The sequence below is a fragment of the Pinus tabuliformis genome, chromosome 6 (genome assembly GCF_031772625.1).
Source record: "Pinus tabuliformis cultivar Carrire ecotype Pingquan chromosome 6, CPIR1, whole genome shotgun sequence".
NCBI lineage: Eukaryota > Viridiplantae > Streptophyta > Pinopsida > Pinales > Pinaceae > Pinus > Pinus tabuliformis.
The window spans coordinates 838436845-838508933 of record NC_142292.1 but is presented as its reverse complement, the minus strand read 5'-3'; the positions used below and the strand labels follow the sequence as shown (position 1 = coordinate 838508933).

Below are 72089 nucleotides of genomic sequence, written 5' to 3'. Positions count from 1 at the left end.
TGTAGTATCCCAACCTCCCTTGACTCGAATTACGTAGTTGGCTCTCCCAATGTCCATTCCCTTAGCATGTCCCCACTGACTCTACAAACTGCACTTTCTTGTCCTTTAGGCCCGCCTAAGCTGTGCATTACATAGTCTCAGAGCTCAAGGTTTTCCCCGATATGCTACAACTTTACACTACGTAGTAACTGAGTCCCTCTTCCCATCCTATCACTTGTTATGTGCTCATTTGGTGGATCATAATGCATTATCTTAGACTAGGGGGTTTTCGGATTGATTTCGTCTCATCATGAGTGAATTGCAGGAATAGGTACCCTATCATGTCATTGAAAGATGATGGAGGAGGAGAAGAAGGAGGGAAGCATTCTTAAATACTCTCTTGTAGCTGAACTTACAAGTTGATCGATCGAGAGAAAGCAAAGGGACACTAGTTTGTGACCACTATCCATGACTGGAGATCATTGAAGATTCCGCACCACCAGGCCATGCGGAGGTGAAGAGAAAGCACCTTCAATAATACATCCAACACTTAGTAGCAATATTAACTTGGCATTGCCACATCATCAAGTAGTGCATGTCAAAAGTGTCATGTCATGTAATGTCATGAGTGGTCATATGGCATATCACTATTGTGGATCATGTATATTGTATTCAAAAATCTACTGGAAGTCCAAAGGCACATGGAATGTAAAGAATCATGTAAGTTGAAAATTCATAGGAAGTGAAACAACCATGAGGGTAGTCAAAGAGTCACCCTTGGTTACATATACTCCCTCATTGTATGAGCAAAGGACTTTTCACCTTGGCTCGTCCCACAAGGCATTAGAGAGATAAGCTAGTTCTTTGAAGAGCAAGGAGTGGCTCCAATGCTCCACTACTTGAGCTAATGATGTACATTGTAAACATGTGTATTGGAACTTTTACTTAATAACAGAAGCCTTCAAGGCCAGCATGTTCTTCATGCATGGACAATGAATTTTGTAAGACTATTATGTAGGTGTTTGTATTTCATGTTTTCTTTCACATATGCTAAGATAGTTGAATTATTTCTATTATTTGAGTACTTATCTTATTTAGAATTTGTTTTAAGGGTTGTTATCGTTGCCCCATCCTTATGGAATATTCCACGAGATCTTAGACAGATATTTCTTCATTTGTTGGTTGTAACGACCATCACATCTACATGGACTATTACACTGGATGTTAGATGGGCCCTTCTAGTTCATGTGTGTCTCTTCTTAGGTGGTACTATTACCTTTCACTTAGAGGCTCACGTTTCTCCCCTATCTATAGTAGAATAACCTGGACACATTTTCAACTGAACACTCACCAGACACACCTTCTTGCTTTTCGAAGATACCATTGTAGTTCTCTCTCTTGCTGATAGTTAGAGCCAAGGAAAATCTTTAAGAATTCGGAAATCGGACCTTTATACCGAATGGGACTCCTACACCAAATGTTGTGAGGTCTAATTGGGACTTCACTTTGGGGATATCTCCTGAACATTGTCAGGTCTAGCACCGTCAACATTTCTGGCACTAGAAGGAGGGTAACCAATGTTTTATGGCTTATAACCCCACCAACCCCAACATATAATCCTATGTTCAAGGCAAAAATGTTCATCGTACCTCCCCTACTCGTATTTCTGAATTTGGTGAATCTTCTCATCCCAAGCCTGAACAGATTTCTAAAATCCCATATGATCAGATTTGGGCCATCCATCCTATAACCTTTCAGTTTGAAAATTTTGTTGGATTGATCCTAGGAGTAATTAGTCTTATATATTCTCTGAAGAAGAACAAGACCACCCCCATAATGATAGTGGTTTCTACTCTTGAATATTTGGTTCTTGTCACCCTTGAAGAATTAGCAGACTCTGTGGAAAAGTAAGAAGAACCTTAACTCTTTCATTGTGGGGACGGAGATGACATTGTACTCTCAGACACAACTTTCTGTGGGTCAGGCAGAGAAGAGAAAAAGGAAGAAGAGCCATCAGATTCTAACAAATAAGAGGAGGAAAGTGAAGAAGAAGACATGGTTGAACAAGATCTGGACTGGATGATTTAGGGCCCACTTGCACTTACATGTGTTCTACACAATATGCCAAAGCATGCAAAGAAGCTCTTAATCAAGTATGAGCCTAATAAAAAAGTGAAGGATGAAGACTATCTGGACAAATTTTACCTACATTTGCAAACACTTGAGGTACATCACGATGATGTTGCATGCATACTTTTTCCATGTACCTTGGATGGTAGAGTAGTTGAATGGTATCACAACCTTCCTCCAAACTCCATCCAGAATTGGATAGGGTTTAAGAAAATCTTCCTTGAAAAAATTGTTGATGATAAGACCCGCCTTTTTATTGAAAGAGTTGGGTAATATTAAGATGAAGAAAAAGGAGAAAGTGAAGGATTTCAAATAGAGGTTTAACTGTATCTTGAATAAATTTCCAGAAAACATGAAACCTCATGACTCCATCATAATAGATTACTACACTTATGCCTTTCCAGCAAGCATTGCGTATTTTGTCAAGCGAACTTCAAAACAAAAATTAATGGAAAATTATGAATAGGTTATGATTGTTAAGAAGGACTTTCACGCAATTGGAGTCATCTCAGATGATGAACCAACAAAAGACTCCAATGAAATGAGTAAAAGGACTCAGGGCTCCATAAGCAAGGCCAAAGAGAAAGAACTGTCTAATATTGAATGCTTGACCCGTCTTGTCAAGACTCTATCAAATGAGATGGAAGAGCTCAAACAAAGTTCAAGGGAGACCACCATGAGAAATAAGCTTCCTAGATTTAACCTGTTTAGAAGGACTGCAACTTCTGGCAGTAGTAGCAACCAACCGAAAAAGTTTGTGCTGAGCTCCAATGTTTTATTGAATATTGAACACTTGGAAATATTGAATATTGTTCGTATCATCAAGAACAACATTCCAAGAAAACATCCCCACAATGGAATCAGGCCATGAGCATGCTTTCTACGCATCTTGTTGATGTGGTAATGGCTAAGGAGAAGACTAAGCCTATAGAAGAAAATGAAGAAGTTGTTGCAGTTGATGAAACTCCAAGTGTCGAGCATGCAATAAACATGTTCAATTGTATACTCACATCCCAAAAGAGTACTACTGACAAGTATCCTCTGAGTGATGGTCCATCCCAGAAGTAGACCAACTAGTACAATCTAAGAAGCCAAGGACTAGCCACTACAATATAGTTTTCGAAAAAGAAATTTAAAGAAAACGTGTTGAGGAAAATCAGTCCACCCGTCAACTCGGCACAGAACACTCAGAGTGAGTCTGAGAAAGTAGTCTCAATGAAAAGTACTCTCATAAGTAGTAAGGAAAAAACCATCACTCTGGAAGTCAGAAACCAAGTTACAACCTTATACACTTTGGTCATTCTTCGTGTTGTGGACTATAACATAGTTGAGGACATGAAGAAGGTTTGTGCTAACATTTCAATGTTTGAGTTAACAACGATCATGAGCCAGTGGGAAATTCTCTTACGAGCACTTGGGCAGTCCCCCACAGGTAATGTTGCCTCTTCAGATAAGGGATCTGGTAAGTCTTTTGGTTCTCTCGAATCTATACTTAACACTTTAATAATGGATGCAAATACACTTTGCTCCCCTTTTCTATTAACTTTTGAAATCTTTAATTTCAATGTACATAATTTCTTGGTTAATTATGGTGCATTGGTGAATGTAATACCATTATTTTTTGCCAAGAAAATCAACGAAAAATGGGAAAAAATAGATGCATATATTATTCTACTGGATAGAACTCATGTCCATGCAATTCGTGGACTTAGAGATGTGATCATCCACTAATCATCAGATGGGTAAGTCCAAAAATGTATCAACTTAGTGATTGTGGATATTCCATAAGCATATGGAGTCTTATTGAGTAGAGACTGGTCCAACATGCCATAAGGGTACTTTTCCATGGACTGGTCACATCTATGGCTTCCGTATAAGTGCAGAGATAATCAGATCTAGGTGGATTCAGAAAGATACACGAGACACATTATCACTCCCTTGAATGGATAGAATGAACATATGGCTTTCGCAAAACTAATTTTTGGTAGTTTCTTTCTGGAAACCTAACTGGGGTGTTATCTTCTGCAGCCATCCCCAATCCAACCAGAAAGATAGTTGGAGCTCCTTCCTAGTCCAATTGGTGAAAATTACCTTTGTACAATTAATAGTAGTAGTAGCAATACTAGTGTAGTTCCCAGTCCCTATACATATGATATGTGGACTTTGTACTTCGATGGTTCCAAAATGTAGGAGGGCTCTAGAGTTGGTTGTGTTTTAATAGACGCACTATAGAGAAAGAATTTGATCTCTATTCGTTTGTAATTTGAGTGCACGAATAACACTGCAAAGTATGAAGCACTCATCTTGGGCTTGCAAAGAGACATTGACCTCAATGTTTCCATCCTGAAAGTAGTAGGTGACTCAGAAATTGTGGTGCAATGGGTACGTAATACGATACAAAATTGTGTCACCTAATCTTAGAAGCTATCAAGAGTTATGGCGTTTGATTTCACATTCATTTATGTTCCAAGAATGTGTAACACAGTTGTGGATACATTAGAGAATTTCACTGCTAGGTTGTCTCCCTTGAGGGATGATTTTTTTGTTTAAACTCTTTATAAGCCATCCGTCCTAGATAATATCACTAATTTACTTTTTTGTATGATGACCAATGGATACTGTGCTTCATGGAGAATGTTGATGTGGTCATAGTCTCATCGATCGATGAGGAGGAGCATGAAAATACATTGCAGGAAGCATCCAGTGCAAGCAAAGAAAATATCAACCCAAAGGGTGTAGTATCATTGGAGAAGTTGTATGACCTGCATAATCACTTCCGGGGCCTTGTTAATTCTAAGACCCATAGTTCCACACTGTCACATGAACATATTAACTTGGGAATAGAAAAAGATCAAAAGTATGTCAATCTTGGTACAGAAAAATATACGAAGTTTGTCAATCTCCGTAATAGCCCTAGTAAAAATTTCAGGTAATAAAAGTTAATAAAGGAAAAATAAGACCACGGGTAAGGGACACGTATTCCAAGTTGAATGTTCGGAAAAGATATCCTAGTGGGCATCACTGGATGTGTGTTTTGGCAAAGGCAAAGCCAAAGGCATTAAAAGTAAAAGGGCATTTTTGGCACATTTATTTAGGAAAATAAAGGAAATTAAGAGAAAAGTAAGGTTAAAGGTCACAGGTTGCATGTGAGGAGGAAATTGAAGGAAAATAATGGAAAATGAAAAAAATAGAGGCCTCATTGATAAAAAGGCTTCTGAGGATTAGTTGGCAAGCATAGACAATGTTAAGCTCTTGGTCATTTCAAGTTTGGAGCTCTCTCATTATTCTCTCTCTCTCTCACTCTTTGTCACTTAGAGTTTTCTTGGAGCACTCTAGCTTTGGAGAAAGGAAGGAAAAGTAGGATCAAGCATCTTCAGAAAGAATACTTGCAGGTAACATTTTGCATGTGTGATTTACTAACTGGTTTGGACATGCATGGCTTTGCATGTCGATGTATGGTTCTCTTGATGTCAATGGCATGGTTTTTTCAAGTTATGACAGTGGTTTTCAACATATATTTGCCCTTTTTTTTGGATGCCATGATATGTTGGATGTTTATCTCAGTCTTGAGCTTTGGTTTGCTAGATGGATTTTGGAATCCAAGGCGGAGGTGGTCTCAAGTTTTATTCCCAAAGGCCTAGGAATCCCTTGACCGGTTTTAGCAGGATACACGATAAAGCCTGAGGGAGAAGTATCGATTTAGGGCCTAGTGATCTAGGTTTGGATTGCGGTAAAGCCTAAGAGACTAGTCTCGGTTTAGGACCTAGTGATCCAGGATTGGATTGTGGTAAAGCCTACGATACAAGGAGACGGAAAATTCCTCAAGGATATTGATGGATTCCGGATGGCATTCAAGTTCAGTTCACTTGTGATCATAGCATCAATTTTTGTGTGATCACGGTTTGATGAGGGTGGAGGTGGTTTAACCTCTAGATTCCCTTGGTTGTTCATGGATTGGTTTTTCTATGAGATCCCACATTCATGCTTGGAATATGGCAAAGGGGTGACTGGTTGAAAGAAATATTTGGTTCAACCATGTCTATGATCAGGTGATACGTAGAAGTCCTGAACCTAGTCGGATTTGCCTATGATTAATAAAAGCTAAGTTATCTTACTTTTGCACTAGTTTATATGTGGATTTAATGGTTTTCATATCTCTGATATTTATATGGATTTATGCTAGTTATAAGCATGGCTAAATGACTGGTTCATGTCATGGTTATTTCACGTAATTACTTGTAATTGTTGAATGGATGGATGCAAGACCTAATTGATGATATAACAGTTCAATGGATAAGGATGTTATCCTTCTGGTTATGTTTCATAAGTTCTTTCAGTCATTTATGCTCTGTCTTGTATCCTAAACCTGTAGGTTTCATTGATGCCAAGTGTTTGACAAAATGTCAGTCCTGGTTGGGGATGCTCAGTCCTAGTCCTGAGGTCGATTTTTGATTTATTTATATTGTCGTCATGTATTTGATGGATTATGAAGGTTATAACAAGTTCTAGGCAAAGGTTGGGATTCTAGGCTAGAAAAGTGGCTCAAATATCAAGGACGCTGGCATAGGTCTACTGGAAAAAGTCCAAGGACACTAGCACATAGCCCTATGAGAGTGAATTTGGCTTCTGGTCATTGTCTTTCATATAGCATGAGAGCGACCAGGGGTTAAAAGGCTTAAATCATCAGTGGGATTCAGGAACAAGATGTCTGAGTGGATGACATGTCTTCTGAGGGTGTTGTTGCTGATGTGGATGGGTTTGTTTGATATGTTCCATCAGTTCCATTTCATTAAGGTCACCAAGGAAGTTGAATCCCTTATAGTAGCCTCTCTCATCGCATGTTTACCCCAGCTGGTTGGTTTCTTGGGTGGAACTGGGAGGAGGGGGCATTACAGAGTGGTATCAAAGCATGGTTACACTCTCCTTCAGTGAAGGTGCTTGGTCATGCATGCATGTTAGTTGCATGTGTCTCTCTTACACTTGCATTCCATGTGCTTGTTGAATTACATAATTATTGGCCATGATGGTAGTAAGGTTATCATGAGGAACTTGATGTTTATTTTATGGAATGCATCATCAGAATTATATGACTGCTTACATGATTATATGAAGCTTGATTACATCCTTGTATGTTAGGTTTCATTCTTGGTTGTTTGATTACATCTATCATTCTTGTAGGTTGGTTACAAGAATTGATCTCTTATGCTCGACTACATTTGTTCATGTGTATGTGTAGTTGACTAGGCATTGCTTATGCATGTATATGTTGCATGTGGCAATGTGTACAATGGAGTAGTGGTTGTCGTCATGCATGAGGTCATGGTTTGTGTGGTTGATATGGTCATGCATTGATGATGGGACTCTAACTAGAACGATGTGTATATGGTTTGGTACTCATGTGTTGTATGTCTATATGCAGTTGTTATGCATGTATGGTCTTGGTTATAGTTATGCATGATATATAGCTTATTGTTGTTATATGATATTCACTTGATGATTAGGGTTAATTCATTGAGATCTTGATGTTTTAATTTGGATTGGTCATATGTGTGATGGTTATGTTCATTGCATTGAAGATCTTGATGCTATATGTACTGTGTTAACCTAGTTTGACCTATGCAAATGGTTATGGTTGCGATATTCACGTATGAGCCGACATATTTGTGATATGGTGTCATACTAATCTATATTGATCATACATATGTGATTGTTAGGCATGAACGACAAATTCTTATGAGCTTATGGCGTGAACATGTTAGTTAGTTACTATTATGGATATCATGATTTATTTTTGAGTTGATATGTTGTGAAGTTGTATCGTGCTAACATAGATTGATTGTGCAGATAAGATAGCCTCCCCTAAGATATAGTGAGGTACGAGTTTTCTTATGTCGTATATTTGGTGCTTGACAGGTTTGATTATGTTGTCTAGTTAATTTATTTAACATGGTATGTTGTAAGTTAGTTGAATGTTTGATGAATTTCATAATATGAGTATGTGTTCAAATGATTTTGTTTTAAAGCGATTGTACTAATATATATGTGTTGAGACATTTGATATGTGCTTGAATGTAGTTGATAGTTGTAGCATTATGTCTAATGACTATGAGTTGATTATGGGTATGACATGATTTTTAGTCTTGGTAAAGGTTGATTTCGAGTTGATACATATGATTGTCTTGATATTTGGAACATGTGGTTGACGTGTGTGAACAGTTGTAGGAAACATGCTTGGTATTAGCGTGACGAGGTAATAAGTGATTTTCCTATATAACTACTAGTTGGATGATGTGATAGCATGTAATAAGACTCAATTGCAGCAAGATAAATGGTAAAAGAAAGGACTGGGGTAATAATTCTTTTGGCTATGATTGGAAACCCTAATTCCAAATGAATGAGTGCTTTGCATACAAGAATTCTTCTTAACCTTAATCTTGTCTAATATTATGTGGATATGTGTTAGATTCATGAACATGTACTTGATAGGTATATTAGCTAGTCTCTTGTTACATGTGGATCTGTCAAGAGAACTGGAGTCCCTTAAGAGATGGCGTGGATGTGTTTAGTTGCAAGCAACGTGCTTGGCGCAACAAGATGAGGTAACAGGTGTATTGTTATGTTTAATTATGCATTGACAATTATGTTTTTATGGCAATATGATGCGGAGAGTTGCATGGAAAGAGAGGTTTCCCTGAAATCTTGGAGAAGGCTTAGGTTGAGCTTTCCTTTGGAATTACTAAGAACCATGGGGATTGAGTCATGATGTCTATGGTTAGTCTTGTACTTTTGGTATTTTGTGATTTTTGCACTTGATTTGCAATTTTTCATGTGTATGGTGCATATCTATGCCACTTTATTGCGGTGTCATGTTGTTATTGGTTTTCATGTTTTTCTTCTTGTTGTTGTTTCCATTCTTGCCTTTTATTGTTTTGAGTCTTGGGGATTGGTTGGGAAAGAGGAAAGTTAATGGAGCTCGGGGAGAGTTGTGTGGTACCCAACAGGTAATGTAAGACACGGATGAAGCTCGATGCATGAGTAAGTGCAGCGAAAGGTAAGACTATGATATTCGGTTGGACTGGCTAGGTCCATTATGGTAAATGGACGGTGGTAGTAAAGGCATGAGAAAGGTAACCAAAAAGGTAAAGTAAATGGATATGAGGCATCAGATGCCTTGGCTATGTTGGGAACAAATATTCTTAATGTTGCGCATGTGTTGCATGAATAAAGGAAGTTCTCTTAAACCTTGACCTTGATATCTGGTAATTATGTTATGACCATGATTATGTTGATGTCTATATGTGTATACTTATATGTATGTATGTATGTCATGTCTGACAGGGTCATCATGGATCATGATTATTAACGCTAACATTTATATGTTTGTATGTGTATATATGTATCCATGTATCTATGTCATTGTTTGACAGGGTCATCAGGAATTGTCCTTGTGGAGGAATGAATGCTTACGTAGATGAATGGCATGAAGAGGTTCCTGGTTTATGAGGAATCAAGTGGAAGAATAGTCGTCACAAATATACGAGGTCAACATCATGTGGTTATGAATTGATATTGTATGCATGTATTATGCCTATTCTTATGTTATGGACAAGTTATATCAAGGGATACATCAGTGAAGTGAAAGCAGTGTGGTCTGCGGCATGCTAGGACAAGCATGGATAAGATGCTGGAAGCAAGGTTACTTGGTAAAGACAGTGTAGTTTTGGATGTGTGGTACTATTTTTGTGCACATGTTGCATATGTGATGTTATGTGCATGTAGTGTTGTGCAGATATTGCATATGCAGTGTTGGGTATAGATGGTTCCATGTAGATGTTGGTTATGTGGTGCTATGTACATGTGTGCATGATGTACCTATTGTGTTGTGTGCATATGGTTCTCCATGCATGTTGGATATCAGTGTTGTGTATAGATGATGCTATTTACATGTTGGATATGAAATGTTATGTACATGTGGTGTTGCGTGCATGTTGTACATGTGGTGTAATGTACATATGGTACAATGTGCATAATTGTACAAGTGGTGTTGTCAACATGTTGTACAAGTGGCGCTGTGTGAAGGTGGTGTTGTGTACATGTCGTGCATGTGGTACTATGTACATGTGGTTTTGTGTACACATTGTAAAGGTGGTGCAGTGTACATGTTGTGCAGATGGTGTCGTGTACATGTGATGATGTGCACACATTGTACAGGTGGTTGCAGTGTATAGGTGGTATTGTGTACATGTGGTACATATGGTACCTGTGTAGATGCATGTATTGCATGGTGTCGTATGATGTGTGTAGTTGTATGTGTGTGATGCACACTAGGTGCATGTGCACATGGTTGAGGAGAAGGCACTGGGTGTTTGTCTAGGTGGCAACCGATCCAGAGTGCGTATGAATAAGGACAAAGGTAGAAGCTAAGGATTGATGAAAGGATAAGTATTGGTACTATATTTCAGTTTTATTATGTATGTGATTTATGATTATGGTCTACGATGATTACATGTGATCTATTATTATGTTTTATGATGGTTACATGTGATTTATGATTTTGATCTATGATGGTTGTGTTTTGAGCTAACCTGATGTGATATGTTTATGCATGATGATTTTGTCAAAGGTTCTAGTTTGACTTGCTGTGATAGGAAGTGAATAGAATTGCAAGTGTACCTTATTGGCAAGCTACCAATGAGGTATGATGTGAATTTATTTCGATTTATTTTAAATCTAATGGAATTTATGTGCTTGGAACAAGAATGCATGAACATGACCGATTGAGTGGCCAAAATCAACTGCAAGAATTGGCATCAATAGTGAAATAAATTGGAAAATGTAGCAGTATGTTGGTAAAGTACTTCAGGAACAGAGCTATTGTGAGACATTGGTACCCAATAGTGTCCATTGATTGCCTTGAGCATGTTATGCTCGGTATGATGGTTTTGAGGTAGGTATATGCCTTGGTTGTTGATCTTTCGATGCAAGGAAGCCTTTCTAAGGGATGGATTACCAGGGATAGGGGATTCTAAGGAACTTGGAAGGTGAGTGACTGCACGGAAGGGGGTGACTATATTTCCTGAGGGACTGTGTCGCAGAGAACGGAAGGTCAAGGATGTATTTTTTTTATTCATTAGCACTCCTAGATGGAATCAGATGCACATTGGGAGTGCGCCCTGGAACAATGAGTTGGTAATTTTTCACTAAGGGGACAAGTGGTGCAAGATTGTAACGATGGGCTTTGGATGCAGCTTTGACTACGGCAGTGGATTCTCGACTTCTTGGGAACGAGGTGAATCTTGGTATTAATTTTGAGGGTAGAGGTGTGATCCTTTGGATTCCCTTGTTGATTGATACTGGCATCGTATCCTTTGACTTGCAATTTTATCAAATGTGCATATGTGTATATGTGGTCATTGTAAATACCATAATGAGTTGTGTTATAAAGCTCCAGTATGTGATATGTTGTCATGTTGTCATGATGTTTTACTTTTGAACAGTTCATTCATTGTAAATACTGCAACGAGCTAAGTTATAAATATCCATCGCAGTATTTTTGCTTTTCAGTGGTCTTGCTAACGTCTTGGTGTGGTTTAACACTGAGGATGATGTTCCCTAAGGGAGAGGGTTTTGTAACATCCCCAGTAAAAAATTCATGTAATAAAGGTTAATAAAGGAAAAATAAGACCACATGTAAGGGACACGTATTCCAAGCTGAATGTTGGGCAAAGATATCCTAGTGGGCATCACTTGATGTGTGTTTTGGCTAAGAAAAAATGGCAAAGGAAAAGCCAAAAGCATTAAAAGGCAAAAAGGAATTTTTGGCACATTTATTTATGAAAATAAAGGAAATTAGGAGAAAAGTAAGGTGAAAGGTCATAGGTTTCATGTGAGGAGGAAATTCAAGGAAAATAATGGAAAATGAAGAAAATAGAGGTCTCATTGATAAAAAGGCTTTTGAGGATCAGTTGACAAGCTTAGACAGTGTTAATCCCTTGGCCAGTTCAAGTTTGGATCTCTCCCTCTCTCTCTCTCTCTCTCTCTCTCTCTCTCTCTCTCTCTCTCTCTCTCTCTCTTGGTAACTTAGAGTTTTCTTGGAGCACTCTAGCTTTGGACCAAGGAAAGAAAAGTAGGATCAAATAGCTTCAGAAGGAATAATTGCAGGTAATCTTTTGCATGTGTGATTTCCTAGCTGGTTTTGACCTGCATGCCTTTGCATGTTGGTGTATGGTTATGTTGCTATCGGTGGCATGGTTTTGCCTGGTTATGATAGTAGTTTTCAACCTAGCCTTCCCTTTTTCTGAATGCCATGGTATGTTGGGATGTTTATCTTGGCTTTGAGTTTTGGTGTGTCGGATGGATTTTGGAATCTAAGGCAAAGGTGGTCTCAAGTTTTATTCCCAAAGGCTTAGGAATCCCTTGACCGGTTTTGGCAAGATACACGATAAATCTTGAGGGAGAAGTCTCGATTTAGGGCCTAGTGATCTGGGTTTAGATTGCAGTAAAGCTTGAGAGACTAATCTCGATGTAGGGCTTAGTGATCCAAGATTGAATTGTGGTAAAGCTTGAGAGACAAGGAGACAGAAAATTCCTTGAGGATAGTGATGGATTCTGGATGGAATTCCAAGTTTAGTTCGCTTGTGATCGGAGCATCGATTTTGGTGTGATCACAATTTGATGAGGGTGGAGGTGGTTTAACCTCTAGATTCCCTTGGTTTTTCATGGATTGGTTGTTCTATGAGATCCCACATTCATGCTTGGAATATGGCGTGGGGGTTACTAGCTAAAAGAAAGATTTGGTTCAGCCATGTCTATGGTTGGGTGGTACCTGGAAGTCCCGAACCTAGTCAAATTTTCCTATGATTAATAAAACTTAATTTCTCTTACTTTTGCACTGGTTTATATGTGGATTTAATGGTTGTCATATCTCTGATATGTATGGTTTTATGTTGGTTATAAGCATGGTTAAATGACCAGTTCATGTCATGGTTATTTCATGTAATTACTTGTAATTGTTGAATGGATGGATGCAAGACCTAATTGATGATATAATAGTTCAATGGAGAAGGAGATTATCCTTTTGGTTATGTTTCATAAGTTCTTTCAGTCATTCATGCTCTGTCTTATATCCTAGACCTGTAGGTTGCATTTATGCCAAGTGTTTGACAGAATGTCAGTCCCGGCTGGGGATGTTAAGGCCTAGTCCTGAGGTTTATTTTTTATTTTTTATATTGTCATCATGTCTTTGATGGATTCTAAAGTTTATAACAAATCCTAGGAAAAAACTGAGATTTTGGGGTAGAAAAGTGGCTCAAATATCGAGGACATTGGCAAAGGTCTGCTGGAAAAAGTCCAGGGACACTAGCACACAGGCCTATGAGAGTGACTTTGGCTTATGGTCATTATCTTTCCTATAGCATGAGAGCGACCAAGGGTTAAAAGGCTTAAATCATCAGTGGGACTCAGGGACAGGATGTCTGAGTGGCTGACATGTCTCCTGAGGGTGTTGTTGCTGATGTGGATGGGTTTGTTTGATATGTTCCATCGGTTCCATTTCCTTAAGGTCACCAAGGAAGTTGAATCCCTTATAGTAGCCTCTCTCGTCACATGTTTACCCCACCTATCTAGTTGTTTGGGTGGACCTGGGAGGAGGGATTGTTACAATCTCAGTACTATCTAGGCCTAGTGGCAATAGAGCAACACCAGAGATGAATAATTACTCTGAAAATCTTAAGCTCGTGAGCTACAATACCTTTCCCGACTCGAAACGTTGTGATATTGTTGAATCTTATGTTGTTTTCAACCGAGAAGGTATATGGGGGACCGTTTATATTCATAGGGTAAGTGTGAAGGCCAAAGTAATTTGCGTGATGAATCAATACTCCCTGAAGAATCGAGGCCTTGCACAAAAGAAGTTAGCCTTGATAGAGAAGTTGGAGTTGAACTAGTGTGTTGCTAAGTGTTGTGGTTTCTCCAACACCCTCCAAAAAAATTTCTTACACTTAATTCCAGAGCCTTCCTTAGTATTGTACATTATTTTCGCAAACATCAAAGCTTATTTCATGAGCTTTCATGCAGTGTTTTGCTCCCTTTTGCATGTTGGGTTAACTGTCATCTTTCGGCATGTTTGGTTGTCGCACAATGTTTTCAAACCTATTATGATGGTTTCAAAGGTATACCTTTGATTATATGAGTTGTTCTAACTACGTAAACATCTGTCGCACTCATACACAAATTTCTGAACACTGTCGCACAAGTATCATCATAGTCATCCCAAATTTTATCTTAAGTGTCGCACTTGTGTACCTTGTCGTAAAGTTGTCACACGGAGGGAGATGATTCATTCATATTTTGTATGATCTATGTTGTTAATTCATCAAATTATTTTAAGTGTGTGATCACAGTCAAGGTTCATCATGGTTCATCAACTATCTCACCAATCCTACACTTAGCCATTTTCGAAAAACTTCCTAACGAAGCAAATTAGCTTCATCAGGCCCTTTCTGAACTAGGCACTGCACAGTCTCATCCATCTACATTGCAACCTTGCTACTTGGTACTACGCAATGTGTAGTTCTTGTCTCTGAGGATTTATGCACTGCACAATTCATGTTCCTAGGCCCATACCTTGACCTCCATAATTGTGTAGTTAAGTCCTCTAACCAGACCTAAACTTCGAACTTCACATCCTCAAGCCTCAAGCTCATCCCCTAAGTCCTTGAACTATGTAGTTGGGTCATAGCCCAACCTCCCTTGACACCCATAATTTTTCAGTTTTCTCTCCTAGTGTCCATTCCCTCAACCTGTCCCCACTTACTCTAGAAACTATGTAGTGGCGTCCTTTAGGCCTACTTGAGCTACGCATTACGCAGTCTCAAAGCTCAAGATTTTCCCTTGGCTATTGAAACTACACAATACTTAGTCAATGATTCCCTCCTCCTAGCTTGTCACTTGTTCCAAGCTCAGTTGGTGGATTAGAATGCATCATCTTAGACTAGGGGCTAGTATAGTGCAACTAGCGACCATCACAGTTTTCAGTGTCAGGGGAGCGATGATCCTAAAATTAAGGTTTTAGAGCCCTTTTCTTCAGGGGAATCTCAAGTCATTTTTCCATCATCATTTTTAGGGAGGACCTGAGTTGCATATCTAGATGAGTACACTACATGATGGTCATGTTTTAGGCACTACAGGGTATGTCACAAGGAAGTGTGGGAGGTGTGACAAAATACTATGTAACACCCTCATAAACAATTTATGACTTTGCGCTTTAGGGGGAAGTTTCTTACACGTCATTTTGTCACCATTGGGGAAATGACCCCAAATCTAGATCCCTCGCCATCTGAAGAACCCTTATTAATAATCCCCTACAAAGTTGGAAGAAAACCCATTTTGAAGATTCCAAGAATCCTAGATTACATTACTTAGAAACCCTAATTTTAAGTAGTGTCACACTTTTACTAGGCACAAATTAGGACACCGCAGCTTCAGTCATTGACACCTACGTAGTATGACACATTGTTCTCCATTACAAAGTGCAACACCCTTTCAACATGGGTAAAAATAAAAAAGTAAATTCTAGAACCTTGTTGATGAATCTTCCCTCAACCAACTAGACGTTGAGCTCCTACTTCTTTGGAACTCATCCCAGGAATGATGTATCTCATCCCCATGATCATGGAACTAATCCCCTCTAATTGTGGATCTCATCCCTTAGAAGATGGATCTCCAACCTCCTCTCCTCTCTTATAAATATAACACATACTAAAGGAATAGAGGTTGGCTTTTGAGGTACCCTTATGTTGTCAAATTGAAGAGTGAAGGCTTATAATTACAAGAGGAAGGATTAGATATTTCTTGGAAGAGAGCTTATGACATCAAGGCTAAAGGGTTGTAATCTTGTCTTCCCATTGTTAATACAAAGTGCAATATTTTTCTCATATAATGTGTTCAATGTTTACATACGTATATCAAAACTCCTTGATCTTTTGGTTAGAAATAACTTGAATTCATTTATATGTTGTATGCTTTTATCTTGTGTTATTTTTATCATTGCATATTCCATTTCAGGGATTGAAAGTAGAGCAGGATCTCAAGCAAATAAAGGATTGAAGAATTGTTTCAGTCATAAGGTAAGTTTACTTCTAAATGATTCTGGTATTTTTAGAGAAGAATTAGTGTATTTTGCCTTGATTGTTACTAGACTTGGTTTCCAGGCCTAGGGAGATCTTGTTTTGTCCCTAGAATGAGATTCATCCAATTAACACCCAAAAGGATCTGCCAAGCCATATCTTGTGCATTGTGCTTTTATGAGCAATTATTTAGCGTGTTCTCTATCTTTTTTCACTTTATATATTGCATGCATAAAAAGAAAAGAATAATTTAATAAATCTAGAAAGTCTAAGGAAACTTAACCCTCATAGCATGTATTTTCAAATTTCAATAAATTTTTATCACATCTATTGTGACAAATTACCAAGTGGAATATCCATGATGGTTTACGAATAAGGGATTCTATGAAAGATGGAAAATAATCAAGTGTGGAGTTCTTTCCTAGTCTAGACCACACATTAATTGTAACTTGCAAATAACTTTTTATAAGTTCACTTCTTCTTTTTTAAAATAAGTCAAATGCATTGTAAACAGGTGCATTTTCAGTGGAAATTGATAACTTTCATATGTTGAGCTTAAATTGTTGGGAACATTAGAGGAATTTTCAACCTAAAAGTGTCCATGAAATATCCATGTACATAATATGTAAACCAATCATAATCATTTAAATTTAAAAAGAGATACATGTAAATATTTTGGAGGGAAAATAAGAAAATTATTTTTTTCATTGTATTTTTGGCTTATCTCCTTATAGGTTTACTCAAAGTTCAAGTGTAGACACTCCATGCTAAAGTTCACATCCAATGAGTACCCATTATGCATACTTCTGAGAAAACCGACATTGATAAAAAATGAAGATACATTAAAAAACTTGTCTTCTCAGAAGTATGCATAATGGATACTCGTTGGATGCGAAATTTACCAACGAGTGTCTACACTTGAAATTTGAGTAAAACTGTGATGAGATAAGCCAAAAATACAATTAAAAAAATAGTTTTCTTCTTTGCCCTCTAAAATTCATAACTCTTATTTTAATATTTTAACTATTATTTTTCATTAGGAGGCCACTTTTAGGATGAAATTTCCTCTAACGAATGAATCAAATTGACAAGTTATTAGAATTATTAAATACTCGAATATCTATATGATTGAGGATATAATCATAATTGACAAAGCCACTCTTGTTGATGTTCAAACCTATTTATAAGATTCACACGATAAAATTGAGTTTCTTCAGCTCGAATCACAACTCCAATGAGATGAACTACAACAACAAAAAGTCAACATTATGAACTAGTCTTTGTTTATAATAATTATGTTAGTAAATTATATATTACAGAGCAATGGAACACATAAAATATATTGTAGAAATATAAACACATAAAACAAAAGAGACATAAATATACATGGTTCACCCAATTTGGGCTACGTCCACGGAGAAACAGCCAGTCCTTCCTTTTATATTATCCAGCATAAAGAAGAGATACAACCTACAACAAATCCTTTGTAATTCTCTCTTCGCTCTCACACAATTTCCTCTATCTTTCTCACTCATAATACATATCTACATAGACGCAATACAATTCCCTCATAAATAGCGAGGGGTTGCCTTCTAGGGAAAAAAACCCTAAATTAAACATAACTTCTACCGTGAGATCTCCACCTGATGAACGACCCAGATTGACTACGAAATTACAACATTTTACAAGGCAATTTTAAATCTATTTTTAACTTCGAGGGGGCTTACCCCCCTTGCAGCGCAAATATTACGGGCGGTGTTGCCACCACATTATGAACTGGGGTCCAATGCAGTGATACCTCTAAATAAGGAAGATAATCAAGCTCCACACCCAACAATCTCCCACTTGGAGAATGATTATAGCAACTCCACCGTTGCTTCATTTGTTGGACAATGACTCCACTTTGGACCTGGTTGTTTCTCATCTTCATCATCATACTTGGAGACCAATTGAAACCGAGAAAAATCTCAGTTTCTCCTTGGTTAAAACTTTTATTAACATATATGTAGGATTCTGGCCACCGTGTATCTTTTCCAGCTTCAATTGTCCATCTTCCAACACTAACCATATGAAATGATACTTGATTTGTATATGTTTTGTCTTGGAATGAAATGCAGAGTTCTTTGCAAGATGTATGGCACTCTGGTTGTCACTGTATAACCTACCCAACTCCTGCTTCTTACCCAATTCATCCAGAAACCTTTGTAACCAAATCATTTCTTTACTAGCCTCTGTAGCAGTAACATACTCTGCTTCCATTGTTGAGAGTGCAACAACACTTTGCAGTTTTGAAACCCAACTGACAGCTATTCCACCTACAGTAAACACATACCCTGTTGTGCTCCTCCTGTTATCTCTATCACCCACCATATCAGCATCAACTTATCCCTATAGATAAATGTTTGAAACACCAAAGCATAATGCTTGATTTGTGGTACCTCTCAAATACCTAAGAATCCACTTCACCGCCATCCAATGTTCTTTTCATGGATTGCTCATGTACCTGCTTACAACTCCCACTATATGTGCAATATCAGACCTTGTGCAGACCATTGCATACATTAAGCTTCCAACTGCTGATGCATATGGAACTTTAGACATATAAGCCATTTCTTCCTGAGTCTTGGGACACACCTCCTTACTTAGTTTGAAATGGCTAGCCAAAGGTATACTAACAAGTTTTGCATTCTGCATATTAAATCTTTTCAACACCTTTTCTATGTACTCACTCTGAGACAATGTTAATTTTTTATTCTTCCTATCTCTAGTTATTCTCATACCATGATTTGTTTTGCAACACCCAAATCCTTCATTGCAAATGAGTTCGCCAATTTTCTTTTGAGCACATTTATTTCCTACATGTTAGAACCTGCAGCAAGCATGTCATATACATACAATAACAATATAATATAGCTGCCATCATTTTGCCTTTCGAGATAAACACAATGATCAGAGTGACATCTAGTATAACCTTTTTCAGACATAAACCTATCAAATTTTAGATACCACTACCTTGGAGCCTATTTTAAGCCATACAAGCTCTTCTTCAACCTGCACACTAGTTTCTCCTTCCATTTTACCTCATATCTTTGTGGTTACTACATATATATCTCTTCCTCCAAATCCCCATGGAGAAAGGTTGTCTTTACATCTAACTGCTCAAGATGCAAATCTTCAGCTACTACTAGACTTAAAATAGTTCTGATTGAATTCATTTTAACAACAGGAGAAAATATCTCATCAAAGTCTATACCCTTTTTCTGTGCAAACCCCTTCACCACAAGTCTAGCTTTATACCTTTTTCTACCTCCATCTTCTTCCTTCAACCTGTAAACCCATTTATTCTGCAATGTTGTTTTACCTGCAGGAAACCTAACTAAGTCCCAAGTCTGGTTATGTGCTAAGGAGTCCATCTCTTCTTTCATAGCTTGTTCCCACTTCTTCTTGGTTTCTACCTACACTGCTTCTTCATAACATTTTGGTTCACCAGAACCAGTCAACAATACATAATATAATGAAGGAGAGTATCGTTCAGGGGGTTTACTAATCCTGGTAGATATTCTAACACCATTTTCAGGTGTTTGAGGTGCTTGTTGTTGTTGTTGTGGTTGTTGTTTTTGTTCTGGCTATTGATCATTATGATTTTCAAGCACCTTCACTTTTTTGTGATCTCATCAAGCACTGTGTATTCTCTATTTTCTTTTCCTGTTTCTTTTCCTGCAGCTGATCCTTATACAAAACCTTTTCATTGAATATGGCATCTCTACTCCTAATGATTTTGTGTTTTTCATAATCATAAAAGCGATAACCAAAATCATTAACACCATATCCAATAAAGGTACATTTCTTTTATTTTGCCTCAAGCTTTGTTCTATTTTCTTTATTAATGTGGGCAAAGGCTTCACAACCAAAAGTCTTTAAAAATGAGTAGTTTACCTTTTTACCTGTCCATGCCTTCTCTGGAATACCACCATCCAATGAACTTGAAGGCCTTCTGTTTATTAGATAAACAACAGTATCTACAACATCTTCCCAAAATTGTAAAGGCAATCCTGCATGCAATCTCATGCACCTTGGCCGCTCCATGATTGTCCTATTCATCCTTTCTAACACACCATTTTCTTGTGGTGTTCCTGGAACTATCTTCTCTCTGCGAATTCCATTCTCTGAATAGTATTTATCAAACTCTTTGCTACAATATTCACCTCCATTATCTGATATGAGATACTTCAACCTTTTTCCTGTCTCATTTTCAACCAAAGATTTCCATTTCTTGAAAGTATCAAATACATCAAATTTATTTCGAATACAATAAATCCAGGTTTTTCTGGTTGCATAATCAATAAAAGTAACATAATAGCGAGAGCCACTGAGAGATGATACCTGAGCAGGTCCCCATACATTTGTATGCACCAGTTCCAATTTTTTGATCTTCTTTTCTTTCCCAACTCTGAGGAATCTGACACTCTTTTGTTTTCCATAAACACAATTCTCACATAATTTTAAATGAACATGCTTCAAACCTAGCAACAAATTTCTTGAGTGAAGAATCTACATCCCCTTCTCACTCATGTGCCTAAGCCTATGATGCCACAATGTCGTATCTTCTCCTATAGAGGTTAAAGCATTAACAAAATTAGAAATACCATTACATAAATACAATGTACCACCCTTTTCTCCTTTTTCTATTACCAGGGTTCCTTTAGTGACCTTCTAGGTTTTATCTATAAAAGTAGTCACATAGCCTTCACCTCCCAACTGCCTTGTTGAAATCAAAATTTTCTTCAAATCTGGAACATGCCTTACCTCCTTTAATAGTCATTGATTTCCATTCTGTTGTTTTATGAAAACTGTACCCATTCCAATGATTTTACAGGGTTTATCATCACCCAATCGAACCTGTCCAAAATCTCCTTGAACATAATCCTGAAATTGTTTCCTATCAGGTGTGGCATGGAATGAGGCCCCTGAATCTACCACCCAGGCATCAATAATATTTTATAATGAAAGAATCAAAGCATCTTACAACACATCACCTGTCAAATTCGCTTCATGATTGTTTTCTTGTTGAGTGTCTCCTTCTTTTCCCTTCTGAGACTTGTAGTCTTTTCTTAGGTGTCCTTTCTTCTTGCATTTCCAGCACACTATCCCCAATCTAGACTTGGATGTACCTTTCCTTGACTTACTGTGATATCCTGGGCTCTTTCCTCTTTCCTATTTTCTTCCCCTAGTCTCTGCAGTCAAAGCATTACCTGATGTCTCACCATAGCTTTTCCGTCGCATTTCCTCGCTAATGATTGCACCAACAACAACATCAAACTTTAAAGTACTAAATCCAGAGACAGAGTTACTAATGGCCATAACTAAACCATTCCAACTTTCTGGCAATGAGCATAGAAATAACAAAGCCCTAACTTCATCATCAAAAGTTACCCCTACAGAACTTAATTGACTGGTAATTGTATTAAATTCATTTAAATGATCAGCAACATATCCACCTTCTGACATCTTCATATTAGATAAACACTTCATAAGAAATACCTTATTTGAGGCCAAGGGTTTTTCATATAGTTTGGCCAATGCCTACATTAAACCCTCTGTTGTCATTTCCTTCGAAATATTAAAGGCTACCAACACCGCTAGGCACAACTATATTGTTCCAAGTGCCTTTCTGTCGAGAATATCCCATTCTGTGCCTATCATACTCATCGACTTCTTTGTCTTTCCGCTCAATGGTTGGTATAGATCTTTCTGGTACAAATAATCTTCCATCTGCATCTTCCATAGCTGGTAGTTTTGGACGTTAAATTTTTCGACCCTAAACCTACCATCTTCCGCCATTGCTCCCACTCGAACCAAGAACCCTTCTCTCCTACAAGTTTATCAACAAAATAGACCTTCGGCTATGATACGAGTTGCTAGTAAAATATATATTACAGATCAATGGAACACATAAAATATATTGCAGAAATATAAACACAGAAAACACATAAAACAAGAGAGACACAAATATATGTGGTTCACCCAATTTGGGCTACGTCCACAGAGAAACAGGCAGTCCTTCCTTTTATATTATCCGGCAAAATGAAGCGATACAACCTACAATAGATCCGTTGTAATTCCCTCTTTGCTCTCACACAATCTCCACTCTCTTTCTCACTCAGAATACATATTTACATAGACGCAAGACAATTCCCTCATATATAGCGAGGGGTTTCCTTCTAGGGAAAAAAACCCTAAATTAAACATAACTTCTACCGCTAAATCTCTGCCTAATGAACGACCCAGATTGACTACGAAATTACAACATTTTACAAGGCAATTTTATATCTATTTTTAGCTTCAGGGGCGCTGCCCCCCCCGGACCCCCCTTGCAATGCAAATATTACGAGCGTTGTTGCCACCACATTACGAACTGGGGTCCAATGCAGTGATACCTCTGAATAAGGAAGATAATCAGGCTCCACACCCAACAAATTATCCTTTTGACTTTGAGAATGATTCTTATCAGTAACTAGCACATAACACCACCTCAAAAGTAAATTTAAATGAAGATGAAGAAATTCCACTTGCACTCCCAAGCCCATCATTAGACCTTTGGAAGAAATCATCAATAACAAGCAAAGAACAAGTCTTAGATACAAAAAGGAAGTGATCTTTCACATTTAGATTATTCCAAACCAATCTAGTTCCGAAGTGTTGGGTTTCTTCAATAAAGTTCATCTTCATTGATCCACTTCCACATTATATTCCCAAATACAATCATTGTCATCAATTTGAATATATGAAGGATCAATTTTTTTATCATCGTCCTTATGAACATTGTGAAAAGTATAGTCATCATTCCAACAAATGTTCTTGTCATAAGAACCTTGCAAGAGTAAAGATTCATCTTGGTTGGATTACTTATTAGTAATGATCATCACAACTAATAAGATATATTGGTCATACAGTAGAATCCATTCTCAAGTGTTCACATATCTTGTAGGAGATAGATTTTCATCTTTTCACCTTATATTTGATAGGGGGAAGCCAAAACATTAGTGATTGACAATCAACTTCAAGTTTCAAAGTCTTATCAGTTAGACAAAAATAAGTCAGCCTGAGCCACAACCAGAACCAGAGCCAGTAGTTAGAGCCTAGAGCTAGAGTCAAAGCTATAGCCAGAGACAATGTCATGTTCCATGAGTATGATTTGGTTTGTTGTTATCCCAAAACCACCATTTGGTTTTTGATCTTCCTTTAACCACCATTTAGAAAAAGATTTACAACTTCTATCAAACATCAATTTGTGATCATCTTTAAACCACCATCTGAGAGCACTTATGTTTCGTAGAAGACATCAAATTCTAGCTAAATTAGGAATTGATTTGACCCAAGTTCCAGTTTTAGTGGTCAGCCTTAAACAACAATTTAGTAGAAGATTTCAACTTTTACTACTCATTTATTTTGTGGTCTTCTTTAAACCACCAGATTCATGGAGCATATTTAACCATTCGTAGTTAGCCACTTCAAGGTTTCAACTTTTTTCTTGGACACACATACACTCCTTCAAATTAAGGTGGTAGTGTTGGAAATGTAATCCTTAAGGATTCTGGTAAATTTGTATTATTCACTTAGTGGGAAGATGAAAAGTCACAAGTGAATTTGAATAACCATTAAGAGTCCAAAAAACCTCTAGAAATATTAAACCTAAAGTCATAAACTATTATATTTATATCTATATTATTAATGAAATAGATCACATAATTACCTAAATATGTTTTCATTTTTGTGTGTTCAACCATACCTACCATTTTTATAATAAAAATAAAATTTGTATATCAAACCTATCCAAATTCCAATATACATGGAACCATATCCATGTATAGGCGAACATTATTCACCCTACATGTGGTATTCAATGCTATTGTATAGATTTAATGATTTATACACCACCCACCACACCTTTCAATACTAGATGGATTCCTTGATTTATACACTACCCACTACAACATCCAGTGATAAGTGATAAGTATCCATGTGAATATATTTTATTTTATGTACATAAAATGAGGATGTACACGAAAATAAACACTCGCTATAAAATTTGTTCACCTTTCAGGTTCGATTCGTGTGTTTCGTAGCAGAGTATATAAGATTTTTACTGGAATAGGTTTACATTACAAGGATCTTTGTTTCAGTTATAAATTTGAGGAAGAGAAATTTTAGATATGAGCAAGGACGAAATTCTGTGCATGGTCATAGAACAAAATTCACAAGGAGTTTTTCCAATTCTGAATAGATTCGAATGGTTAAAAATTCAAACGAAATTCCTGGGCGCAGACGCCACTGTTAATCCAGTGGATATGTAACGCTCGAGTGAAGGTTCGCCAACTGCTCTGCAATCTCAAAGTACTTTGTAAATGGGCTTTTTGTAATAGATTCCCACCAGTAATCCTTTGCTCCTTCGTATCCTATCCAATTATGTGACAATAACGTTAAATTCGTACGCCCTTCCGTTCATTTTCCAATTCAATTCATGGGAAAAATCACACAACACAGCAACCCTATAAGTGGCAAATTCAGAAGAAGAAGGAGGCAACGCTGACGAGGCTATGCTCTGTCAGCCCATGTTTTGTCCTCCAGAATAGAATGCAATCCAATGGCAGCAAAATCGCTCCAAAAAATCTGAAATATTTGTGTGAGCAGGGCCAACTGGGAGAGGCATTCCGTACTCTGCATCTTTTTCTTCTCGACAACCCGTTCGACTTTTCTGCTTATGTTTTGCTCTTGCGGGCATGCATTAAGAAAAAAGCCTTAACCGAAGGTAAATTGATCCATGCCCACATCAATGAAACGGGGGTTTTCAATAACACAATTTTACAGAACACGCTCGTCAATATGTACGCGAAGTGCGGGAAACTGGTGGATGCTCGCAGGGCTTTTGAGGAAATGCCTGAGCGAAATGTGTGCTCATGGACTGTGATGATCACAGGTTACTCCAAACATGGGCTTGCCGAGGAGGCATTTGCGCTTTTTCAGCGAATGCAACGATCAGGCATCAAACCCAATCAATTCACCTTTTCTAGTATTCTCTCAGCTTGTTCCAACTTGGTAGCCCTGCAGCAGGGTGTGGAAATCCATGAAAAAATAAATAAGAGTGGATACGAGTCCAATGTTGCTGTGGCCAATGCTCTTGTATACATGTATGCAAAATGTGCGCACATGGCTAAGGCACGCGATGTGTTTGACAAAATGCGTCAAAGAAATGTTATTTCATGGACAGCCATGATTGCAGGGTATGTTCAGAATGATTGTGGAGAGGAGGCCCTGAGACTTTTTGAACAAATGCAGTTGGAAGGTGTGAAGCCCAACATGAAGACGTTTGCAAGCGTGCTACCGGCGTGCGGGGACTTGTCGGCTCTACAACAGGGGATGAAAATCCATGAAGAGATAATTAGAAGTGGGTTTCAGTCTGATGTTATTGTCGACAGTGCCCTTGTAGACATGTATGCAAAATGTGGAAACATAGAGAAAGCGCGGGATGTGTTTGACAAAATGAGTAAACGAGATGCAGTGTCTTGGACGGTGATGATTGCTGGCTGTGCACAGAATGGGTTGGGCCATGAGGCCCTGAGGCTATTCAAACAAATGCAGCTGGCAAGAGTGAAGTCCAGCGCGAAAACCTTTGCCAATGTTCTCCCAGCATGTGCCAACTTGGCAGCTCTGGAACAGGGTATGGAAATCCACGAAGAAATAATCAAAAGTGGATTCGACTCTGATATCCTTGTCATGAATGCCCTGGTAGACATGTATGCGAAGTGTGGTAACATAGAGAAGGCACGTGAGGTGTTTGAGAACCTGCATAACCGAGATGTCGTCTCCTGGACAGCGATGATTGCAGGATATGCAATGCATGGGTTCGGTAAGGAAGCGATTGCACTCTTCCAACAAATGGAAGACTCTGGCATCAAACCTAACGATATAACTCTAGTTTGTGTCTTGTCTGCCTGCTGTCATGTGGGTTTAGTGGATGAGGGCTATTGTTACTTCAATCGCATGACTACAGATTATCACATCACCCCTAGAGTGGAGCACTATAGCTGTATGGTTGACCTTCTTGGCCGAACTGGAAGACTGGAGGAAGCACACCAGCTTATCAAAAAAATGCCAATAAAACCTGATGCTGCTGTGTGGAGGTCTTTACTTGGTGCCTGCAGGATACATCACAATGTAGAGCTAGGAGAATGTGTGGCAGAACACCTTTTTGAGTTAGAGCCTAAAAATGCTGCACCTTATGTGCTTCTTTCCAACATCTATGCCGAAGCTGGCAAATGGGGTGAGCTTGAAAAGGTTCGGAAAATGATGAAGGAAAGAGGGGTGATAAAAACACCAGGATGCAGTTGGATTGAGATCGGTAAACAGGTGCATGCTTTTCTCGTAGGAGACAGATCACACCCACAAACAGAAGAAATCTATAAAAAGTTGGAAATTTTGTTTAAGGAGATGATGGCAGAAGGTTATATCCCTAATACAAGATATGCGCTGAATGATGTGGAGGAGGAACAGAAAGAACACATTCTTGGTCATCATAGTGAGAAGCTAGCAATTGCATTTGGTCTATTGAACACAGCCCCTGAAACCGTCATAAGAGTCATCAAGAATCTTCGAGTTTGTGGTGACTGTCACTCTGCAATCAAGTTCATTTCCAAAATCGAAGCACGAGAGATTGTCGTGAGAGATGCCCAACGTTACCATCATTTCAGTGATGGACAATGTTCTTGTGGAGATTACTGGTGATGCTAGCAATGCACATGTGCCAGGCCTCAAGGGCCTTGCATGATTTATTGACTTTGAAACCGTGGCAAGGGTTTTTTTATTTTGTTAAGCTTCTGTTGGATCTAGGCTTTTTGGGATCTAGTGTTGCTTCTCTCACCGCCATTAGGAGAATAGGTGTTGATAAAAACTATTGTTACAAGTTTTAATACCATATCCGTAAGGCATAAACTAGCTGGGAAGATATCTTTATAATTTCTGATATTCTAGTCAAAGAGTTTCTATATGTTATGTGATGAACTGACCAATAGTATTATCCTTAGTATCCCTTCCATCTTTTGTTGCATTTGAGTGAGTGGGTTATTCAGGCTAGATGTGCTATACTGGCTTAGGTTAGAATCTATCTGAAAATTATTGAGACATAGCGGCTGTGGAATAATCAGCATGGATTACCTGGTCGATAATGTCACTTTCCTCGATTTAGGACTTGTTTCGTACCATGCCAATTTGCAGTTTATGTCAATTAACATCAACTTCATTGCAGGGTTGACTGGCAATGAGATTCTAGGTCTAATGATGGCTTGCAAAATGAGGATTTTGTTGATCCCAATAGCATTTTTAGAAACTCTTGCAAAATTGTTACTGTGCTGACTTACCGAAGGGGCAGGTGTGCTAGTTTGGTTGACAACTTATCCTAAAACCTAGCAAGCTTCAAATATTTTGAATTTTCTATGAGAAACTATTATTTGCAGCTTCCATTTTTCAAAACTTCAAAATAATCTCCTATGTTATCACTAGAAAAAATCTATAGTAGTTTTAGCCAAAAGATTTGGAAAATGAGTTCTGCACAGTTGTTTTACAGGATGAGATCTGACTGTAGTTGAACGACACAAATGTTCAGGGCCACTGGGGATAAAAGGGTCTGCAAACTGTTTGGATTTTCACGAATCAAACTTGTGATTTACTGAGTTTGACTCTAATAGGACTGTAAATGTTTTTTTCCTAATCTTCCTGAGACAAACTCACTTTGACTGAATTTGGCTCACAATTAATCATATGTCAAACTCGATCTAACGGAGTTAGATTCTCTCAATTTCACGTGTCAAAGTATGTGTATATCCTTCTAATTTCTTACTTGCCAATTTTTCCTTTTTCTCCCCGATCCAAGTCAAACCCTGGGCTCTTATGCCTTGTCAAGTTTTTGCCCATTCCAAGTTTTGGTGACATTGTTTTAAACATAGGTATCGTAGACAAAATTGAGAAACTGAGCTTTATTCGGACCACTGAATCATTAGCATTGGCATAATTAAAATACAATCTCCCAAGGCTTAGTCACATCCTTCCAATTTCATACAAATTGACATCACAACACGTGCACCTTCTAGTTTGGCCATCAAAATGAATGGACAACAAAAGAAGGTGGACAGTATTTATATTATAGCCATTAAAAATGTATTTCATTATCTTTGTGCATTACATAAATCCTATTGATTATTTTGATCTTTCTGGTAGATTTTATGAACACAATTATCGCATCATCTAAGTTGGCTATAATAATTAATTAGCTAAGAAACCGGATTCGTTCTCCCCCTCCCTCGTGTTCTGACTCCCACGCGTTGGACATGATTTTTGAGGGACACATGTCCCGTGAAAAGTGTGCCATGGGTTTTTAAAATTCGATATGAGCCTATTTTTTCCTCATTCTTGTGTCTCTTTCTTGCTGTGGGTGTGTGGGAGGTGTTATCACTCCAAGAAACTCTCCTAGGTTGCAGCTCGGAGATGCCTGGTAACATATAATCTTCAATATTGTTTTCGGAACTATTGGAATGGATAAAGGTTTGGATCAAGCTAGATAACCGTTTCAACTCTGTTTTCACTCCAGACATGCATGAACACCCTCAACTTGACAAGGCTTTAGACCACTAATGTTCGATAGTTTATAGATTCAATGGATAGATGGAGAATACTGACTGTACCAGCAGATGCATACATAAACATATATGAATGGCTAGCTACAGGAAGTAAATGAAGCTTGCAAATCTAATTTATCAACGCAGAGATAAGATGACAGTTATCTGGCATTAAACACAGAAGAAATCATGAATAGACTATCCATGTGCAAGCTAAGGACACAGGAGAAAATGAGAATTTAACATATAACAGCAAAAGAAGCTTGTATTACTGGAATGAAGATGAGACGCTGCAAGGAACAGAGTATCCACAGTCTCCAGAAGTTGAACCCCTTATACATTTAACTTTCAACCATTTATAGGCATTTTACAATACTCATGAGCTCTCAGAGGCTTGGAGTGTCTTAATCTATCCCTCTATCTTTTTAACTGTTTGATGCCCTGACTAGGCAAGCGTGGGCTCAGAGGTTTCTTCTTCTGACAGCAAGGTAACCGATTTCTGGTAACTTGTTGCACTGTCTGGGAGCTCGCTCGTGCAAGCGATGCTCCATGATCGTTTGTTGGTTTGGATGCGTTGCGCTATCAATGCTCCATGATCACTTCTCGGCGTCTGTCTCCCGGCAACTGTTTCTCAGCCTCTGTTTTGCGATGGAATGGGTCTTTGGACCTCCGTAATCCTTTTAAATGCGAACAATGACTATTTTCTGTTTTAAACAGAAAACGCTGCAACTGTGAGAAATCTCGCCAAGCTCTCAACATTTTGGACTTAAAAAGTCCTTAAACATGGCCTATTCCTCTATCGGGTCCGCCCTCTGGGTCGCTATCGCAAGTTGCAAATGGCCTATCCCTTGGTTTTTTCAGAAATGCGTCAAAATATTGAAAATACATTGAAAAATGGCTTTGGCGGACCTGAAAATATTATATATTTTCATTCCCGAACCCTTTTGGGTCCGGGTCTTATCGCATCGGCGCTGCTTCGAGGTTCCCTTTGTATTTCGTTAAAATACGTCAAACTGCGAAAATGCATTGAAAATGGCCTTCCTATGGACCTGAAATCTTATGAAATAATACTTATAATACCATCGGGTCCGGTTCGTCGGGTCGCACATATACCTGTGCATAGGCCCCGCCCCATGGTGCTACTCCGCTATGATATAGTGATGCGACTTGTCGCAATCGCATATCGCCCAAGCCAGAGGTCTTTCCATGTAACATGGCGTATGTCCCTGTCGATTGCAACCCACCGATCCGATCATCGGAGATCACTGATCGGGGGTGTCTTCCACCCAACCTTAAGTCCTCCTCTGTGTTTGGCCGATTGCGATTTTCCGCTTAGATCTGGGTCATTGATCGGCCAGATCTGACCGCTGCTGTGCATTTCTCTGTGTATGCTTCCAATACTCTGTTTTTTCATGGTTTTCTCTGGTTTTTGCCTCTCAATAGTGCTTTTCCGCCCTTCCAAGGGCTCTTGGCATGCGATTGTTGTGATTTTTGAATGATCCTTAGGCAAATCTTGAAGACTTCGGGAGTGTTAAAGAGCATATTTGGATCCATTTTTGGGTCATTTGCCAACAAGGCTAACACTGGCTCCTTCTGGGGATGAAAGCCTCTTTAAGGTTTAAGAACTGCAAAACAATGCCTTTCCTATAAAAACAAAATCAAATCTTCCTCCTAGTGTTTCATTGGGCATGGAGTCTATTTTGCAATGAAATAAAAACTGGAAAAAACATATTTACAATACCAAGGCTTTAAAGCCTTAAATGAAATAAAGTTTGAAGAACCGCCCATTTACTGGGCTACCAAAAACACCTTCCCCCTCTAAATTGTGCAGAATGAAAATGTTGCTCATCTAAACTTGAGCGATGACAAACGGACCTGTCCATAAGGGATCAAATTTACCTTGGTTGCCCTTCTTTTCCTTCAATGCATCCCATTTGAGAACCCAGTCACCAAACTGAAAATTGTCCCATTTTACCTTTCTATCAAAGGTTTCTTTGATCTTCTTTTGATGACTTTCAGCAAATTCATCAAAGACTTGTAAAAGCCTATTAATTTCATCATCCTCTTCAAAAACTTTCCAGTATTTGACATTGTTAGGCAGCGATGGTCTGTATTTCACCTCATCTCTGTATGCTTTCAGCCTTGGATGCTTTGCTTGGAAAGTCTTGTTGACCTACTAAATGATAATGTCTGCATCTCCAAACACTTTCAGACCTTTGATGCCCATTTCTTTAGCGGCATTTAAGACCAACATCAAGGCTTTGTACTCTGCTATGTTATTTGTGACCTGAAAAGTTAATATGAAAGATAAATGAATGCATTCCTGTGTGGGGGACACAAGGACTACACCTGCTCCTGCAGCTTCCTTAGAGCAAGCTCCATCAAAGAACATGTCCCAAATCTGTGGGCCTTCTTCCTCTGTGATCTGACAAACTGGTTTCTTAAGCTGCGTGGAGGCCAACTGAGATTCTTCAATCTGAAGAAAACAAGCTCCAAAATCAGTGTTGACAGCATAGATGGGATGATTAGTGGGATTCCTTTCATCACTGATGATATAAGCCAACTGAGCCTCTCTGTACAATCTCCTATTTTCACCTCCAAAAACTGGGACAGTAGCATAGGACAGATCATTTTGCAATGTTCCACCTAATTTCTTGATCCAACCTCTAGAAAGTGACATTCCAAACTTGGGGGGTACATCTACTACCACAATATCCATCATCATGCTTTTCATGGGCAACTGAGATATGACTAGATCCTTGATTAATCCCAAACATTTCACTTTTCTAGAGTTAAAAGAAAACAGGTTATAATAAGACTTGGTAATGTCAAGACCCAACTCATCCATGACAACCTTGGGCATTAGATTATGGCTGGCTCCAGTGTCTAGTAGGCAGTTATGAAGGATTTTATCATGAATAGCCAGAGATACATAGAATGGTGGGGAGTTGTCTTCACAATTTTCAATCATTGGGCTGAGAATAACAGCTGGTTTGTCATCTTGCAGATTTACATAATCAGTGGAGGCTTGGATGGCTTTAAGCTCAAGGGCCTCGATGATGGATCTTTTGAAGGACTTATTCTTCACTAGTTCAATCAGAGGTATAAGTATTTTTAGTTTCTGAATTTCTGATTCAAAACTGAAAGGAGAAGGAGACTTGTCAAGGCCTCTTACCTCGTAGGTTGAAGCTTTGACAATGATAGGATCAACTGCTGGTCACTTCTGCTTATTAGCTTGCTGTACTGCAGGACAACAACTCTTTGAACAGGGGTTTCCTTGGCATTATTCATCTTCGACCTCATATTATATCTTTGCTGATCCTCAGTTTGTAGAACAGCTTCATCGTCCCACTCTTGGCTAATCTGGTCTTTGAATAATGACTTTTCATAGGCAGCTAAGGTCAAAAAAGGGGCACTGTCTTTGTCTTCCATACAATGGATCTCATCATCTTCTTCAAACTGCTCTTCTTCCATGACTGCATTTTGAAAATGGGTCTTCACCCTTTGGTCTTCATTGGAATCTTTGCTTCTTTGCAAAATTTGCAACTGCTCATTAGCTCTTGTATATGGATTTGGGTTTCTAGGAGAAAAGGTATTAGGAACTCTTCCTTTCCCAGGGTGCTGCTCAACCTTTAATTTGGAGATCTCAGAGGCTAATAACTCTATCATCTTAGTCATTTTATCGATCTTGGGATCTGAAGATGATGAAGACTCGCCCCTCTGTCTCCTTCTATCAACATTACCCTTGAGCTTCTCTGCAGCCATGATGTTTGATTCTACTTCGAAGGCTGCATTCTGCATATCAGCCAAAGTAGCACATCGTCTCTCCCTCAACAATAGACAGAAGTCAGAATCAAAAGCACTGGCATAGGTGAGTTTAATAGAGGTAGTGGTGGGTTTTACTTCAACTGGTATCTTATTGTACATGTGATTAAACCTCATATTGAAATCAGACAACAACTCAACATTTTCCCTCTTTAAGTTGCAAAACTCGGTGTGGTGGTAGAGGAGATCCTTCTTATCCCCCCAATGCCTTAGGAATGCATCATCTAAAGCCTCAATATCTGCTATAGATCTTAGGGTCAATTCTCTGAACCATTTTCTAGCCTCTCCATCTAGGCTTTGGACAAAGACTTTCATCCAGACATCATCTTCACTAATGTCTAGGTTATCAGCGTAGCTATAGAATGATTCAAGATGTTCTTTCGTTGTAACACCTTTAGTCTCAGTGAACTTAGGCCTATATTTCTGATATTCTCCAGTAGGCATGGCATTTAAAGGAGTGGGCAGTACTAGAGGCCCATACCTAGTAGCTATGATTCTTTCCATTTTGGTGGGTGCTTGTGGCCCTGCCATAGCTGTGGTGGTTATAAGAGTAATGGTAGTTTGAATGATAGAGGACTGACGAGTGACTGACAAGACTAAAGGAGTATGATGGATAGGAGGTGAGGTTTCCTTTGGACTTACAACAAAAGGAGAACCTAAAGAATAAGGAGCTTTATGAATCTCTAAGAGTTTTTCTTCACTGTTAGTATTAGATGCTATACTCTCAACATGTATTTGTTCTATTGCAGGATTTTCTTGAAGAGATATAGAATATTGTTTAGGTTTACTTGAACCTGATGCTCCTTTCTGCAATACCTTTCTTTCTTTGATGATTTTTTCAGGGTCAGGTACTGGGTCAGCTTGTGACTTCTGAGGATTTCTCTGAGTATGCCTCACAAACTAAGCCAAAACTATGAAGTGGAGTCGCCAAGAGGTTCGTCCTTCAGTAGAGTCGCCAGATAGATGATTACAACCAAAAAAGTGCTCAGACTTTGTCTATCATCAAAGCTGGATCTGTGTCGTCTCCCAGGAAAGATGAGCTTCAGTCTCCTCTCGTTGGAAATGGCGCCAATTTTGTTATCACTCCAGAAAACTCTCCTAGGTTGTAGCTCAGAGATGCCTAGTAACATATAATCTTCAATATTGTTCTCGAAACTATTGGAATGGATGAAGGTTTGGATCAAGCCAAATAATCGTTTCAACTCTGTTTTCATTGTAGACATGCATGAACACCCTCAGCTTGACAAGGCTTTAGACCACTAATGTTTGATAGTTTATAGATTCAATGGATAGATGGAGAATACTAACTGTATCGGCAGATGCATACATAAACATATATGAATGGCTAGCTACAGAAAGTAAATGAAGCTTGCAAATCTAATTTATCAACGCAGAAATAAGATGACAGTTATCTGGCATTAGACACAGAAGAAATCATGAATAGACTATCTCAATGCAAGCTTAGGACAGAGGAGAAAATGGAAATTGAACATATAACAACAAAAGAAGCTTGTATTACTGGAATGAAGATGAGATGCTACAAGGAACAAAGTATCCACAGTCTCTAGAAGTTGAACCCTTCATACATTTAACTTTCAGCCATTTATAGACCTTGTACAATGCTCTTGAGCTCTCAAAGGCTCGGAGTGTCTTAATCTATCCCTCTGTCTTTTTAACTGTTTGATGCCCTAACTAGGCAAGTGTGGGCTCGAAGGCTTCTTCTTCTGACAGCAGGGTAACTGATTTCTGGTAACTTGCTACGCTGTCTAGGAGCTCACTCGTGCAAGCGATGCTCCATGATCGTTTGTTGGTTTGGATGAGCTGCGTTGTCGATGCCCCATGATCGCTTCTCAGCCTCTGTCTCCTGGCAATTGTTTCCCGGCCTCTGTTTTGCGATGGAATGGGTCTTCGGGCCTCTGTAATCCTTTTAAATGTGAACAATGACTGTGTTTTGTTTTAAACAGAAAACGCTGCAACTGTGAGAAATCCCACCAAGCTCTCAACATTTCAGACTTAAAAAGTCCTTAAACATGGCCTATTCCTCTATCGAGTCCGCACTCTAGGTCGCTATCACAGGTTGCAAATGCCCTGTCCCTTGGTTTTTTCAAAAATGCGTCGAAACACTGAAAATACATTGAAAAATGGCTTTGGCGGACCTGAAAATATTATATATTTTCATTCTCAAACCCTTTCAGGTCCGGGTCTTATCGCATCGATGCTGCGTCGAGGTTCCCTTTGTATTTCGTTAAAATACGTCAAACTGCAAAAATGCATTGAAAATGGTCTTCCTGCAGACTTGAAATCTTATGAAATAATACTTATATACCTGTGCATAGGCCCCGCCCCATGGTGCTGCTCTGCTGCGATATAGTGATGCGACTTGTCGCAATCGCATATCGCCCAAGCTAGAGGTCTTTCCATATAACATGGCATATGTCCCCGCCGATTGCGACCCGCCAATCCGATCATCGAAGATCGCTAATCGGGGGTGTCTTCCGCCCAACCTTAAGTCCTCCTCTGTGTTTGGCCAATTGCAATTTGTCGCTTAGATCTGGGCCGTTGATCGGCCAGATATGATGGCTGCTGTGCATTTCTCTGTGTATGCCTCCAATACTCTATTTTCTCATGGTTTTCTCTGGTTTTTGCTTCTCGATAGTGCTTTTCTGCCCTACCAAGGGCTCTTGGCATGTGATTGTTGTGATTTTTGAATGATCCTTAGGCAAATCTTAAAGACTTTGAGAGTGTTAAAGAGCATATTTGGATCCATTTTTGGGCCATTTGCCAACAAGGCTAACAGGAGGGACTAGCAAAGGATTTGGGAGTGTTTTGGAGGTGATTCAAGCAACAAGTAAGTGTGTTTTGCTTCCATTTTTGCTACAGCAATTTGATTGTCCATTTTGTTTACATGCTAGTGCATTTTTTCTTTATTTTTTACAGCAATCATGCCTCAATCAAGGGCGGTAGGGAAGGGGCAAAAGAAGGAGAAATATGTCCCCATTTGTGATGCCTCCTCCTGTTCTAGTTTCATCAGGGTTTGTAAGTGTTCTCTCTGTTGGTAGTGGGGCTGCAACAACAAATTCAAATGTTGAGGGCAAAATAAATTTAGAAAGACAACAGAGTCAAGAAAGTAAATATTCCTTGTGGAAGTATGTCACAAGAGATCAAGGGTCAAGCAACAAGTTAAAGGGAGAAGGCAATGTTTCTTGGACATACAACTATTGCAACAATCAATTCAAAAGAACTTATTTCCGTGTGAGAGCTCATTTATTGGGCTTACCAAGTTGTGGAATTGGAGCATGCGTAAATGTGTCTGTAGTTAAGAGGAAATAAATAGAAAAAGGCCAATGCTAATGTGGCAAGGGTGGCAACATCATCTAAAGAAAACAAGAATGAGGATCCCTTTCCATTCTTGAGGAAAAGTAGCAACAAATTTCTATTTGAAAGTTTTGGTGGGGGTGTAGGTCAAGTAGCAAAAAGAAAAGCAGTGGCGCTTGATCCAATGGGCAAGATATTTTAGAAAGAGAGATAGAAAGAGTTTGATATCACCATTGCCTTTTTTTTATCTGAATTTCATATCATTTCATGTTGCATGATCACCTTTATTTATTGAGATGTGTCAAGGTCTAACTCAAGAGGCTCCGTTAGGGGGTATGTGCCTCCTGGGTCAGAGAAGCTTAGAAACACATTTTTAGCTAAGGCAAAGAAAGAGGTGGACAAAATGCTTGAGCCTATTAAATCAGCATGGCTGACATCTGAGATTAGTATCGTTTCTCATGGATGGACAGATCTAGCACGCCACCCACTCATTAACTTCATGGTGTCTTCCTTGAATGGACCACTTTTCTTGAAATCAGTGGATGCAATTGGAAAATACAAGGATACACAATATATGGGTAAGTTGTTCAGTAAAATTATTGAAGACGTAGGAGTTGATTCTTGTGTGCAAATCATTATAGACAATGCACCTATTTGCAAGGTTGTTGGCATGATTGCGAAAGCTAAATATCCACAAGTGTTTTGGACACCTTGTCCATTGCTTGAATTTAGCTCTTAAAATTGTTGCTTCTAATGTGCCTTGGATTGGAAGTGTCATTAAGGATGCACGACATAGCCACAACTTTGTACAAAATCATATTAATGCCCTCACAATCTACAAGGATTACACCCATGTATCATTGTTGAAGATTACAAATACACTGTTTTCCTCTTCATTCAACATGCTGAAGAGGTTGAGGGAGGTCAAGACCACTCTTGGTGCCATGGTTATTTCAGAGTTTTGGTCTTTTTGGAGAAAGACAGATCAAGACGTAGCCTCAAAAAGAGTCAAGGACACAATGTGAGATGATGCATAGTGGGAAAGGGTAGATTTCACTATTAAGATCATGGATCGTATCATTGCTTTACTATGATTTGCAGATACAGACCAACCCATCCTACGAGAGGTTTATGAGGGATGGGACTCAATTATAGAGTTTGCGAGGACCATTATTTTACAGGTGAGTTCCCTGAGTATGAGACATCATCAGAGGCCTTCTTCCCCACCATACATGATATTCTTGTTAGCAGGTGGGACAAGAATTGCACACCTTTGCATTGTTTGGCTCACTCATTGAATCCAAAATACTACTGCCATGAGTGGCTGAAAGGTGGACCTTCCCACAGATTCCCTCCTCACATGAATGGTGAAATTTCACAGGGAAGGAAGGATGCATTGAGGCAGATATTTTAGGATAGAGCATCCCTTGATGAGGTGGATGATGCCTTTGCAAAGTTTTCCATTGGCACTAGGTGATTTGCAGGCTATGATGTAATTAGAGATAGGGGGGCTAAGAAGCCCTATTCTTGGTGGGCAACTCATGGGGCAACATGCCCTCCTCTATAGCATTAAGCCATGAGGCTCCTTTCTCAGGTTACTTCATTCTCTTGTTGTGAGAGGAATTGGAGCACATATGAGAATTTGTATAATGTGAAGAAGAGCAGACTTGATCAGTCCAGGGCAGAGATAATGGTGTGTGTGCACACCAACCTTTGTCTTATTTATAGGCAGCAAGATGAGTGGTTGAAGGGAAAGACAAATATATGGGATGTCTTTCTTAATGATATGGGTTTGGACTACAGTGTTGAGTTGGCATCGGCCAACCTGGATCTTAATGAGTCAGTGCTACAGCCTGTCACTTTTGATGATGGTGATACTCTTGAGGGGTCATTCTCCACACCAGCAAATGCATAGATTACATTGGATACAGAAGAGGAGGATGTAGTGTTGACCATAATAGTGATGCTGATTTTGATGATGATGATTGATGAGCTACCTATTACCTTGTAGTTGTTTTGTATTTGTTATTTCTATTTTCCATTGACATTGCTAGTCAAGAGTCCTCAGGACTCAGTACCTATGTAACACATTTTGATTTTGATGAGTTAATGAGAAAATTGTAGTTTCTTATGTCTCCTATTGGATCATTGATGAATATGTCACAATTGTATTTGTATGCATAATGTTACAACTTACAAATTTACAATGTAGAATCTAGATCTATGTCTGAATTTGTATCATGAATGAGAATTTGTGTAATATGAAATAATTGATATATATATATATATATATATATATATATATATATATAACCTGACACGAAGATTCAGGATTCGTAGGATACAGGGATTCGAGTGTCGAATTCGGACACGTTGACCCAACAGGACATGTAGAATTCGTTATATATATATATATATATATATTAAATATTAGACATTTCTTACACAAATTCTCATTAATGATACAAATTCATTGATTTCAAACATAGATCTTCATCTAGATGTTAGTTTTATTGTTTACAAAGTAAGTTAGTAACATTATAGCATGCATAGAACATACGAAATTCAAATACATGTCACATAAATGATAAATGATAAATCAATGAATCATAAATTCTAAATTCATAAATGATAAATCATAATACATATTCAATTCATCAATGATCCAATAGGAGAAAGACAAGATAGTAAGATAAAGACACTGACAATTGTAGTTTTCTCGTTAAGTCATCAAATCAAAATGTGTTACATAGGTAGTGCAATGCTAGTGGCAAATAGAAATAGAAAATATAAAACAACTAGAGGTATACAAGCCTCAAGGCAGTAGGTAGCTCATGACATGAGTCATCAATCCTCATAGTCATCATCAGAATCAGCATCAATGTCCTCATCATCATGGTCACCACTACTCTCCCCTGTATCCTCCTCCTCCCTCGTATCCATAGTCGCCTCTGCATCTGCTGGTGTGGAGGATGACCCCTCTATAATATCACTGTCATCAAATCTAACAGGCTCTAGCATTAGGTCATTGAGATCAATGTTGGCTAATGCCAACTCAACACTGTTGTCCATACCCATATCATCAAGAAAGATATCCCACAACTTTTTATTTCCCTTCAACCACTCTTCCCTCTGCTTGTAAATAAGACGAAGGTTGGTGTGCACATACACCATTGTCTCTGCCCTGGACTGCTCAAGCCTGCTCTTCTTCACACTATACAAATTCCCATATGTGCTCCAATTCCTCTCGCAATAAGAGGATGAAGTCACCTAAGAGAGGAGCTTCATCGCTAACTGCTAAAGAGGAGGGCTTGTTGCCCCATGATTTGCCCACCAAGAATAGGGCTTCTTAGCCCCTTGTCTCTAATCACAACATATCATGCAAATCAACTAGTGCCAACAGAAAACTCTGCAAAGGCATCCCCCACCTCATCAAGCAATGTTCTATCTTAAAAAACCCGCCTGAATGCAACTTTCCTCCCCTGTGAGATTTCACCATCCATGTGAGGAGGGAATTTACAGGAAGGTCCATCATTCAGCCACTCATGGTTGTAATATTTTGGGTTCAATGAGTGAGCCAAACAATGTAAAGGTGTGCAATTCTTGTCCCATCTGCTGACAAGAATATCCTATATAGTGCCACAAAAGGCCTTTGGTGATGTCTCATACTCGGGGCACTCACTCTGTAGAATAATGTTCCTCACAGACTCAATCATGGAATCTCATCCCTCATAAACCTCTCCTAGGATGGGTTTGTCTGTATCTGCAAATTGAAGCAAAGAAATGACAGGGTCCATGATCTGAATAATTAGATCTACACTCTCCCACCAAACATCATCTAGCACTATGTCCTTCACTCTTTTAGTGGCTACTCGATTTTTCTTTCTCCAAAAAGACCAAAACTCAGAAATAACCATGGCCCCAAGAGTGGTCTTGACCTCTCTCAACCTCTTCAACATGATGAATGAAGAGGCAGACCGTGTATCAACAATCTTCAACAATTATAGATTGTTGTACTCCTTGTAGATAGTGAGGGCATTTGTATGATTTTGCACAAAGTTACAGATATGTCGTGCATCCTCAATAATGTTACCAATCCAAAGCACATCATAAGCAATGGATTTCAGTGCTAAGTTCAATGAATGGACAATGCAAGGTGTCCAAAACACTTGTGGATATTTAGTTTCCACAATCATGCCAGCAGCCTTGCAAACAGGTGCATTATCTGTAATGATTTGCACACAAGAATCAACACCTACATCTAGCAACTCACCCATAAATTGTGCATCCTTGTATTCTCCAAGTGTATCCACTGCTTTAGAGAAAATTGGACCATTCAAGGAAGACACCATGAAGTTGATGAGTGAGTGTCGTGCTGGATCTGTCCATCTATCAGAAACAATGCTAACTCCAGATGTTGGCCATGATGTTTTAATAAGCTCAAGCATTTTTTGCACCTCTTTTTTTCCTTCGTCAACAATGTATTTCTAAGCTTCTTTGAACTAGGAGGCACATACCATGATGGAGACTTGTGAGTTAGAGCTCGGCACATCTCAATAAATAGAGGTGAGCGTGCAACTTTAAAGGATATGAAGTTTTGATAGAAAAGAAGGCAATGGTGAGATCAAGTTCTTCCCATTTCTCTTTTGAAAAATATTGTCCATTGGACCAAGTAAAATTGCCTTTCTTTTTGCTACTTGTCCCCCAATAGAACTCTCAAATGGAAATTTGGTGGTGCCTTTCCTCAAAAATGGAAGGGGGTCATCATTCTTGGTTTCTATTGATTTTGCAGCCACATTTTCCATACCAACAGTGAACTCTTTTTCCATTTCTTTCCTATTTTGTAAAGGAACAATTGTACAAGCTCCAACTCCACACCCTGGTAAAGCCAACAAATGGCCTTTCACACGAAAATATGTGCTTGTGAAAGTATTGTGGCAAAAGTTGCATCTCCAATGCACATTGCCTCCTCCCTTCCCCTTAGTGCTTGGCCCATCCTCTCTTGTGACATATTTCCACAAGGCATATTTCTCAATGTTACCTTTAGGAGGGAGTCTTCCCTCAACATTATTTGCAGCAGACTCTGATGATATTAGGGGAGGAGGGGCATCTCCAATGGAGACATTATTCCCCTTCCTTTACCCCCTACCTGCTGCTCTTGATTGAGCCATGAACACTGTAAAAAAAAATAAACAAAACATGCACAAATTTGTAAAATAAATGCATCTACAAACTACTGTAGTACAAATGCAAAAAAATAGAGATGAAATGCACTTACCTGGTTCTTGAATCTCCTTTATGAGCACTCCAAACTTCGAATAGCAAACCCATAACTCACTGTTTTCAAAAGGAATGAGAGAAAATGGCAAAGAAAAATAGGAATGCGTTGTTTTTAAAGGTCCGTAGGTTCCTTTTCACCAAATTCAAATCTGGTTTTCAGGACACGTTGTGTCCTAACGGGACACATTGTGTCCTAACGGGACATGACCCAGATTCGAGTGTGTCCCGTTAGGACACGACGTGTCTCGAATTTAATAATTGAATTAGGGTGAATCGTGTCTAATTCGTAGGATTCAGACACTTGAGGAAAATCCAATGAATCTGGTTTCATATAGATATAGATAATGTGTCCTATGTGTCCTATTCTGGGGGGTATATATATATATATATATAACGTGTCTTACATGCCCTGTTTTGGGGTGTCTACGTGCCCTGTGTCAGATGCTCGAATTTGTGTGTCCTGCGTGTCTCGTCTCCCTGTATTAGGTGACTTAGCTAATTGTCTGCACAAAGAAAACTAAACATAAATAATTGAAGACTCTGTCCACCACCTCTGGAAGTGATACAAGATAACTTCCCAACATCTTTAAGCAAGACACTATTTGGTGGCCAAGGGCACATTTGGCATAAGATCGTTCAAAGAGAGGTAGAATTTACTTCAAATAGTGATGTATTTGAGGACCTGGTGATCCTGATCCCTTAAGCGCATAGGGCTTTCCATTGGTCTCTTTTTCACATTCTAACACTTACACCATGCATTAAACTGAGCTCTTGTTTTAACTCCTGTGGTACAATTGTTGAAGGAAATGTAACTAGGTTCGGTCTTCATAAATGTAATTTTGATATTTGTACTTGTTCAAGAAAAGAGAAATTATTTTTGTATTATTTGTCAATGAGTTTCTTGCTCATTGAAAATAGGTCAAGCACATTTTGAAGTGCTTCTAGAGATTCAAAGTCAAAATGTAATTATGATAAGGCCTTTTGAGGGCATGTTACATCATGTATGACATCATACAAGGTCAAGGGAACACCTTCAAGCATGGTCAAATCCTCTCCTAGCACCAACAAAGTCTACAAGTAGCAAAATGATGAATAAAAGTCAAATTATAGTACAAACTGCAAGTCAGCGTAAATGACAGTCATGTCGGATGGAAAGGGAGGGACAAACCTCTATTTATAGAGGTTGTCCACTCCTCAAAAGGAAATCAATCGATCTCTGAAATCCGCATACACTAGAAGGGTAAAAAGGACGAAGATAAGGGCAGAAAAAGGTAACAAGGATAGCGAAGGTAAGGAGGCAAAACAACGAAGTGAAGGAAGCCATTTCTGAAGCAGTGTTAGCCACACGTGCAAGATCAAAGAAGGCTTGGCTACAACCATAACAACCAAAAAGAATAAGTCAACATATCTCACTGTTTTGGGTGTAAACAAGGTCTAATAGGCCTCTCTCTACAAGCGAAGAAGAAGCCCTCATATACGAAGGAAGAAGGACCAAGATTGAAGAAGATAGCACTGTTTCTAGGGCTAGAAACAGTCACACGTGGGAGGTGCAGGAAGGGTTTAACAATAGTTTAAGGCAGCAACATGAATGGCCTCACTCAGATGTATACCTAAGCCTACAATGTATTCAAAGGTAAGCAAAGAAGCTTCTATCTATAATGAAGTAAAGAAGCCCTAATATTCTAGGGTTTCCTAACCTAGAAGACAAAGTGCCAAAAGAAGTATCAAAAGATGTGCTGGAAGTGACAATGCAGAAAGAGAAAGGATTTGACTTATGCTTGGAGGATATCCTAGTCAAGGGTCTAGGGTTTGGCAGTTGTTCAAATAAGAAGCTTCAATAAGAGAAAACTTACCAAGGGTTTTCCTCTCAAGAGTGGAGAGGGTTCGTCCCTGGCAGAGAGCAAAAATTTTGTGTTCTTGTTATTTTGTTTTGGTAGAAGTTTGATGAAGCACACACAATAATAAGAATAAGAAGATAAATTGTAAAAATACATCACAAATTCCTATCAAGCAACGAAGAATCATTTTACACTACTTTGCCCTAGATTCTCTAACATGGTATCAGAGCTAAGGTGACACATCAAGGAAAGGGCAACTCAAGAACACTCATCAAGGAGAAACATTTACAAAGTTGAAAGCATCAAGCTTAGAAGTCTCAACTACTTCAAGGAAAAAAAGGGTCTACAATCCACCATTCATCAAGGAGGGCTACAAAGCTAGAAGAAAATCCTTATATAAAGGCACCATCAAAGAAGAGAAGATCTACATCAAGCTACAAGTCTTCAAGCAAACCTCAACACCAAGCAAGTCCACTTGAAGAACATCACGATCTAGGGAAGACAAGACATCAAGCTTTCAAGGAGGAAGCAAATCCATCAAATTCCAAAATCTATCAAGTAAGTACATGTCCCCTTTTGAATATACATCAATGTCTTTTTGCAAGGAAAGCAATAAATTGGTAGGGACCAATAGCTTTCTTGCATGGAAGAAGAGGATTGGTCTACTTCTCAAGGAGAATGAACTCCTAGAACTTGTCAAAGGGAATATCACTATCCTTGCTAAGGAGAAAACTCAATCCTTAGCCAAGTACAATAAGGATGAGACAAGAGCTCAAAGGATTTTGATAAAATCAATCAAAGACTCTCTCATTCCCTATGTCTCCAAGTTTGAGACATCTAAAGAAATTTATGATAAGCTAGTAGAGCTATTCTTGGTATCCACAACTAGAGAAGTAATATCTCTAAGGAATGAATTATACAAGATGAAGATAACAAAGGAAGGAATATCTCCCTACTTCATGAAAATATCTGAAATGAGAGATCAACTTCAAGAAATTGGGGAAGTCATGTCTGACAGAGAGATGACAACTGTTGTACTCAATGCTCTACCTAAGGAGTGGGGAAGCTTCACATCTAGCATATATGCCAAAAAGGAAGCAAGCACTCTCAGTGAAATGTGGTCTCTATGCAGAACAGAGGAAACTAGACTTAAGGCAAAAGAAGATGTGGGATCAAAGGAGCAAGCATTTTCCTACCATGACCAAAAGAAAGGGTAGGTTTGGCAAGTTTGGTCCACGAATAACAAACAACAAAGACATGTCCAAGATCCAATGTTTTGGATGCCAAGAATATGGACACTACAAAAGGAATTGCCCTAAGCTTAAGAAGGGCAACAACAACAAAAGGAAGAGGGAAGAAGCTCACATAACTCAAGAGATGAAATAAGAAGGAAAGAAGCAAAAGAAAGAAGATCCTCCAGATCTCTACTATGACTAGGTAAAACTCTCTACTTCTAAACTTCTTTCAAACTTTGAGTAAAATAGGAGCATGTAAGAATAAATTAAATTACATGGCTAGAATCACCCTCTAGAATTTAGCAGCATGATGTACATAGAGTTCTAGACACTCATGTAGATGTAGCATTTATGAGAAGAACAAAAATGCACGAGTAGAAATATCTTCTAGAATATAGGAGCATGGAAAATATAGCTCAATATATTCATGTAGAAGGAGCATACCTAGTATAAGACCTCATACATGATGACAGAAAACTTGATCATAATAAGAATCTTAGAAGACCTGAATCATCAAAGGAAGGAAACATTTGCAAGGTGAGGATCTTTAATATCCTATGATGGAATCTTCAAAATAAGGTTTGTGAACCAAGGCAGATGTCTCATTGGGAATCCCATTCATGGGATTCAAGAAAAGGGATGATATGTAGGCAGACCAAGATGAAGCAAGAAGGGCCACACCAAAGGATCATCAAAGGAGAATCAAGATGAGGTATGTATGCATCAAAGTTTAGTCATGTTATCATTTGCATATTATTAAGTCATGGGTATAGTTCTATAACATGATCAAGCATGAAAGAATCTCTTTCACCAAGAACATGCTCGAAGGCATGTACCACAATGCGATGAAGGTCAACAAAAGAATATGCTCACATAAGGAGCATCAAAATTGTTGACTAAGAAGCAAGAAGAAATGTTGACAAGTCCAGAAAGCAAGCAATGAATGAATACTTACACAAAAAGCATTAGATGGTTGACCTATCTATCTGAGAAGAAGCAACTGAAGAAAGAGATCAAGCATGTGAAGAACACCATGATCATCAAGAATCGCTATCTGACAAAATTCCTTGAAAGGTATCTCCCAAAAGAAGGCAGGACAACTATGATAAAGGAAGAAAGGACCCTTAACACCTATGAAGGCCTTGTAAATATAAAAGGTGCAGATAATTGATTCTACTCTATGAAGATGTTGTGATGAAGAAGCCATCCAACAAAAGTAAAAGCAATTTTGAAATACCAGGATGAAGTCATGATGGGCTACTAGCAAGTGTGATGGAGCATCCATGAGGAGAGCATTCCAAAGCATGGACAAGATGACAATGAGTAGCCAAGATGACAAGAAGAACTTGATAGTCACTTTCCATGAAGTAATGATATAACAAACCAAGAAGGAAAGTGATCGATGGATGGTGCCCTACCGAGAAGAAGTTCGATTGAAGACTTCATGACATCAAGAAAGGAAGAAGATCAAGCATCTGAATGACCCACGAAGAAGAAGTTGTTGATGAAGGAAAGAGTCCCCAATTAAGAGGGAGCTCTAACAAGTCCCTGATCAAGACAAAGTTTTTGGATCACCCCTTATTACAAAGGAGTGACAATTGTGTTTTCCATTTCATGGGTCATGCAGCCATAAGTATAGATGAAGGCCATGAATGGAAATGTAGACACAAGATAGACACAAAATTCTTGTCTTCTCTTGGGAAGAAAGAATGGGAGGATTAGGTAATCATCTGGCATTTGATACTCTTTGAGGATGTGTAGGGCATCCAAGACGAGAGTAGGCAAGAGGACTAATATTCTTTGAGGGCTGGGAACCCAAGAATAGTCCTATAAGGTCATACTCGGAGAACACCCAGGTGGGTATGTACCTTGAGAGACAATGATGAAGGTTTCTATAAATCATTGGTCTCGCCAACATTGTAGCTCATGGTCTCGTAAAGAGATGGAGTTGTTAGTGAAGGCCTTGCACTATGACAATGTTGATGAATATGATGCTATAATAGATGGATTGCTAATCCGGTTTCTCTTATGTGAATTCTTCAAGATTGAAAATTGCCAAACACCATGTAATGTTAAATGAATACCTCCCTAGTTAAGCGGGAGTGTTGAAGGAAATGTAACTAGGTTCGGTCTTCATAAATGTAATTTTGATATTTGTACTTATTCAAGAAAAGAGAAATTATTTTTGTATTATTTGTCAATGAGTTTCTTGCTCATTGAAAATAGGTCAATCACATTGTGAAGTGCTTCCAGAGAGTCAATATCAAAATGTAATAATGATAAGACCCTTTGAGGGCATGTTACATCATGTATGACATCATACAAGGTCAAAGGAACACCTCCAAGCATGGTCAAATCCTCTCCTAGCACCAATGAAGTCTACAAGCAGCAAAACGATGAATAAAAGTCAAATTATAGTACAAACTGCAAGTCGGCCTAAATGATAGTCATGTTGGTTGGAAAGGGAGGGACAAACCTCTATTTATAGAGGTTGTCCACTCCTCAAAAGGACATCAATCTATCTCTGAAATCTGCATACACTAGAAGGGTAAAAAGGACAAAGATAAGGGCAAAAAAAGGTAACAAGGACAACAAAGATAAGGAGGCAAAACAACGAAGTGAAGGAAGCCATTTCTGAAGCAGTATCAACCACACATGCGAGGTCAAAGAAGGCTTGACTGTAGCCATAACAGCCGAAAAGAATAAGTCAACATATCTCATTGTTTTGGGTGTAAACAAGGTCTACTAGGCCTCTCTTTACAAGCGAAGAAGAAGCTCTCATATACAAAGGAAGAAGGACCAAGATCGAAGAAGATAGGATTGTTTCTAGGGCTAGAAACAATCACACGTGCGAGGTGCAGGGAGGGTTTAACAACTGTTTAAGGCAGCAACATGAATAGCCTCATTCAGATGTATACCTAGGCCTACAAGGTATCCAAAGGTAAGCAAATAATCCTCTATCTATAATGAAGTAAAAAATCCCTAATATTCTAGGGTTTCCTAACCTAGAAGATAAAGTGCTGGAAGATGTGCTGAAAGTGACAGTGCAAAAAGAGGAAGGATTTGACTTATGCTTGGAGGATATCCTAGTCAAGGGTCTAAGGTTTGGCAGTTGTTCAAATAAGAAGCTTCAATAAGAGAAAACTTACCAAGGGTTTTCCTCTCAAGAGTGGAGAGGGTTTGTCACTGGCATAGAGCCAAAATTTTGTGTTCTTGTTATTTTTTTTGGTTGCAGTTTGATGGAACACACACATCAATAAGAAGAAGAAGATAAATTGTAAAAATACATCACAAATTTCTATCAAGCAATGGAGAATCACTTTACACTGCTTTGCCCTAGATTCTCTAACAACAACTAGATTTTGTAGCTGATAGTGATGCAACATTGTTGGATGACCTCGTGGACCTCTACCTAGTATTTGAGGTTAAATCGAATTGATATCTTCGAGACTAAAGAACCCACATGGCCACTAAAACCTTGGCCATTGTATCCATTCTCATGACCGATGTAATAGTTTGATTTTATTGTCTATGCCTTTATGTAGCACTTTGCAAGTCGATATTAATGAATTAGTTTTATTATTAGGGTTGCAAATGTGAACCCCTCGCTTCATAAAACACCATAAGTGATATATATATATATATATATTGTTTAATCTGATTACAAACTTTTAACATTACATTGTCCATCTCTTTTCAAGCCCCTCTCAAATTTTTATTAAGATGTGTTCAATAGACTATCATCCACATTTGAAGGAACAACATTCACAAACCCTTGGCAAGTCATTGAGCCATTTTGAAAGAACAATGTTTGAATGCTCCTAATAACCCATTGAGCCAATTCAAAAGAACAACATTCGAATGTCCCTAATGGGTCATTAAGCCAATTCGTAAGAACAACATTTGAAATCCTCTCATAAGCCATTGGGCCAATTCAAAAGAACAACATTTGAACACCCTCAATAGGCCATTGGGCCAATTCAAAAGAACAACATTTGAACACCCTTAATAGGCCATTGGGCCTCTTTCAAAGATGTCACTTCGAGTGATATCATTTTGAAAGATCCCATTGATATTCTTTGAAAGATCTACCTAATACAAACACATAGGCCATTAGGCCCTTTCGGAAGATGTCGGGAGGTAGTTTTTAAAGACTGGCTTAATAGGCCATCAATCCCCTTTGAAAGATGCCCATCAATCCTATTTTGAAGATGTACTTGATTTAAATGATAAGGCCATTAGGTCTCTTCCCATGAAAATCTTAATCCTGTCACTTCATATATAACATTCAAAGTAAAACAAAGGGCCTTTCCTACCCATTCAAAAAGCACTTTCAAATTGGTAATTGAAAATAGGCATTGGCTCAACTTCAAAGGCAACCCTTTGAAGTGACACAAAAGGGCTCTCAAACACAATCGAGAAATACTTTGAATCAAAAAGGGGGCAATCAACCTATTTTGAAGGAACCCCTCAAAATACAAACAAGAAAAGGGCTAGAATGGTCATTGAAGTTATCACTTCGACTTTGATGAGAGGCCTACTAGGCCACAAGCTCCACATAGTTCCCACTCCAAACCAAGTTGGTGTTTGGCCTATGGTCACACCAACCTGCAAGGAGACTCTTAATGAATTATGGGCACAGTACCATTAAAATTTGAAGGTATACATAATATGAATTCATAATATAAATTCAAGCCAATTATACAAACATTCATAGAAACATGCATCTAACTATTACAACCAAGACAACATGAAACATCATGTATTCATGCACTCCATTCCTATTCATACATAAGCAAAACACAACTTAATAACAAATTTATGCACAAGAATTCGTGACAAAGATGAAACACTTATCTTTGAACAAATTAGTCCAAGGAAACTATTAGTTTATGTAGCTCGGAAAGATGGTCTAGTCTCAAGTGGTGTCTATGAGGCTAGAGACACAATTGGATTAATTTCCCCAATACCCAGGAAAAAATTATAAGGAGATTTTCCTTGTTTAGAATTAATTAGTCAGTTTATTAATTTTCCTAAGTCTAACTTAGGGAAATCGCTCAATTAATATGAATTAATTGAGGTAAATCGATTTTTCTCTAGTGACATCTAGAAAAGTCATTTGATGGGGTCAAGATGATCTTAGTCATCGATTTAGATTAGATTGTCGTTATTGGTTGCTCAACGAGAGATTATAAGAAGAAATCGATGAGCTTTTGGAGTACACATCAGAGAGACAGATTTACAGTGAGAGCAAAGGGCACAATGATAGCGTGAGGGCACCAATAGATTGAGATCAACAGTGATTGAAGACAAAATTGCCAGAGGAAACTCTTCACAACGATTTCCAGTTTCTCAAAGATAGAGGGAGGTCAATTTTATCTGCAGAGAGGTTGAGTTTCACAGCGTTTCAAATCGCTTTAGAGAGGTCGAGTTGCTAAAGCAAGGAGAAATTTTCCAGAGTGATCTATTTGCATAGGAGAAGCCAAGTTTGTCAGAAAAAGTCAAATTCTAGAGGAGGTCGAGTTTATTTCCATCTAATGCAAGTTTTCCAATGAATGTCAAGTTGTCAGGGCCACACATGTGGATTGGTTCATGGTTCTAGAGGAGGGATGAATTGGATCAAAGGGGCTGAGTTGTCTCTAGGAAGCCAAATCAACTTGCAGAAGTGAAAGGAACAATTTTCCATAGGTTTGATAATTTACGACAAACAATTGTAATTTTTCAATCACAGAATTTTGCTGAAGAATAAATAAAATACTTATTTGTAAAATTGGTTTTCCCCACACTCGGTTTTTCTATGGACCTTTGTCCAAAAATATTGGTGTTCATTATTTGTGTCTATACAATATTTTCTGAGTTCTTGTGGCTTACTTATTTTCTATGAAGCTGTAGTAGTGGTTTATTCAATATTTGTTGCAAATAAATTTGATAGGTCCCTATAATATTAGCATAGCCCCCATATTGTTATTGTTGTGTCCCATGTCGCCCACTATTGTTGTTGTTGTGCCCTTACATTATTATTGTTATGTAAGCCCTAATTATATTGTGACATTTTAGACTTATATATATATATATATATATATATATATATATATATATACATATATATACCAAGGAGGTCTTGTTATTTGTATCATCCAAGAATTTTTCATTTAAAGAGGCTTATTTTCAAGTCATTTATCTATATTTTCTCTTGTTTTGTGATATAGTTACATAATATTTTGGTGTGAGAGCTTTGGATCCTAGGGTTTTTCTTCTTCAAACAAGTCATCTTGGTATTTTTTATATAACTTTTTTTCTGTGAGGCTTCTAAAGCTGAAAATTTTACCATGTGGATTCGAAATCTTGATGAACTTCGTGTAAAATTTTCAGATCTTATTTCGCCATATTTTCGGAGATATGGTCGAAGGAATTTAGGGTTTCTGCATGCTCCAAAATCCAGTCTCAAATAGGTGATCTAGGGAAAAGTGTCATAACTTTCTATTTGAGCATCGGATTTGAATTTCATAAAATGTGACCAAAATTAAAGAAACTTTAGTTTATTGAAGACAAATTTTAGGTCCGATGTTTGAAACAATGACACGTGACAATTCGTATAAGCTCACTATACTGAACGAGTGCATAATCTGGTCATCATGGGAGATTTGGCATAACTTTATCTCAAAGAATCCAATTTCAATATTACTTGTGGGGTTGGAAAGAAGACACAAAAAATAGCTATAAACGAAGTTTCAAACCTTGGGTACATAGATATAATAGTTTCAAGATCGAGCTTCTAAAAGCAATAAAAATGTGTGTATTTTTTTAAATTTGCATAACTTTTGTTTGAAAAATCAGTTTGAATTGATTCGAAGGGCATATTGAATGATAGATATCATTATTTGGTTGTAAAATGCCTCGAAACAAAAAAAATGGATACACCTAGTAAACCAAAAAAAAGTTTTGCTATGGCGCATGAAGAAGAGGAAAAAATGCAACATGATATATCAAAATTACGAGACCATGTGCAACAAATTTCACTCTTGCAAAGAGTAACCAACAATGAATTGGAAGCGATGATGAATGTTAAGATGGATGGTTTAAAAGGGAACATGGATATTCTAGAAGAAAAATAAAAAGGGACATGGAAGGCTTGAAGGATGATTTAAAAGAAGAAATGGAAGGTTTGACAAAGTTGCTACAAGAAATGTTTCCTAATGGCGACAAGGTATTCCATGAAACTCATGATGAGAACCAAAGAAATGTGAATAATGATTTTAGAGACTAACTTTGGGTTGAAGACTGACCACATTCCAAAAATCGATATGAGGAAGTTTGATGGTAAGGATCTTGTAACATGGATACTACAGATGGAGCAGTTCTTTGATCTACACGATGTGCAACACACACAAAAGGTATACTTTGCATCTTTATTTTTAGAACCCAATCAATTTGTATGGTATTGATGGCTTTTTTCTCGCAAAGCACTAGTCACTTGGATAATTTTTATGGAAGAATTGATAGCACATTATGAGTATACAAAGAGCAATAATTTTATCCAATTGATAAATCTCCAACAAAAAGGTTCAGTTGGGGAGCACATTGAGGACTTCCAAAGATTGAATATCAAGGTAATTAATGTTTGAGAGGAGCATCAAATTGATATCTTCATAGGGACTTTAAAGGATAGCATCCAACATGAGGTTTGTCTTTGGGAACCTAAGTCATTGGAGAATGCATTCAGGGTGGCAAGAAAAGTTGAAAGCAAAAGTATGGCAACAAGGAGGTATACCACTCACAACTATAAGGACAAAAGTGTTATTGCTTCTAGTCTCCCATAACCTATAAGGTTGACACCACAACAAGTAAAGGAAAAAAGAGAAGAAGGACTTTATTACAGTTGTGATAAAAAATACACTAAAAGTCATAAGTGTGATGAGAATAAATTATTTTACATAGATTGTGAAGAGGAAGAAGAAAATGAACAAGAAGCATCAAAAGAAGAAGATATACACTAGGAACCAACCCCAGAGAAAGAAGAAATGAATTTGACCATATGGTGTAATGCATTGACGAGAATTACCACTCCTTAAACTCTCAAGATAGAAGGATATATCAAGAAGAAAAAAGTAATATTGTTGATTGATTCGGGTAGTACCCATAATTTTATTCATTGTAAGATAGCCAAGGAATTGAATTTCTTTCTATATCCAGCACTAGAGTGTCAAGTGATGGTTGCAAATGGAGGAACTATAAATTGTTCAAGGAAGTTCCATAATATCAAGCTAACCATGTGGCAATGTGTAATGAATAGTCAAATGCTTTCAATTCCAATGGGTGGTGTTGATGATATATTAGGAGTCCAATGGCTACAATCTTTTGGGATGATAGATTTTAATTTTCAAGAATTTTTCTTGAATTTTTTTTTGGGATGGAAAGGAAATTGAACTAAGGGGTATCACAGGGAAACTAGGGAAGATGATTAGCTCTAATGGCATGACAAATATTTTGAAGAAAGAACAACGAGGGGTGAGCATATGGAGTTGGGTTACACTTTTTAGCAAGAGAGGACACATTTTGGGTGAAAAAAAAAAGCTTGATCAAGCCATTTTAAGCGCTCGATAGAGCAATATTTGAGCCCTCAATCGAGTTGTTTAAGGGCTTAATCAATGTAACCTGAGGTTATCTAAGAGCTCGATTAAGCCAGTGAGAAATAGGCTTGATCAAGCCATGCTTTTGAAATTTCCCGCCAATACAAATTGGGCATGGAATTAAAAAAAGTGGCTCAATCGAGCCTTAAAGCTAGATATAGCTATAGGCTAGATCTATTATTAAAGCTAGATCGAGCCTTAAAGTTAGATCAAGTGATAGGCTAGATCGATCTTTAAAACTAGATCGAGACTTTATTTAACCATGTTAAGTGCTTGATTGGGGGTTTCTTAAATCCTCGATTGAGCTATTTGAATTTGAAAATCAAGCGCTCAATCAAATGTTTTAAGTGCTCGATCGAGCTCCTAAGGTCCTAAAAATCACATCTTTAGCACCGCTTTTGCAGATTTCTATGTAACCCCATTTGTACCCTAGTGGATTTAGGGGAAAATTTGTCCTTATGTGGCAGAGTTGATCATGTTGGATTCGTGAAAGAATCTTCTATCCAATAGCATATGAGTTTGACACTTTTAGATTCATATGATATTTTTCATATAATTTCTTTAAACATAATGCTTGAATTTTTTTTGCACAATTTCAAAGGAGCTGAATAAAAAATCAATAACATAAAATATACACAACAATTTTTTTTTTCAAAATATACCACTATCTTCATTTATGAGTCCTCTTCCAAAGGTAACTCTTGGTTTTTCAAATTATTTAGGGTACTCTTGGTTTGTCAAATGATTTAAAGAGTTGAAAAAAATATTATGCGAACACATGTCTCCAAAATGCAATTGAAATATTACTTCGCTAACTTTGAAAAATAATAAAAATATATTTTTACATAAAAAAAAAAAATTAATATGAAAAACTTAGTTCTCTCAATATAAATTATGCTCATATATATATATATATATATATATATATATATATATATATATATATATATATATATATGAGCATGATTTATATATATATACATATATATATATATATATATATATACATATATATATATATATATATATATGTATATATTTTAATTACACATTTTAGACTAAGTTATGCTATGTGAACACACACATACTTTTTAAGATGTGTGAAAATTTGCGAGGACAAGTATTGTATTTAATGGAAAATTAAGGGATTGTACACTAATTTTTTTTGAAAAAAATATCACTAGGACAACAACATAATTCTCCACATATTGTCTTTTAACTCCGAATCAAAATTCACAATGATTATATTAATTTTGAGGGCTTCAATTCGATAAAAGAGGAAAAACTTGAATTCGCATCGCTACATTTGGCCCAAAAGTGTAACCCATCTTCATGATTTCACCTCGAGGTGTAATTGTACAATTATGCTCATTAGATGTTCGAGCATTGAAATCATCCATTTCTCCAAATATCCAAAGAGTGTTAGACAATCATTCCAAGGTATTTGAGACTCTCAAATATCCCCCATCTACTCGTGATCATGATCACACCATTCACTTAATTCCAGGAAGTGTTCCTCCAAACGTCAAACGTTATAGATATCACTGTGCCCAAAAGAGTGAAATTGAATGTATGGTTGTAGAAATGTTAGAGATAGGTACAATTCAACCTAGCTAATTTTTTTTCTCTTCTCCAATAGTATTGGTGTACAAGAAGGATGGATCATGGCATATGTGTCTGGATTATAGAGAGCTCAATAAGTTCATTATTAAAGAAAAATTTCTCATTCCTGTCATTGATGAATTGTTGGATGAATTACATGGAACAATTTACTTCACCAAGTTGGATCTTCATTCTAGATATCATCAAATTAGAATGAAGATAGAAGATATTCCAAAAACAACATTCATAACTCATGAAGGTCATTATGAATTTTTGGTCATGACTTTTGGCCTTACTAATACACCTTCCACATTTCAAGGTTTGATGAATTTCAATTTCAAACATTTTTATTAGAAAATTTGTGTTTTTATGATATATTAATCTACAACAATTCTTGGAAAGATCATCTTCAACATGTTGACAAGGTGCTTAAACTATTGGAGGAGAAACAATTGTATTTAAAACCCTCGAAATGTTTCTTTGGGGTACAAGAGGTGGAATATTTGGGCTAGCTTGTATCTCATGAGGGCGTTAAGGCAAACCCTAACAAAATTAAAGCCATAAAGGAATGGAAAATCTCCACAACCCTAGAGCATATTCGAGGATTTCTCAGGTTGATAGGGTATTATCGCAAGTTTGTTAAGAATTATGGGAAAATAAAACACCTCTAACATTACTGAAGAACGATGCATTTTTATGGAATCTAGAAGCAACTAAGGCCTTCGAACATCTTAAAGAGGCAGTATGCCAAGCTCCGATCTTAGCTTCACCAAACTTCACAAAAACCTTTATTAAGGAATGTGTTGCCTGAGGAAATGGAATTAATGTTGTTTTAGTGCAAGAAGGAAGACCCATTTCTTTTGAGAGTCGTCCAATCAAGGGAAAATATTTACATAAACCTACTTATCAAAAGGAAATGTTGGAAATACTACATGCCCTGAAGCAATGATGCCCTTACTTAATGGGAAGACACTTCAAGATAAAAACATATCATGATAGTCTTAAATACTTTTTGGAATAAAGAGTATATTCAAAAGAGAAATGGGTCACAAAGATGTTGAGTTATGACTTTGATACCATATACAAAAAAGGGAAGCAAAATGTTGTTGCAGATACACTCTCAAGAAGGGATGGGGATGTGGAAACATTACTCTGTGCCATTTCTATTATCCAACCTAATTGGATAACTAAAGCAAGGGATAAATGGAAGAATGACAAAGAGGTGTGGGAACTCATTCAAAATTTGCAGCAATATCCCAATACACCTTATACATTTATCTGGAAAAATGATTCATTATGGTACACAGATCACTTATATCTATGTAAGAACTCCCAACTCAAACAAAAGATTCTTTTGGAATTGAACACCTCTCCTTTAGTAGGGCACTCAAGATTTTTAACTTACCATAGGGTCAAGAAGGAGTTTTTATGGGATGGCCTTAAATATGATATTTAGAAGTTTGTGGCAGAATGTTTGGTATGCTACCAAAATAAAGTTGAGACAATTAAGACCCCAAGTCCGTTACAACCTTTAACCATTCCAAGTTAGTGTTAGGAGGAGGTCTTAATGGATTTTATCATAGGTTTACCCAAGTCCGAAGGAAAGAGTGTCATCATGGTGGTAGTTGATAGACTTACTGAGTATGCACACTTTTGTTCACTATCTCATCCTTTCAATGCTAATACGGTCCCTACTGCATTTATGGAAATAGCTCAAAAAATACATGGAAACCCAAAGATTATTGTAAGTGACAGAGATCTCATTTTCACTAGAAATTTTTGGACATAATTATTTTCTTGTCTTCGTACTCAATTAGCTCATAGCTCATCTTATCATCCTCAATCTGACAAGCAAACTGAGATAGTGAACAAATGTTTGGAATAATATCTTCGTTGTTTTGTATCTGATAAACAAATGCAATGGGTCAAGTGGTTACCTCTGAGAAATTGGTGGTATAACACTTCCTTCCATACTGCAGCAAAAATGACACCATTTATGGCACTTTATGGATATCATCCACTGTCCATCACATCGTCTTTAATATAAAATTCTAAGCTTCAAGTAGTGGAAGATCACATCGAGTATCAACAACAAGTTCTCCAACTGTTAAAGGATAACATGACTCTAGTGCAAAATCAACTGGAACAACAAGAATATCAACATCACAATGAAAGAAGTTTTGAAGTAGGTGATTAGGTACTTTTATGGTTACAACCATACAAACAAATGCCCTTCAAGCAAGTTAAGAAGGATAATAAATTATCACCCAAGTACTATGATCCTTACAAGGTGTTTCAAAAGATTGGTACTATGGCATACAAATTGGAATTTCCTGCATCTTCTTGAGTACACCCAATTTTCCATGTTTCATGCCTAAAGAAAGTTATAGGTGACAAGCTCCCAATTCAAACAATATTGCCAAAACTTGACAATGAAGGAAAAAACATATTGGAGCTTGAAGCAATCACAAAAACAAGAACCTGACAGCGACGAAATCGATCAATTTCAAAGTATCTCATTAAGTGGAAGAATTTACCTACTGGAGATTCCACACGGGAGGATGAGTATTTTAAACAAAAACATCCATAACTACTCAAGCATTGAGGACAACACTTTTTGAATGGGAGGGGCATGATAGGTCTCTATAATACTAGTGTAGCCCCCATATTTCTATTGTTGTGCCCCATGTAGCCCCTATATTGTTATTGTTGTGCCTCATAGAAGCTCATTATTGTTATTGTTGTGTCTTACATTATTATTGTTATGTAGGCCCTGATTATATTGTGACTCTTTAGGCTCCTATATATACCAAGAAGGCATTTTCATTTGTATTAACCAAGAATTGTTCATTTTATGTGATGTACAAGGAGGTTTCCCCCTCGAAGAGGATTATTTTCAAGTCGTTGATCCGGTAGAAGACAAATAATCAAATTTGATAAGAGAATAATAAATAGTAACTACAAAAGTTCGCATGGTATCAGAGTTTGAATTCTTCAAATTTATTTGGGTGTCACTTATTTCTAAAGGTTTAAATGGCCTCAACAGGATAGATGGAGCCTCAAACTTTGGTGTTTGGAAAGCCATAATTTCCATGTTGTTAGAGGAAAATGGTCTCAAGGAATATGCAACCAGTGTGATAGTTGTTCCAATGGATCGAACATAGCTTTCAACATACCATAAGGAAGATGTAAAACCATGAAGAATAATCCTTGATGGAGTCAAGGACCATATAGTTTCTCATATTGTTGAGTTGGATACAACAAAGAAAATGTGGCACACTATTTTGAAACTGTTCGAGGATGCTACCACTAATAGGAAGCTATTTCTCATAGAAAAGATGAGGAATACCAAAATGCACAAGGGTGAATACGTTACAATCTACCCCACCAGACTTAGATTGGAAAAGGATGAGTTAGCTACATTGGGAGATAAACTAGTTAATGACGAAATGGTGTGTATAGCCCTGAATGGATTTACAAAGAAGTGAGATGTCTTTGTTCAATTCATTAATGGATGAGACACCTTACCAGGTTGGGATTGATTATGGAGCAATTTCACCTAGGAGGATCTGAGACTTAGTGTTGTAAGTGGCAGTAACAGTAAGAATCAAAATAGTGAGGAGCAGTAGGAGAATGTGGCTCTAGCTGGAAAAGGAAAAAAAAAGAAAGGGCCAAGCAAGGGACCGAACCGAAAAGGTGAAAAGAAGAAGAAGGACCTTTCTAAGGTCAAATTCTATGGTTTTCATGAGTTCAGACACTATGTCAGCAATTATCCAAAGAGGAAGAAGACTAAGAAGAAGGGAAAGAAGCATAAAACAACTTCAGCAAGTGCAGATGAGCTCTCTAGTAGGTTGGATCAAGAATTCACACTTATTGCTTGCCTATCTAGCTCAACCTCATAGGGACTCTATTATATAGATAGTGGAGCGTCATTTCATATAATAGGATTTAAAGAGTACTTCTCCAAATATAAGGAGGAGGACATCAGATTCCAAGTTCAAATGGGGAACAAGTCTAAATGAAACCTAGTTGTAAGAGGGACTGTTATGTTTTATAGGGAGAATGATAAGTCGATTCCTATTCATGCCATGTTGCATGTGCCAAGCTTGGGTATGAACTTGATTTATATATCTATCCTTCGCGATAAAGGGTATGATTTATTATTTAGAGGGGAATAGGTGCTGATTAGGCACACATATTGGAGATCACCTATAGTGATTAGAGTTAGGAGTAGCCGATTGTACAAGTTGTAGATGGATACTCCTAAGACTCTAGTTAGTAGTAGTAATCTGAGAGATCAAGGGGAGCTATGGCATAGGATTATTTTCCATATACATCATGGAGCACTTAGATTTCTTTGTGAGATGATGATAGGTGTTCCAGTGGTGAGCACAAAGCATGACAGTGTTTGCAAAGGATGTGTATTGGGGAAGTTTGCGAAAACAACTTTTCAAAGGAGTGACATGAGATCAAAGGGTATTTTTGACTTAGTGCATTCAGATATATGTGGGCCCATGTCGACAAAGTCTCTCAAGGGATACAAGTACTTCACTACTTTTATCGATGATTTCTCCAGGAAGACTTGGATATACTTCTTGAAGACCAAGGATGAGGTCTTCAGTCACTTTTAGGATTTCAAACTCTAGTTGAGAATGCAATAGGAAGGAAGATCAAGGTTCTTCAATTAGACAATGGAGATGAGTACACATGAAAGGAGTTCCAAGAGTTCTATACTAGGGTAGGAATCAAGAGAGAGTGGACGATTCCTTACAACCCATTGCAAAATGGGGTTCTTGAGAGGAAGAATCATTATATATCATAGGCAACAAGAGCTATGTTGTATGGCCAGGATCTACCTCGCTACTTATGGGTAGAGGCATGTAGTACGATAGTTTATATACAAAAAAAGGTTCCAGATAAAGCATTGGGAAAGATGACACTTGAAGGGGAAGGCTAGGTGTCAGTCATTTCAGGATATTTGGCACCCTAGCATATTGTCACATTCCATGAGACATGCGTTCAAACTTTAGATAATACTGCAGAGATAGGGTACTTCGGTGGGTACATCGAGACCTCCAAGGCATATCGAATTTCCGTTCTAGGGGCCAGACAAATTATAGTTAGGAGAGATGTCAAGCTCCTAGAGAACAAGGCATACGCGAGGTCCAAAGATATGCTAGCAGTTGATGATCAAAGTGAGCAACCAACATAAGCTCCTAGAGTTGAGTAGTAGGATCAAGGGCAACAAAGCACAAGTATCATGACCAGTACGAGCACAAGCTCAAGTGCAGGTGTTCCTAAAACTTCATAGAGTATGGAGCATGTGCATTTGCGCATCAAGCCCAAGAAGAGCTCCTTGTGGATTGGGTCATCTGCCAAGTTGGCACTTCAATATTATGGGCCTTTTGAGATCCTAGAGAGGATTGGGCCAGTGACCTACATAATTGCACTGCCGCAAATAGTGAAAGTCTATGATGTTTTCCATGTTTCATTTCTTAAGAGATATGTGAAAGATGTTGATCATGTGATTGATTGGTCTGTATTGTAGGTGGAATGAGAGGGAAAGTTCTAGGCAGAGCCACAATGAAAATTGTATCAGAAACAACTCATGCTTTGGAACAGAGCAATAGAACAAGTTAAAGTGTAATGGAAGCACTTTGGGTTCAATGAAGTTACATGGGAGATGGATGATCAGATGTGGGCTTTGTATCCTTCCTTATTTCCCGATTGAGCAAATGTGTTGATTATATGAATTTTTTCAATATATATATATATTTCATTGTAAATACCGCATCGAGTTGTGTTGTAAAGCTCCAATAAGCGACATGTTTGTCATGTTTGTCATGGTTTTCAACAATTGTCATTGTAAATACTGCATCGAGCTATATTATAAAGCTCCATGGGTAGTATGTTTTGTTGGTCTATGTGTCATTGAACACCGAAGACGGTGTTTCCACAAGGGGGAGGGGTTTGTAACAACCCCTGGTTGATTTTCCAAGTAAATAAAATAAGACCAAGGTCATGGGACACGTATTCCAAGCTAAATGGTGGGTAAATATTATAGTGGACAACGCTTGTGATTTAATAATGGCTATCGAAATTGGAAAAAGCAAAGAGACAATAATTGACATTTAATTAAGAAAATAAAGGAAAATAGGAGAAAAGGAAGGTGAAGAGACACAAATATGCATGCAAGGGAAATTAGAGAGAAAATGAAGGAAAATGAAAGAAAAATGAGACATCAATGATAAAAAAGCATCAGAGAAACAATTGATAGCTTTTTGACAGTTTTGACTCAACACTTGTTCATTCTAGCCCTCTTACATTCTTACACACTTAGAGCATTCTTGGAGCATCCTAGCATTCACTTGGACTTGGAGAGAAGCAAGCAAAGAATAAACAAGGAATTGGAGGACAACATAAAAGAAGGTTGGATTAGTAGCTACATCTGGAGTTCATTGCAGGTAACAAGTTGCATGTGTAATTTCCTTGCTAAGATTTGGATGCATGGTACTTGCATGTGGTTCTTTGGTTATTTTGTTGTCATTGACATGGAATTTGTCTGGATTGACAATGGTTTTAGAGTTTCCTTGCCATTTCATGGATAGCCATGGTGTTGTGGGTGGCTTGTTTTTGTTTAAGCTTTGGATGGGTGATAGAATTTGAATCCCGATGAGGTGGTCTCAGGAAATTTCCAAGGGTCAATGGTGGAGATGAGATTTCTCCTGGAACTCTTGATGGATGGGTGGAGACAAGAAAATTCCTCTAGATGTAGTGAAGAAAGTTGGAGGCATGTAAGCTTGTTTCGGTGTTAGTGATTTCTGGACCGGTTAAATGAAATCACTTTGGTTGAGGGTTGAGGTGGTTTGGCTTCTAGAAGCCCTAATTGGTTCTATTTTAGTTTAACCCGTATGATCCCACATTCATGCTTGGAATATGGCATGGGGGTGATTGGTTGAAAAAGAGATTTGGTTCAACCCAATCTATGGTCGGGTGGTACGTGGAAGTCCCTGACTTGGTTGGCATTTGTATATGTTAGTATAAGCTATTTTCTTATTGTGATTGATGAGCACTTGTACTGGTTAATATGTTGATATTATGGATGATTTGTTATGGATTCTATGTTGGTTATATGCATGGTTACATGTTGTGTTCTTGCTACAGATCTTGTTCATGAATTGATAAGTGATTGAATGGTTGATGAATGCATAGGCTAACAAGTGTTGTTGTAGCTACCTTGAGAGGGTACTGTATCTTCTTGATAATTCTTTGATGAAGTTCAGAAGTTTATGATCATATATGCATTCATGACCTATAGCTTCTATGTTTACTATCTATTTGATGAAATGTGTATCATGTATTAGGTATGTTTTGGTCAAGATCTTGCTTGAGTATTGGTTGTTTAGACTTGTTATCATCATTGATTGCATTCTGGAAATTTTTGGGCACTTATGGGCAATGGCTTGAAGACTAGCTATGAAAAAGTGGCATAGATCTCACCATCTCATGCATAGAACAAGGAGATCTTGGTCATAACCGCATGCATGAAGGCTTATGGGTGTGATTGGAGCCTCATAACTGCATGCACAGTGTGTTATGGGTGCGGTTGGGGTGTCAAGCTTGTGAAAATGAGTTCCAACTCAAGGATTGATCACTAGAGGTGGTTGTCAAGCTGTTGAGTGATCTAGTGTCCCTGAGGGGTGGTAGTATGTGTTTTGGTTGTAGGCCCCACTTCCATAACTGGAACTTGGAGAACAGGTCATGTCATAATAGCACTTAACTCATGTTTACCCTGGAGAGCTTATAAAAACAGGTAACTGTGTGAGGATGTCGTTACATTACATCATTGGAAAATACTACAACTCTTGAAGGAGAGTAGACAAGATGAACTAAAGTAGGAATATTTGTAGCATAGCTTGAGAGTTGACCCCACATCAAATTCTTAAGCTAAGCTTTGTCCATGCTTAGTGATAACATGTGTGGAGAAAACATAGATACTCAAATATAACTAAAAGAAGAAATAACGAGATAGAATAATGGAACATGATATGCAACATTTATGTAGTGCAAAGAGAAACACATTTGAGGAAAATGTGACATAACTCTTCCAATGTATTTAGTTTGAAATGTCGAGATTCTGAATGCCTAACCATTCAAACCATACCACTGTGATAAATTTCTTCCACATAAATAACATGATTACCAAAAAAAAAATCAAGAACAAACTTGAGCAAAATAAATGAATGATATCATTCATAACTAACATGTTTTCCTTCACAAAGTATCAATGCAATAACATACAAGGATTAAATGCAATTTATTAGTGTTAAGAACAATTACAAACAAAATCATCTAATAAATACACAATAAGAAATGGAATATAAATCCTATAACTTTGACCTATTTATTTATTTATTTTTTTAAATAAAAAAATTAACTTATATTTTATTAATACACAAAAAAAAAATTACATATGATCCTACATTAATTAGCTAAAGCTACCCTATTGCTTTCCTTATATGGACAAAGAAAGCCAATATATATGTTTTGGCACCAACTTCAAGTGAATCATCATCTTTTATAAACAACCTTATCTTACTATTGAAGTGAAATGCTAAATTAGATTTGAAAATAATGGATTCACATGTGATGTGGATTTTCCATGAAAGTAACATATTATTACATGATCAAGAACATCCATCCATGTAATTTTTTTTTTACATAGGCATATGTCAATTATATAGCTAAGACTATGATCAAGAACATCCATCCATGTAATTTTTTTTTACATAGGCATATGTCAATTATATAGCTAAGACTATTGCAAATAGATTCCAAACTCAAAAAATCAAAATTAATGATAAGATTTGCTTTCATATTTCATATTGTTTGTAGTGATAACTCTAACAATTTCATTTTAACCGATTACATTTATTTTAACCAAACTTGCTCTAATGGAGAACCAGTCGGATTATCCACTCAGTTGAAAAAAGGAAGCCATTGGCTCAAAGAATCTTATGAGCAAAGTGATATAGTAAGGCAAAAGAAATTGCAGAATGAAACATAAATGGTATGATGAGATGGTTAATCATCCTCTAAAGAAGAGATGGAGGAGGACGGATGAAGAAACCCCTCTCGTTCACAGAAGCCTTGAGAATCTCCCTATTCCATATGACCTCGATCTTGGGGTTATACAGCGCCATCCTTTGCATGATTTTGCTAGCCCTGAAGGGCTCCCGCCTGTGAAGGCATCCTGATTCTCGACAGCGCTCCCGCCTCCATTGGCGAAAAGTAAATCACGCTGCCGTAGCCGAGCAGCTGCTCTCCCACAGGCGGTGCAGGGCAGCGAACCCGTCGAAATCCAGGCCGTTGGCTCCTACCCGAAAGAAGTCATCGAGGATGGATTCAGAGCAGGCAGCGGACAGTACATCGATACGTGGCATGCTTGTTAAGCCCTCGACAGACGTAAGCTGGGCGAGGAACCTCCCCTTAGAGAACGCCTTCTGCGGAAAGAGGAACCTCTCCTTAGAGAACGCGTTCTGCGTAGAAATTTGATAGTTGGGAGGACTTTTGAAAACAATATATCCAATTAGGAAGAATACGGCAGTAGCAATGGCGGTGCTACGGCCATTAATATCTCACAGGAGAAAGAAGAAGCTCATTGGAAATTTTGTGGCTCCGATGTTATTTCTTGGCCTTCGGAACTGCCTTCAAACAGAGGTGAACACAAACAATATCAAAACACTGTGTAAACAGGGTCGATTGAGAGAGGCAATTCGTCTTCTGGACCATCCTCTGCATCATTCTTCTTCTTCTTCTTATGTCGATGTTCTACTCGTTTGCATTGAGAAGAAAACCCTGACAGAGGGAAAACTAATCCACGCACACCTTAATCAGACGGGATTTATCTCTGAAAGGCTTCTACAACACACGCTCGTTAACATGTATTCTAAGTGCAGGAGATTGATGGACGCTCGCAGGGTTTTTGACGAGATGCCGAACCGAATGGTAACATCGTGGACTGTTATGATCGCAGCTTATACTAGACATGGGATTCCTGAGGAGGCATTGGCACTTTTCCACCAAATGCAGTCTACGGGTTTCGAACCCGATAAATATACCTTCTCCAGCGTTATCCCGGCTTGCACTAAATTGGAAGCCCTAGAAGAGGGCATGAAAATCCATGAAGGTATAGTTAGAGGCGGGTTTTTATCTGAGATCGTTGTCGGTAATGCCCTTGTAGACATGTATGCAAAATGCGGGAGTTTGGAGAAAGCACGCGATTTGTTTGACAAAATGCGCAAACGAGATGTGGTATCATGGACCACGATGATCACTGGATATGCACAGCATGGGTGGGGAGAGGAGGCCCTGAAGCTTTTCCAGAAAATGAAAACGGTGGGTGTGAAGCCCAACTTGAAAACCTTTGCTAGTATTTTGCCAGTATGCGCCAACTTGGCAGCTCTGGAACAGGGTGTGGATATCCATGAAGAGATAATTAAAAGCGGACTTCAATGCGATGTGTTTGTGGAGAGTTCCCTTGTGGACATGTATGCAAAATGTGGGAACATAGAGAAGGCACTCAATATATTCGGCAAAATGCAGAAACGAGATACCGTGTCGTGGACCGTGATAATTGGAGGGTGTGCACAGAATGGAATGGAAGAGGAGTCTCTGAGGCTTTTCTTGCAAATGAAACTTGCACGTATAAAACCTATCGCAAAAACCTTTACCAATGTTCTCCCAGCATGCGCCAATTTGGCATCTCTGGGCCAGGGCATGCAGATCCACAAGGAAACAATTAGAACTGGATTTGAGCAGGATGTTTTTGTGGCAAATGCTCTTATAGACATGTATGCAAAATGTGGGGTTATAGCAAAAGCCCAAGATGTGTTTGATAAAATGCCTCAACGAAATGTTTCCTCCTGGACATCAATGATTGCAGGATATGGAATGCATGGCTTTGGCAAGGAGGCACTGCAACTCTTTGAACAAATGGAACGCTCTGGCATAAAGCCAGACAGTGTCAGTTTACTCTGTGTTTTGACTGCATGTTGCCACGCCGGTCTTGTGGATGAGGGCCATCGATACTTCAATCTTATGAATGATATTTATCATATCACTCCTACAATGGAACACTATAGCTGCATGGTTGACCTTTTTGGCCGCTCTGGTCGCCTGGATGAAGCACAAGACTTCGTCTATAAAATGCCATTAAAACCTAATGCAACTGTGTGGAGGTGCTTGCTTAGTGCATGTAGAAAACATAACAGTATAGAACTTGGAGAATTTGCTGCAAATCACCTTTTTGAGTTGGAGCCTAAAAATGCTGCACCGTATGTGCTTCTGTCAAACATGTATGCCGTAGCTGGAAGGCGGAGAGACAATGAAAAGGTAAGGAGAATGATGAAAGACAAAGGAGTGAAAAAGACACCTGGATGCAGTTGGATTGAAGTTGATAAAAGAGTACATACCTTCTTTGTTAGTGACACATCACATCCTCAAGCTGAGGAAATATATGCACAGTTGGAGATATTGGCCCGGGAGATGAAGTCAGCAGGGTATGTTCCGGATACAAGTTTTGTGCTGCATGATGCAGAGGAACAGAAGGAAGAAATTATTTGCAAAGTGCCAACCACACTAAGAAGCTCAGAATCTTACTTAAGCTATTATAGGTGTTGGCCAGAGACTTAGTATCTTTTATCGTTTGTAGCTTTTTTCTTTCAGCATTGTTATCCCACTCCCACATTGAATTTACACTGGATGTACTTTTTAGTCTCTTTGACCTACTTTTGTGGTTCTATACCCCAAATACAGAAAGGTCTTATACATCGATTTGGCCAGGCTGAGACCTTCAATTAAGCTATTATAATTAGTAGATTAAGTCTGTCCTTTGGATAATTAATTGAGTTAATGGAAGACCTTCACGTCTCGGATGACTTGTACTCAGTTGGCTGCAACCAAGTTCATTTGCGAGGTTGTTATAGGAGAAATTATTAGGAGTGGTGCCACCCATAACATGGTAAGGATTTTGAGTGACCTTAAATAAGGTTATTTCAGAATTTAGGTGAGATATGGTTCTATTGTTTCTCTTTTTGACCTTCATAAGTTCATAGATTTCAACATGGATGAGCCATAAATGACTTAAAAATAGGGCTTAACTTAGAATAAAGTATTCACCTTTTGAGTTGGTCCATTGGGTTAGGCCGAGTGGTGGAAGTTCTGTATTGGAAAGCATTTGTCAATTAATATAGGGGCCTCGCCCAGGTTTGAAAGGTTTGAAACTCAGTTTCCCTGTCTAACGAGGCTTCTGGGCAGTTGTATTAGGCTCCGGAATATAGTGGCAATCCCACTAACTCGATCCCAAGTCTCATCGGTGACAGGCAATAGGTTTACTGATTCCCCTGATTATATATATTTAACCCACACCCAATATATCTTATTTCTGGACAAATTCATACTTAATGACTACCTCTTCATTAGCCAAGGGTTGATAAGGTTTAATGACCACTAAGGGACCACAAAGTTGATCTTAAACACCTTGCACCAACAACAATAATATACAAAGAAAAAATACTAGGTTATTTGTTTACAGGTTCCTTCATAGCCAAGGTTTGATAAGGTTTAATGACTACCAAGCGACCACAAAGGTGATCTTAAACACCTTGCACCAACAACGAGGATATACAAAGAAATACCAAGTTTCTCGTTTACACGTGCAAGTGGATATTCTTGAATGAAAACTCTAAAACTGTGGCCCCTGAAGAAATTCAAAGATAGATGAACAAAATTTAGGGACTGCAATTAGTAGAGTTCAAAAATAGCCTTCACCTACTTAAGTTTTCCCATCAAGTTCTACCTTTAGAAGAGAATGAAGTAAATTACCGTTGTCGAAAAAAATGGAAAAGAGAGTTGGCTCATCAGAGAATAGGGGGCTTTCTCTACAAAATAACCCTTAGCACTTTTCATTTGTCTATCAATACTTGTAAACTCGAGTCTCTGTCATCCACCATTTTGTAGAAGGATTGCATGCTTGGCTTTGCCCTGATGCTTGAGCGTGGCACTTAAGTTCCAGGAGGTGTGCTCCTGAGGTTCCTTGCTATGAAATTTTCAAACCCCTGGAGGTGACCCTATGACTGATTTCTGCGACTTTCAACCATATCTGAGCACGTATAAGGACGTGCAGCATAGGAAAGGATGCTGATTTCGATCTGGCAGAATTGATCTCACATGGAATGGTTTCGGTCAACAGTTGCAAGATGAGCAAAGGAATCCTTTCAATAAACGGATGGGTAGATCACATGGAATGGTTTCGGTCAACAGTTGTAAGATGAGCAAAGGAATCCTTTCAATAAACGAATGGGTAGATTTGCATTGATTTGTTTCTGTGTAACCAATATATATGGAAGATCTGAAATGAGCTGCCACAGGTCCAAATAAAAATTGGTGATTAGAGTTGAAACTCAGAAGGCACTGATTGAATGCATCAAGTGTGATATGCTAGAATTACATGTTACTGTTAGAACTGTATGGAAACAGGCATATGCTCCAGATGTATGGAACCAATAGAAAGAGCTGTCAATTGATAACCTTGAACCCCATGTAAGAATAAATGAAAGCCTGACCATTGGATAGATCCGGCCCCTTGCTATCAGTTATCAAGCGGTCCCTATAACTTCTGTTGCGACTCAAAATTCCATGTGTTCTGGGTTTGTTTCCGGCCAAGATGGATTCCCCGCAGTCTTGTGTTTTCTAACCCTGGTATTCAACAAAGGAGAAGTCTTATAAATTTGCATTCACGGTTTCCTAAAACTCCGAACCAGCAGTGTAATCCTCAATCACAGCAGACAGTCGTGCTAGTTCTGACAAAGGGTGTGCACGTTCAGAGTTGTTCATCACCATGCAAAGTAATGAGAGCTTGATGGAAGATGATCTTTTCGTGGCAGATCTTGGGGGATTTTCATTACCATGTTGCAAGTTACCTGTAGCAGCTTGGTTAACCCGTCTTGGACAGCAAGTTCTTGTACCCTTGGAGTTGTTATAAAGCCCTAAATTGTGGTCTATTACAGATAGACCTTATGGACATAACAAGGGGATAGCTCCAGCAGGTGTTTGAGCCTAATATGTACAACACCTTAGCCAAAAAGGAGATAACTTGTCTCTGGCCCTTGGAGATATGGTGAAGGATCATAGTTTGAGGATGCGGGTAGCCTGACCAGGTTGACAGCGGATTCCTGAAGAAAAATGGTACAACTAAATTGGCCTAAGTAAAGGAGAATTCCAGGCCTATTACATGGAATGACGATGAAGTTGTTGTTAGTTTTGCACAAACCCCAAGGGTAAGGCATATAAAGCACTCTACCTTTGGAATATCCATGATAAGATTGTTAGGTGGTCATATGGTCAATAATTGTTGAAGGGTGCCTTACGTTGGTAACTTTTGTCAAAAGGGGATGATTTGCATGAATTGTGGAGGACCTATTAAAATTGGTAATTAGGGTCAAATTCCACTTTGGACAGCTTATTTGATAAAGATAATCTTTGCAATAAATTCTTCTTCTTGAGAGGATCAAAATCGACTTGAGGATCACCAAATTTGGATAAGCAAATGTACTTATTCACTCAAAAGAAATTCTATAAGGCATAACCTTATCAAGGCGGGAAAAATTTGAAAAATTGAAATTTGAATTTGTCTCCAAAGTGTCAAGGTCAGCTAACCTCCATAAGGGAAAATCATCATATCTATTTGTATATATATAGTCACCCTCCATCCTCATTTGAGAATATAAGATTGAATCATATCTAACTCTGTAATCTCGCTGGAGTGAGGCAGAAAGAAGAGTTTGGGGAAGGATTGTCTTGACGTTTTGGTGCGGATCTCTTGAAGGAACAGGGCTGAGACATCTAAGGTAAGTGTGGGCCATTCGGTGTTAGTTTCTACTATTATTTACCTTTTGTTCTAGGCCGCAAAGCTTGTTGTAGCTACAACAAGGTTGGAGTATCTTGTTGAAGGGCCAAGAGGCCTAGTGTTGGGTCTCCTCTCTAAACCGCAGGCACAAGGAGTACACTGCTACCTAGACTGAGAGTGTAACCTTTGAATCAGTGATCAGAATTCTTTGTGGAGCATCTCAGTGATTTGTTATATGGCCCAGGATGGAATTCATGATATGTTGATCTAGTATTTTGTTGCCTGTTGATTTAAAGAAAGGCCACAAACTTTTGAAAGTCTGATGCTACAAGATAAGCCACAGATCTGACCCTAAGGACTGGCAAAGGGTAGCATCCTTCCTGTCAAGCAAAGCCGTAGTTAAGAAGAGGTGTTCTGATTCAGTTAGAAGGGTCATCAACTATTCGCCAACAACCCTAACCCTCTTCAGTATGTCAAGATTGTAGTCTTGTGTACACCATCGATTTGTTTAAAGGTTGTGCTGTTAGCTCAATTGGCTACTCTGCCTTGACTTTAGATCATTGTTCTCATATCTCGCTCTGCTAGACATTTGATATATTTAATAAGAAGATTGATAAAGGGTTTTCCCCTTCTTGGGGTTTTTCCCTGGCTTGAGCCAATCCTATGATCTTTCTATCTTGGCTTGTTTTTTGCATTTATGGTCTACATTCTTTCTTCAGTTACTATCAATGTGATAATGGATTATGTGATTGCTAATGGAACTAAATTGGAATTATAAATGAGCTATCATAAACATTGAAGTAATTGTCCTAAGCAAAGAACAAATTTTAACATGGAATCAGAGCTCAGGTGAGGACAATCCCAAGCAAGAGAGAATGCAATCACTAAGAAGATTCTAAGGTTCGTCCTCTTATCTCTGCAACTTATCAGAAGAGTCCAGCAAAGAATATTCTAATAGTTCGATCTCCTTTTCCAAAGTCTGGTATGATGATTTTGAATTCGGTTCAGTAATAAGAAGGTTTAGCTGGATTCGATCCTTAAGCAACAAGGGCGTGAGTTACTAGTTAGCTTATCAAGACAAATGGCTCGCATACTATCTAAGGATTGTTATTCTTTTGAGAGGTTGGTATTTTTGTCAATGATTTGCATATTTGTTGGATCACATCACCTCTGACCCACTCCGTATTCAGAAGCCTCACTTCAGGTAGTATTTTATTTCCTCAAAATCAAGCTACATGCATCGCTATATTTGGCATAACTGTATTATCAATGCTTCGTTATGTTGAAGAAAGTGTAACTAGGTCCGGTCTTCATAATGACATGTAATTATAACTGATGTAAATGATGTTATAAAGAGAACAAAATTATTATTGTAAACTTGCTTCATGGGTTTCATGAGCAAGTGATAAAAGGATTTGTCATTTAGAGTCTTGAATTAATGTCATGTATGAAGAGGTCTTCTTGAGTCTATGTTTAATGTATACAAGTCTATAAAAATGTCTAGAAGCCCTCCAATAAACAAGAACAATGATCCTCTTCTTGATGTCGGCCTCAAAATGTATACAAATGACAAGTCGGCTCAAATATGGAGACACACCCTTTCAATGATCATGTCGGCTCAAATGTAGGGGAAAACAACTATATATAGGAGCCTATACCCCTTGCATTTCGACAGTGAGATCTTAACATATATCTGCAATTATGGATGGCAGAAATAGTGAGACAGTTTGGATGGGTACAACAGAGAAAGGAGCAGATCTTCCATGGTAATCTTCTCGGATCCTCTGCAATTTTGGATAGGTACATTCTCTAAGATTTTCGCATTACAATATGAGATTTTGGATGGGTAACAGAGATTAGGACAGAAATCCCTCTGAGGCTTTCAGATGGTTAAGACAACAAGGAGTTTAGTTACCACAGTGATCACAATGTGGATTATTTTAGGTGACATTGTGGTGATATCTTCCTCACTGTCTTGGCATATCACTGTAATGTGGATGGGCATATCTTAGTGGTACAATTTGGATAAGGTCTCAGTGCTGTAAGATCTCAGTGATATCAAGGTGTTGTGCTCAGTAGCGCTATAATGATCAAGTGATGCGAGGTGCTATATGATGCAACTAGGAGCTACATGATACAACTCGGATCTAGTAACAGTATCCAGAAATTGAAGAATCAAGGAAGAAGGATGATTTTGTCTTGGTTTGGGAGTGTGTTGACGACGCTGGACCCGCCAACATGTCAAGAGGATCTCCCCCGTAAGAAGTCCCAATTAGACCTCACACTGTTTGGTGTAGGAGTCTTAGCAGTGGGTCGTAAGGTAATGCCTTGACCGCGATGTCGCACAGAGGCAAGTAAGATAACTCTATCAGTAGTAAGGGTGTGACTGATGCAGTGAGTCAATGAATGAGTATGAGAGGTTCCAACACTTCAAAGGAAGAGGAAGGTGAAGGTGAGTTCCAGGTTGAAAGGGATCAGTGCCAACTCGGCTGGGAACACATAACACAAAGGACATGCACAACTTCTGGCAGAGCAGCCGACACGGATGCGGCG

General features: G+C 38.2%; 1 protein-coding gene across 1 annotated transcript; it reads left to right on the top strand.

Moving 5' to 3' along the window:
* The first annotated feature begins 24307 nt into the window (after positions 1 to 24307).
* Positions 24308 to 66833, top strand: LOC149261480 (pentatricopeptide repeat-containing protein At4g13650-like). Its single transcript, XM_089422319.1, has 3 exons — positions 24308 to 26142; positions 43198 to 43205; positions 64694 to 66833. Exons 1-3 carry the CDS (start codon positions 24870 to 24872, stop codon positions 66320 to 66322), a joined length of 2910 nt encoding a protein of 969 aa, XP_089278445.1. The 5' UTR covers positions 24308 to 24869; the 3' UTR covers positions 66323 to 66833.
* The last annotated feature ends 5256 nt before the right edge of the window (positions 66834 to 72089 follow it).

What these genes read in the sequence shown, in the direction of transcription:
- LOC149261480 (XM_089422319.1), top strand. Translation starts at nt 24,870, where the DNA reads ATGCAATCCAATGGCAGCAAAATCGCTCCAAAAAATCTGAAATATTTG.